We start from the raw sequence: 71,587 nt of genomic DNA on the forward strand, positions 1-71,587 counted from the left end.
CAGTTTCAGTATGAATCAGTGAGGGATGGCATGTGATTCAAGGATACATGTCCTGCAGCCTCTTGTGCTTTGGAGCAGCAGTGTTTCAAATCTGTGGCTTTGGAGGAAAAGACCCTTCCAGCTATTTTGAAACATAACCCTGAATTAGGAGGAACTTGGAGCCAGTGTGGTTTTCAGGGTGCTCGGAAGGCAGGCTCTCTGGCCGGTAGCAGCAGAAGATATTTGAAGAGGTCCCCAGTGTCCTTCCACAGAGCCAGTTCAGTGAGGACAATCATCCGTCAGCCCCCCGGAGGGGGTCCCAAGAAGGGCGGGGCTGTCACGCTGAGCGCTCTGGGTCTTGTTTTCCCCTCCCCCTGAACCAACTTTTAAAGGGTCTGCTCGAGGCCTTCCTGGGAGACATTCAAACTCATGATTTACAAGGTGAGAAGGCACAGCGGTTTAAAGAACGGTCATCACCAACTTAAAGGGAGGAAAGAAATTACACTTGTTCTCAAGACAGGGTTCATTAGTGGTTCTGGCAAGGAGGTGACTTCATCACTCCCACAGGAGGATCAATTTGCAGCTGCCGTGGTGACTTCTGACTTTCAGGAAAAGATCTCCCGGCTCCGGGAGAATTAGGGGGAGCAGGCTCAGCTCCAATCCCTCCCCCTTCCCACCCCCCAACCTGGCAAAGGAGGGGCCTTCAGGTGGCACCCAGGACAGACACAGGCTCCCCCCACAGTGCCCTCAATCCCGCCTGGCCTCCTGCTGCAGCCAAAGAAGGAGCTGCACCCCCTGCTCACTGGTGACTCGTCAGCCCTGTGCACCCAAATTGGGCTCCAGGCAGAGCTCCTGTCTGTCCTGCCACCTTAGAACCCCAGTTCTGCAAAAGCCTTGGGAAAGTAGCAAAAGGGCAGGCGGAGAGGTGCACAAGTGGATGGAATCCACCAGAGTGCAAGCCTGGCCCTGCCTTTTCTGTGCAAAAAGTCTGTGCATCTCTCTGTAACTGTCATAATAGTGTGAGCTGCTGTTCTCCTAACATCTGACGATTGCTTTTAAATCTACAGGTTGAAATCTCAGGGACTCAACTTTTTAGCTAAGTAAGTATAATTGCAAATCCTGTTATATATATGAAATACATAGGGACATACATATCACACACAGGTGTGTCATTCTGAACATTACCACACACGTCCCAGGAATTCAGACCTCAACCCACCAATCTGTGTGTAATTCTGTTGTCCTGCATGATCAAGGCGAGCAGTCCTGAGAGACTCTGGGCACTGTCCTGCCTGTGTCTGGCTTCCGGAGCTGGGTGCAGGCACCTCACACATGGCTTGTCTTCTGGGCCAGGGCGCGGTCCACAGGCAGCGTGAACTTGACGCTGTCCTTCTCCCAGCCCCTCCGGATCTTGGAGAGTCTGCGGCGGAAGCAGGGCAGGAGCAACAGGCCTTTGGCCAGGATGACAGCACAGGGCACCAGCAGGGTGAGTGTGAAGGTGGGGGGCAGGTAGAACTTGTAGCGACTCTCCTCGAAGGCGCGGGTCCAGCCGTAGGTGAGCGTGTGCAGGGTGCTCAGCACCAGGCCCACAAAGCCCAGCGTGGACTGCCAGAGAAAAGAAGGCTAGAATGAGGGTCAGGGTGAGGATGGACACGGCGATCCTACCAATGGCTTGTCTGCTTACTTGGCAGAGTGGAAGGAGGGAGGGCGGCCTTAGTAGGGCTCTGGGTTCAAATCCCAGCCCCGTCACTCACTCTCTGTGTGATCTTATTACCATCTAAACTCTCTGAGCCTCAGTTTCCCCAAGAGAACAATGCTCATACGTCAAAGTATATAAGGATTCATTGATTCATAAGGATTCTATAAAATAACAGTGCTTGGGGACTTCCCTGGTGGTGCAGAATCCGCCTGCCAATGCAGGGAACACGGGTTCGAGCCCTAGTCCGGGAGGATCCCACATGCCACGGAGCAACTGAGCCCGTGTGCCACAACTACTGAGCCTGCCACAACAACTGAGCCCCACGAGCCACAACTACTGAGCCTGCGCTCCTCAACAAGAGAAGCCACCGCAATGAGAAGCCCACGCACTGCAACGAAGAGTAGCCCCCGCTCGCCGCAACTAGAGAAAGCCCCGCGCAGCAACAAAGACCCAACGCAGCCAAAAATAAATAAATAAATTTATGAAAAAACAAAACCAAAAAAACCCAATGCTTTTCCCCAAACTGTATTATTCATACCTCTGGTGGCTGCAAAAGGACTCAAGATGGAATTAAATTTAAAGAAGTTTAAAAACATATCACTAGTTTTGTGTATCTTTTCATGTGTACAGAGTAATGTGTCTGCTAGCATATCAAAATCATAATTTCACAGATAATATTTGGCATAAGATACAGCCAGGTAAAAAGTGAGTGGATCTTAAGTTGGTTTAAAGATAAACACAAAGGAAAAATTTACTTGGCACATGGATTTGGCACCAATAGTGAAGGTGACTCACAAGGGCTTGCAGGCTAGTTGTCCTGACACTGTATATAAAGCCCGCAGCATCACATGGATGCTTTCTGTGGGTGCTGGTCCCTCACCTCCTGCCCATGCTCTGTGCTATGAACGCCCCAGGTACAAACCCCGCCAGGATTACTCTCCTGCCCAGAAGGAGATTAGTGATGCTGGGGAGATCAAGACCGTCCCAGATCCAAATGGAAATGGTCCAAGCCGTCGTGCAGCAGAGCATCTTGCCCCTTGAGCCAGGTGTGGGCTTCTGTGGGTCACTTCCAGCCATGAGCACCTCCTCGTCACCCCAAGTGCTAGACAATCATGACTTTCTATGGGAAGAGTGATGTGAACATAGCCAGGAAGTGATGATCTGTAACTGTAGCCTCTGGGAATCTTTTGCACGTAGGGTTTCTTGCAAACTGCAAATGATGCCTTCCGGATTCCACTGCTGGTGCTAGTCTCCACTGACACTGTGACCCTCGGCAAGTTGCTTAATTAGCCTCAGTGAGAAGGAAGTGATGACAAAAGTAAAGTCAGAATTGTAGGGAAAGTGCTGTGTAGCTGCAGCATTCTCCAGCCCCCAGACCTGGCAGGCAGTGGTTCAGAGCTGAGGGCAGCCAGGGTTAGGACATCGTGGAGGGTCGGGAGGAGGGGCACAGGGCACCAAGAGATTCCGGGCGGGAGAGACCTGTGTTTATTACACACGGAATGAAGACGGCAGTGACCCATCAAGCAATGGACACATTTGCATTTTCTCCAACGAGACACTGCAAGGCTTTAACTGAAATGTGGCAGGCAGCATGACGATACCTCAGGGTGCTCTTTACGGGTGGGTTTTGAGCTTTCCACAGAGAAACTGTAATCAGGCCTCCTGGATTTCCTTCCAGCCCAGCTTGTCAGCATCAATCCAGGGGCTTGGCTGAGGGACACTGTCTTGTTTGCACTCCCCCCAGACACGGCTCTCAGTGGGTCTGATTCTGCTGCCGTGCCTCATTCTCGTTGCTCCCTAGCATGGAGGGCGCTTTGCTGCTTCCACCTTCTCCAGTATAAACACCAGGGTGGTGAACCTCAGTAAGTGGAAGAACATGGTTCAGAAGAGTTGTTTGTAATGCTTTTACTAAAAATAGTAATGGCTATACATACAAGTTCATAGACAGGTTCACAGTATAACAGTTTTGACTCTAAACAAAATACTAGCTGCCAAATGATCCCCAGTCTCTATCCTTCCTAGCCATCTCTGGTTCCCTTTGGCTTTGTGACCACTTAAGGATCTTTTTCTTACATCCTTAACAACTTCCTGGCTCAGCACAGCCTGTTGGGAAAGGCCATGGTTGGCTCTATGCTACTACCCACAGCTACTTCCCGTGTCCTGTGCAAACGGTCAGCCCCCAAATGGAAGCCTCTTTGACTGTGAGTCACGTGTAACCAAATCCTTGTCACCTCCAGATGTGTCTATCAAGCTTCCAAATCTCGTAGCAACTTCTGAACCACACCAACTTTTTCTAAGTTCTGATCTATTGATAATGAAGACTGGGGTTAGGGTTAAAAAAGTCCCCAGCATTGAGAAAATATTTGGGATTAATATCCAGACTATATAGAGAACTCTTAAACTCAACAACAACAAAAACAAACAACCCAATTCAAAAATAGGCAAAGGACTTGAATAGAAATTTCTCCAAAGAAGATATCTGAATGGCCAATAAACACATGAAGAGATGCTCAACATCGCTCATCATCAGAGAAATGCAAATCAAAATCACTTCACACCCATTAGGATGGCTACTATTAAGAAAACAAGAAAACAAGTGTTGGCGCAGAGGTGGTGAAATTAAAACCCTTATGCACTGCTAGTGGGGATGTAGAAGGGTGCAGCTACTATGGAAAATGGTATGGAGGATCCTCAGTGAATTAAAAATACAATCACCATGTGCTCCAGCAATTCCACTTCTGGTATACACCCAAAATAACTGAAAGCAGGGTCTTGAAGAGTTATTTATACACCCATGTTCACAGCAGCAGTATTCATATTAGGTCAAATATAGAAGCAGCCCCAGTGTCCACTGACAGACAGATAAGCAAAATGTAGTATCTCTATACAATGGAATACTATTCAGCCTTAAATAAGAATAAACTTCTGTCACAGGCTACAATATGGATGAACCTTGAGGACATGACGCTAAGTGAAATAAGCCAGTCACAGAAAGACAAGTACTGGATAATTCCACTTATATAAGGTGCCTGTATGAGGTAGTAAAAATCACTGGGCCAGAATGTAGAATGGTAATTGCCAGAGGCTGGGAGAAGAGAGGAATGGGGAGTTAATGTTTAACGGAGACTGAGTTTCAGTTCTGCAAGATGAAAAGAGCTCTGGAGAGAGATGGTGGTGATGATTGCACAGCAAATGGAAATGGTCCAAAGTAAATATACTTAATATTACTGAACTGCACACTTCAAAACGGTTAAGGTGATAAATTTTGTTATGTTACTTTACCACAATAAAAAAAAAATTGGGGGGAGGAAAGGCCCCAGCACTGACCGTCAGGAATAAATCTTGACCTAGCCTGAAAACCACCTTGTTATTCCCCAACCAGCTTCCAAGTCCCCAACTGTTGCTCCCCTTACTCAGGCGAATTCACTGGGCTTTGCTGAGATGGCTGGGACCTGCCTTTTTACCCCTGAGAGTTTAGCGGCCTGAGGCGTGGTTTTCAAATCTGGCTACATGGTAAAATCATCTGGGGAGCATGGGGAAAATCTTAATGCCCAGGCACTGGTCCCAGAAAATCAGATTAAATTGGATAGGGGTGGAGCTCAGGCATGGTAGCTTTTTTAAGCTCAGAGATGATGCTGACATGCAGACAGGACTAAGAACCACTAATTTAGGAGACTTATCACCTGAGCCCTTCTAACTTCAGGTTGAGAAGTCTTCAAGGTCCCTCTGCCCAAGGTCCCTCTGTCTTCTGTTCCTTAGACAAAGACCCATCAAGGGCCTGAAAGGGCTCACACCCTGCACCGTGAAGCTCTCCCAGGCCTGGGAACTGAGTCCTGGTGGCCCCAGAAAGGCCTTGGCACCTCCCTCAGTGACATGCCCTGGGGCTCCAGTGTTTGGCCCATGTTCACCACTGTGCCCTGCCCTAATCTGGGGAGTGACGGACTGTGCTGGGCAAACAAGACACGCCCTGGGAGAGTATGAAGACCTGCCCCTGCCCATATATCCTCTCCCCTTTGCCATCCAGAATCCCATGGTGGTTCCAGACGGCAGGAGGCCCCAAAGGCCAGCCAGTAACAAAGGGCCTTCGGACTTTCCAATCCCAGTGGGAAGCCTGGATGATTCCAGCAAGTTCGTTTCCCTAAAACCCTCTCTCCTCGGGAACAATTTTAAAAATCCCAGAACAGTCAAAGGAAGCCAAAAGAAAGGGAGGCATCATCACGGGGCAATTCGTAACGCCCACAACAAGCTGGGGCCATTTTTATTATATGTAAGCTTGTTAGCAAAAAAGAAACAGCCAGGTTGTTGGTGGCTGCTGCTGGTGCTCAGTTACTGTGGCGGGAAGGGGCTTTGGACAATCGCTCACAAAGCTGGGGTCAGAACAGGGCTCTGTTATTATCTCAGGCAGGTGGCTGGAGTGGGCAAGGCCACAGGAAGCTCCTCTAACAATGGGGCAGAACCAAGGCGCTAAGAGCCGAACACTGACTCCTCTGTCCAGGGGAGCTGCACCGACCTGGGTATCTGGCGATCTGACAATGTTTAACTGGCCTAATTAGGAGCAGTTAGCACAGCCGAAACCAAACCAAAACAACAGCAACAAAAACACCCAGACAAACAAAACCCCAAGTTAAAAACTTCGAAAACAGCCTCAGGAACAAAAGGATACACGTAAGCACAAGTCACGTCTGTGGAATCCACACCCTGTTTTGATGGCTTTCTAGCTCAATAAATCATTACAGACCCAGCGGTCAGGCCAGGCGCACTGAGAACCACGGTGTCTCCACAGCCACTTTCTAAGCCCTGGTGACCTGTTGCAGTCATTCGTGGCTGGGAAAGGAAATGGGGTCCACGTATCTCCTTGTCGTAAAGCAGTGCTCACCTTACAGGAGAAGGTTGCAGCTCACCTCAAAACCTGTACAGCCAGGGCTTCCCTGGTGGTGCAGTGGTTGAGAGTCCGCCTGCCCATGCATGGGACACTGGTTCGTGCCCTGGTCCGGGAGGATCCCACATGCCGTGGAGCGGCTGGGCCTGGGAGCCATGGCCGCTGAGCCTGCGCATCCGGAGCCTGTGCTCCGCAACGGGAGAGGCCACAGCAGTGAGAGGTCCGCGTACCGCAAAAAAAAAAAAAGCTTGTTGTGGTCCACAAAATTGATTTCATGACCCACCAACAAGTGTCAACTGCAGTTTACAAACACTGCCCCGGACCATTCTGCGGCTCCGGGTGGGAGTCTCTTGCCTGTCTCTTGCTGCCTCCTACTGACTCAGAAATGGGTGGCTTTAGTCAGAGATCATGGAAATGTGGCTACATGCCCCGAGAATCACAGCAAATTGCTTTGTATTTTTCTTTTACACGTAATCTTGCACAGTGGCTCACAACACATCTGTAGGGAACAAACTCCATTTTACAAGAGTGTAAAGTGAGGCTCGGGGAGCGCACGTGACCTGCTAATGGTTACAGAGCTGGGATGTGCCGGTTCCTCCTCTGTATCAGCACTCCAGGGAGATAGAGCATTTGTGAACAGAATGTCGGCATTTGATTTCCTCACGTAAAACCCTGTCTTTCTACCCATCTCTCGGCTTTCCACCCCCCTCTTCTTGCAGCAGCATAAGGACTTTCCTACTTGTATTTCGTCTCTTCAGTATGTAAAGTAGAACAGCTGCTGAGTCCCAGTCAGCTTTTGCTAACAAAACCAAATTCCCCAGCTTTCTCTGGCAGCTGGAGCTGGGGCTTCTAATCTACAGCTGCTTAAGGGAGCAACTTTCCGGTGAAGGGAGCAAACTGCAGTCTGTTTTAGTTGTGGATAAACTATGCACCCCAGCGTACTCCAGGCAGGAACACGAAAATCCCAGATTTGGGTGTGCGACACGTGAGGATTAGTGGCAGATAAATAAAATTCTTTCTTCCCCTTTTTGCCGGCATGTGTCAGGCCTGAGCACACCTCCAGAGACCTTCCAAGATGAGCAGAGCCAGTGAGATTCAGAAACAGACACACTTAAAAAAAACCCCAAAACCCCACAACTCTCTTTTGTTCTAGGGTACGCATGCATCCCCAATGGGGGATAATTAATTTGGATTACGTAAGAGCACGGCCCTGTTGGTGTCCCTCTTGGAATCCCGTACTGTGTCCTTGCTGCACAGAGAAGATATGGGGCAGATTTTTTGTTGACATCGGGGGTGGGTGTGATATCTGTTCCCTGCCCTGATACCATATGGATGGCAGAACCCAGTATTGGCACCCATCAGTGGAGGGGGTGAGTTAATCTGCCAGCACCTGGGGGCTGACCACGTGCTCTGTATGGAGAACAGTGGGAGATGCCAAAGGAATGTAAAAAATGTCCCTGTCCCAGTGGTCCTTATTAAATTAAAATTAAAACGTGGCTATACCTGTCTCGTTCCCTCTTGCATCCCAGGTCTAGCATGACGCTGGGCATGCAGTATGTGTTCAAGAAACATTGAGTGAATAAATGCATAAAGAACCTTTGCCACTAGTAGCATCTTCCAAAGTGTGTTCTGTGGAGTGTAGACAGTGAAAGTAAAATGGGGGTGAGGTGGGGGGAGGGAGGACGCTAATACTGAAATAAGTCTGCTTAACAAGGTTTGCTTGTTGTAGACAGTACTTGATGTGCCAAAGTGCACTGTGACTCGCTGAGCGGGAAGCAAATCTTTTCCCAGATTTATTTGACTCTACATGTCCTTTTTAGTACGAATGGTGTCCTTTGGGAAATGCTGTTTTATTTCCTATAAACTGAAGGTCCTAATCTCACCTCCCATCCACCCTGCATGAATCAAGAGGTTAAAGGAGGGCTTCCCTGGTGGTGCAGTGGTTGAGAATCTGCCTGCTAATGCAGGGGACACGGGTTCGAGCCCTGGTCTGGGAGGATCCCACATGCCGCGGAGCAACTGGGCCCGTGAGCCACAACTACTGAGCCTGCGCATCTGGAGCCTGTGCTCCACAACAAGAGAGGCCGCGATAGTGAGAGGCCCGCGCACCGCGATGAAGAGTGGCCCCCACTTGCCGCAACTAGAGAAAGCCCTCGCACGGAAACGAAGACCCAACACAGCAAAAATAAATAAATTAATTAATAAGCTCCTACTGCCAACATCTTCTTAAAAAAAAAAAAAAAAAAAGAGGTTAAAGGAAACAACAGGGCCGGGTTCAACTGAGGGTGCTGGCTGGGCAGTTCGGCTCACCCAAGGGCTCACTGACTGCCCAGACAGATCAGTGACACGTCCAGTGACTGCGTATTATGGGATTTTGTTTGGGAAGCCCAAGAATTATAGATACTGAGAATGTGTAGTCCAGGGTTCAGCATTCTGCTGTCTGATTTTTACACATGCTTAGATCTGGCATCCCTCGGTGTCACAAGGATGAGCTCGTCTCAGGCAGCCCCTTTATCAGGAGACTTGGGTGAGCCTGCCAGGCTTGGGGAGGCCTGGGCACCTGACTGAGCGGTTCTGTTGCACAGATTGCGAAAGCCCAGGCGGCACGTGGGTGGGAAGGTGCTTGTACAGAAGAGGCAGGGCCAGGGCCACGCCGAGGCTCACCAGCAGGGACAGAACCCCTTTACCTGAACAAAGCTGAACTCCCTCCAGCTGAGTGAGTTTGCGATGGATGGCAGTGAGGTGACAGCCAGCAGGGACAGCGTGCCGAAGGCCAGCACTCCCAGGGACAGGTAGATCTCCATCCGCCAGACTTCCTCCTCGATCCAGAGGTGACTTTTATTGGTCAAGACCTGGTGTGGATGGAAAGGAAACCATGAACACTGTGGCCAAGGTCGATGCCCTGGGATTTGGGCGAGCAAGGAACTCAGGCCGGGAAACACGCAGTAACGACCAACGTGCCCACTTTCCACTCTGTGTAACGTGTGTCTGGCTCTGTTTTAAGCGCTTCTCAGGTATCAGGTCCCCTGAGCCTTACAGCAACCCCGTGAGGCAGAGGTCACTATTGTCCCCATTTTCCAGATGAGGGAACTGAGGCACAGAGATCAAGTAACCTTTCCATGGTCACACACAGCTTAGGAGATGGCAGAGCTGAGATCAGGACCCAGGCAGCTGGCTCGGAAGACAAGGCTCCTCCCTCCCCACGGCTTTCACAGATCTGTCTGGGGCCAGTCGACCAGAACAGTCACATAAGCCAAGAGTAAGGAGCCAGAGAATTTGACAAGACATAAAGAAACTTCAGATATGACCATCTCACAAGGTTTTCTGGTGCCCAAATCCCCAGCAGGAAGGAGGCGCTCTCTTAACTCAGAATCCCTTCAGCCAGACAGGCTGCTGCCTCTGCTGACTACCTTCCTTCCCAGCCTGTCTCACCCTGGATCCTTGGTCCCCCAAGCTGCCCCTGTCACTGGCTCATATTCCAGATACACATACACCAAACCCCTCAACATTTCCTGACCAGCCCCCAGCTCCCATCTTCCCACCCAGCTCCCCATTTCTGTCTGAGGAATGTAGCTTTGAGTCAACCACCGCCAGGCAACAGAGGCCGACATCCATTCACCAAGCGGACCCATGAGCACTTATGAAGCCCCTGGCACACAGTAGGTGCTTATGAAGCACCTACTATGTGCTAGGCCCTGGGCTGCAGAGAGCAAAGATACCTGCCCTCACAGAGTTCTGGAATCCCCCAGTGAGCCCCAGGCACGCACCAATGGGCGAGCTCCTGCAGGCCCAGAGGTTTCTAACCCCTCCCTCCCCGCTCAGAGACCCCTTGCACCTCAGCCCCACCTTCCCCCCCAGCCTGGCCGACGCTCACTCGTACTGTGCACACAAGGAAGAGCTTTTATCAAGATCCTTCTATCAGAACCATTACTTCCGAACTAGACCACATTGCAGAGTTCCTGGAAGTCAAGATGTTTTCTGAGAAATGCCAGGAAACGCTGCTGCTTCAATTTTACCCACACAACAAGGAACAGCATTTCCATTAGGAAATGTGACTAGGCTTTAGTAGGTAGGTCTCTGCTTCGCAAAACAGAGTGACTCATACAGGTTTTTGAGAAACTATTTCAGCAGGAGAAAAATAACCCAAGTGCAGTTAGAAGATATAATATTAAAAATGGATCTAGTGGTCTGAGCAAAAATGGTTGAAAAGCTTATGAGAGAACGTTGAAAGAAACTGAGAAAATGCCATCCACTGGGTACTTTTCCTGCAATTTGAGAGAAACGAGGGCCTCTGTTCTATTGCAGGGCAGGCTGGCGCTCACTGGTGCCTTTAAGCCACAAAAGGACCAGGAGTCTGGGGACCCAGGTTCTCACCCTGACCACGAGTCCTGTGAGACTCTGGGCAACTCCATCTCTGGGCCTCCGTTTCTCCACTGACAGAGGTGGAAGAGGTCACATCTAAAATCCTGTGATTTTGCTGTGTGCCAAATGAATGTCAGCACTAGCGAGAAAGACGGCACCCTGCAGGGGGCAGGGAGGTCTCCCACGTAACTGAGCCCAGAGAAGGCTAACTCACATCTTCCCTGCGCTAACGACGGCCGCTCAGTGGGTCATCCCCGAGTTGTAAGTTGTTTGTTCTTCAAATATACTTCATTAGTCGCTCCTTTCTGCATTTTGGTAAGATCAGGCAGTTAATGTCACAAGTCAGAGCTTGGATGATTACACACACCACATCTGCTCGCAAAATGTCTTGTTTTTTCCTCTAATATTTCCACTCAGCCGCGACACTGGGAAGGGGTGGGATGCGGAACCTGCATAAGCATCTGGCTCCCGGCCACCTTCAGTAGCCTGTGGGAGTCTCACCCAACTGACTGAATACGGTGCTGTTCTCAGGGCTCCCCAGCGGCCAGTGTCACAGACGGCAAACTGGGACACAGGTGAACCAGCTCTCCGCTCCCCTAATGATTCTCTCATGTTCAGAGCTAATCAAGCTGGCCACCTTGAGCACGACCAGGACAGTGTCTGTCAACAAGAGATGGAACGCTGCCATCCACGTGTGGGGTTTCCTCTCCCTGTAGGTTGCAAGTGAGAAGCTGAAGGGCTCAAGGGCAGGCGACTCAGAGGTGAGAGTTAGACAGTTCTCTCTGACAGCCTGGACTCGATTTGGGGTGACAGGGCGGAGAAAACGGTGTGTGGGTGAAACCTTTTCTTTGATCTTTACCTTGATTTCGGAGTTTGACCCTGACGTGCGTTCCTGAGGCACCACTGATGGACTTTTGGCTGCGCATCCCTCTCTGGGCTGCTTGCTCCGTTCATCCCCCCACCCATTTCCACTCCCCTCCCTGACAAGCCACATCAGCCAGAACTCCGCAGAACAAGGTTCAGCCCCTTTGCCTGACAGGCCTTGCTGTCTGTCTCTGATCCTGTCCTGTGGGAGTGATGGTTGCCTGGCAACCTCCACGGCGGAGGTGGGGGGTGCTGCAGCCTTAAAGGGCTTTGGAACTCAGGGAAAATTCCCTCACACGGGCCCCTCTGCGCCCTGGTATTTGCATCATGGCAAAACTGTATTAACGTAATATCAAGGAGAGCCTTGGCAGGGCGGAGACTTTGGAGAATGGCAGTCAGAGGGTGGGCAGGGGTTTTGCCTCGTGCTCTAGTGGGGAGGGGGCATTGCCTGCTTCCCCATCCACTGCCTGAAACACCTGCCACCTCCTGGGCAGCAAACACCGCTCCACTCTCCGACGAGCCACGCAGAGCTTCCTGCCCAGCGGGCTGACTCTTCTTAGAAGTAAGAAAATATCAAAGCGCATCAGAAACATTAGCCCTGGGTGAGACCTCCATCTACATCAGGGCCCTGAGGACCAAAGAGGGGTTGTGACTTGCTCAAGGTCAAGATCTTTGTTCCAGTCAGTGATGCTGGAGGACAAGAGTCTAGGGCTCTGGCCTGCAGGCCTCCACGCCAGCTAAGGTGAGGGACGAGACTGTCTTATTTCATCCTGTGGCCTCAGGGCCCGGTAGAGTAGAACTCAGAGAATGAATGAGTTCTGAGATCATTTATTCAACTGTTAATTTGGACTTGTTTTCCCGGTAGAAAGCAGTACGGGCACGTATGCTAACACATATATATGGAATTTAAGAAAAAAAAATGTCATGAAGAACCTAGGGGTAAGACAGGAATAAAGACACAGACCTACTAGAGAATGGACTTGAGGATATGGGGAGGGGGAAGGGTAAGCTGGGACGAAGCGAGAGAGAGGCATGGACTTATATACACTACCAAACGTAAGGTAGATAGCTAGTGGGAAGCAGCCGCATAGCACAGGGAGATCAGCTCAGTGCTTTGTGACCACCTGGAGGGGTGGGATAGGGAGGGTGGGAGGGAGGGAGACGCAAGAGGGAGGGGATATGAGAACATATGTATATGTATAACTGATTCACTTTGTTATAAAGCAGAAACTAACACACCACTGTAAAGCAATTATACTCCAATAAAGATGTAAAAAAAAAAAATGAACACGGATTTGGAGGAGACTGGCTGGATCTGGATCCCAGCTCAGCCACTGACTGGCTAAGTGACTTTGCCCAAGTTACTTAAACTCTCTGTGCCTCAGTTTTATCATCTGTAGAATAAGGGTAGAACAGCACCTGCCTTATAGGGATAAGAGTTCAATGAATTCACACTGGGTATGTAAAGCTCTTAGATGGTACCTGGAACACAGTAAGCTCTTTTTAAGTGTTAGTGACTATTATTTTTTCCCTTCCTCTCTCATTTCCAGCAGGTGTCTTGCTTCTTTGCCTGAAGTCTGGGGTTCCTCCTTTCTCTTATGAAAGCCCAAGCCTGCAGACGAAATGGTGCCAGGTGTCTGGGGGTGGGGAATGACGAGGGCATTTGAGAAGCTGCCAGCAGGCAAGCAGGAACTAGAGTGAACAGGGGCTGAGGTCTGTGGTTCCCAGGAAGTGGCCCAGCCTTGCCTCCTGGTCCTGCTCTGGGAAGTGGTCAGGCCTCCGAGGGGATGGCCACATGGTGGGTGTACCTGGGGAGGGCCCAGACTCAGTCAGATCCCTGCTTCCCAAGCAAGAACAAAACTGCAGCTGGAACCAGGGGTAGAAGAGAAGTGTCTCATTGGGTGACTAAGTGTTCTAGAGTGGGTAGGACTCACGCACCAGGCCAGAGGCTGAGGACTAGAGGTGGAATTAAGCAGGTTGGGGAAAATAAAGAAAGGCAGGGTTGCTTGCAGACCTGAGCTTGGGACTCGGAATCAGGCCCCGTGAGCTTGTAATCCCAGAGGAAGCATCTGGGGGGACGATTTCTGTGGGTACAGGCGCCAGGGGATGCTGCCTGTGATACCACCTGGGTTGACCCGAAGGCCCTCCATTCCCAGGAATCCTGCTGGCAAAGAGCACCCTACGGCTTTCCTAAATGAATAATTACTGTGCCCTTCCCCCCCCACCTCAAAAAACACATGCTCCTGCAGCCTTTCCCGTCTCAGGGGATGGCAACTCCATCCCTCCAGGCGCTCGGGCTGAAAACCCAGAGTCGTCCTCCACCACCTCATGAATCCCATGTCTATTACAGCAGTTCTGTGTCTCTGGCTTCAGAATATGCCTTCAACACCTTCTTGCCTCTCTGCTGCTCCCAGCCCACTCCAAGCCCCCACGGCCTCTCATCTGGGTTCCTGCACAGCCTCCTAACTGGTTTCCAAGCATGTGCGTTTGACATATATATATATTTTTTTGCGGTACGCGGGCCTCTCACTGCTGTGGCTTCTCCCGTTGCGGAGCACAGGCTCTGGACGCGCAGGCTCAGTGGCCATGGCTCACGGGCCCAACCGCTCCGCAGCATGTGGGATCCTCCCGGACCGGGGCACGAACCCGTGTCCCCCGCATCGGCAGGCAGACTCTCAACCACTGCGCCACCAGGGAAGCCCCGCGTTTGATCTTTGATTGTCTGTTCTCCACCTGGCAGCAGAGTGAGCCAGTTAAAACCCCAGACGGCGCGTCACTCCTCTAGTCAAAACCTTTCCTTGGCTTCAAGTCTAAGGCCCAAGCCGTTCCTCAGCCTTTAAGGCCTCTCTGGTGTGGCTTCCGCCTCCCAGGCCCCGCCCACCACCCCGTCCCCTGGCTCCACCACCTCCTTGCCGATCCTTAAAGGTGTCAGGCATCTCCTGTCCTCCTGTCCTTCCGACCTGGGCTCACACGTCCCCCGCCCAGCCAGGCCTCCCTCACCACCCTTTAATCCTGCACCCCACACCCGGCCCCCGCTGCTTGACTTTCCTCCTTAGCACTTCACTACCTTCTACGTACCCTCTGTAACTCACAGCTGCACTTTGTCTCCCTGGCTTGGGAGCCGAGCGCGTTTCACGTTCTGCTCGCTGATACGCCAAACCTCGGACAGCAGGATGTGGGCGTGACCCTGTCCGGGCGCCCCACCACCCCGCCGGCGCTGTGATTGGCCGGAAGCAGGCGAGCCCCGTACCTGCTTGATGGCCTGGTTGACCAGCTCGTAGCGGTGCGAGCGGCGCAGCGGCAGGCAGAAGCTGTACAGCGCGTGCAGGGCGGCGCAGAAGAAGCTGAGCAGGCCGATCTGCTTGCGGTGCTGCAGCCAGTGGTCCAGCCAGTCGGGGAAGCGGCGGTACTTGGTGCCGCGGCGCAGCTGCAGGGCCGCCGCCACCACGCCGGGCAGGTACACCAGCGACAGCAGCACATAGGCCACGCAGGGCAGCGTTGTGTTGACCACGGACACAGGCAGCTGGTAGAACTTGTTCTTGCCCTCCTGCAGGTAGGGCTGCAGCACATCCCGGATGAGGTTGTAGGTGTAGAAGAAGACGAAGAGCCCCAGGGCCAGGAGAGCAGGCACCTTCCAGCCTGGGAGGAGGCGCAGGGGCATGGCCTCCACCTCCCGGGCCGAGGCCAGGGACCCCATGTCCACGGGGGTGAAGCCCATGGCCTGCGCCAGCTCCAAGACGGCGCGTTTGGCTTCTGGCTGGTCACTGCAGATGGGCACCTGTGGGGAGGAAGGTGGGAGGGGATCAGGAGGGGTCCCTGGAGGGTCAAGCGGGGCCTCGGAGAGCATCTCGGCCAAGCTCCTCACGGAGCAGCTGAGGAAACTGAGGCCCAGCAATCTGCCAGGTAAGGGTACGGCTGGAGCACAAGGGGGCCCCGAATCCCGGCCCGGGGCCTTTCCTCAGCTCCCTGTGGGCCCCTAGTCTCTGGCCCAGCAATGCCCGCTACTCAAGGAAAATGGCCAACGCTCATCCAACAGTAAGCATCTCGCCCAGTTCATTGCCATCGGCATCCACAAGCAAAATGCCCGTCTAGGCAGCCCCCGGGGGCCCTTGGAGTAGGTGCCTCAAAGGACTGTGGCCTGCCCTGGGGGGTCGTTCAGCAACTGGGCTTTGCATGTGGCCCAGAAAGTGCAACTGTGGCTGCAGCTCCATCCCTCAGTCCAGAAGTGTCCCCTGTGACCATGTCCTCTGGCCCCTCACAGCCCTCAGCCAACACACAAGGCCTTCCACAAGCCAGCCCCAGCCTCGTAGCCCACTGCTCCCCTCCACGAGCCCCAACGCAGGCCCGCTGGTGTCCTCTGATCCCTGAACACTCCGTGGGCCTTCCTGACACCGCTGTGGTCAGGTGGTCTACCAACACTGACTCAGCACCCGCCACGTGCCAGGCGTTACACATGGGAACCCTCAGCCTCGTCACAAGCCTGCAAGTAGGTACTATTGTCCCCATCTGGGAACATGGTTTGGGAACACTGTTCCTCACCTCTGTGCCTCTGCGGGTTGTCCCCTCGGCTTGGAGCGCCCTTCCTGTTCCCTGTGCCTGACAACGTAAGGTAGGGCAAAGGCCAAGGCTGATCTCGAGTCTTCCCCAGCCAGCCTCGAGCTCCGCTCCCTCCCAGGCCCTGCTACCCTACACTCCCCCGCTGCTCCTTGCCTGTCCAAATGTAGGAGTCCCAAGATGCGGGCTGCATGGAGGGCCCTCCAGTCAGGGGTGGCTGGGTCTCCTCACAGCCTGGCATGGAGCTGGGCAGAGAAGGCATCTGAGCTGGACTCATTGGTGGAAGTTCTCAAACACATGTGGAGCCTGGCATGCTTCCCTGAGGCAAGTACAGGTTGCCTCTTGGCATTAAAAACCACCTTGTCGGGCTTCCCTGGTGGCGCAGTGGTTGAGAGTCCGCCTGCCGATGCAGGGGACACGGGTTTGTGCCCCGGTCCGGGAGGATTCCACAAGCCGCGGAGCGGCTAGGCCTGTGAGCCATGGCCGCTGGGCCTGCGCGGCCGGAGTCTGTGCTCCACAACGGGAGAGGCCACAACAGTGAGAGGCCCGCGTACCGCAAAAAAAACCACAAAACAACAACAACAAAAAAAACACCTTGTCTTGGTTAGAGCTCCTCTTGCCAACAACAGTATGCGGCAATGGCTGTTTTCTGGAGCCATTTTCCACCCTCAGAAAAACCTGCTGTTGACTATTCTGAGAAATCCACGCAGTTTTTGGAAGCCCCTGGAATAAATGAGATAAAGTTTGGGACATGCCTGCTTCCTTAGGACCTGGCACATGAGTGTGTCACCTTCTTCTTTCTAAGTCCAATCCTAAAAGCAAAATCTCTCCTCTTCTTGACTCCAAATAGTAAAAAGAAAGCCATCAACCTTTTCCTCCTTGTCTTCTTGGAAATCAAATTACCATAGAAGAAAGAACGTGATTTCAGGTTCCTATGAACTGGGTTCAAATCCCAGCTCACCAAGCTGTGGAACCTAGTGTAAGTAAGTTCATTAACATCTCTGAGCCTCAGTTTCCTGCTCTGTAAAATGGAGCTTTGCAGTGCTGTGAGAGGAGCTGAGATAATGTACATAAAGACCCTGGTACACCAAGGGCCCTCCGTGGAAGTTAGCCATTTACATTTATTGTTATGGTGACTGGCATTCCTCCAGCACCTACCTGCCTGTTTCCATCCCTTGGGCCGGCCTGCAGGGTCCAGGCAGAGATGACATTGAAGGCCTTGACCACTGTGCAGGTGGGGAAGAGGGAAGCCAGGTACTCAGCATTGGACTCATGGTACCGCAGGTGCTCCTGCTCTGTGGGGTTGCTCACGTCCACCAGGATCTTGCCGGCCAGCTGGTCACTGAGACCACATAGTGTGGAGTAGTGTTCCCGGAACATAGCCACGAAGATGACCTCTGGGGACCCCACTGCCTCCTCCTGGAAAGTCACTTGTGCTGCTGAGGGGAACAGCCCAGCCGTGCGTTTGGGATTGCGGCTCCCCACCACCACGCTGAAGCCGGAGCCCACCAGGCGTGTGGCCAGGGAGCGGGCAAAGTCCCCACTACCCAGGATGCCCACTTTGGGAACCTCACTGGGGGCCTCAGCAAGGCTGCCATCACTGTCCACCAGGTGGCTGCTGATGAGTGGCTTGTCCATCTCTCCTGATGTTCTGGTGGCTAGAAGAGAAAACAGGAATTTGATCAGGGGAGGGCTTTGGGACTGCCCCTCTCTTGTCCACTGGAGCTGCACGGTGGTTCAATATTCACCCAACAGGGCTTTATGAGTATTAACGTGTGCCAGCACGGAGGCACAAGCTGAACAAGACCCAGCCCCTTCCTGAGGAGGACACAGCCTCCAGAAAAGGAGATGAAAGGACCTCTGTCCTCCACACTCTGTCCGTTGTCCTGAGTTATTTCCTTGGTACAAATTTGCAAGAGTGAGAGTGCTGAGAAAGAAGGGTATGGAATTTCTATGATCAATGCTATGCCGTGCCATACGTCTTTTCAAAAGGATTATGTAATGGCCGGTGTTACTACCTAGGAGTGACCCGACCTCAGCATCACCGGGTTTATCTGATTACCAGGAAGGGTAGACATGTTCCTGTGCTTGTTTACATTTTGCATTTTGGGACGGTATCTCTGATGCTCTTCTTTAAGTAGAGGGCGAGCAGATTAAAGGCAGGGACCTCATCTTATTTGACTTTGGATCTCACCATTTGCCCCAAGGCCTGGCACAGAGCTGGTGTTCAATGTGTGCTGAATGAATGAACACTGAAATCCTACTCTCTGAGGGTGGGATTGGAGTGGGACATGACAGTGAATGGGACCCTAAGATTGGGTGGGTGCCCTGGGAGCTCCTTTACTAAGTCTGAGATATGAGGGGACATGGAGGAAACCCTGGACTTGGGCCACGAATTTACAGTAAACTTGGGTGGGAAAACTGTTTGTTTTAATGGTCACCAACTTCTAAATGAAAGTTGCTATTTTCTTCAAGTATGAATGTCAGCAGCAACACAGTAGTATTAGCCTACCTGTGAGTTTGTCACCAATAATGACCAATGTCACATCACAAATTTAATTGTGAAAGAACTCTCCAAATACAATTTAAACTCATCATTAACTTAAAATTATGGTAGGTGGAACACTTAAATACAGAAAGCAAATATTAACATATCTGAAGGGAAAATAGACAACATTATAAATAACAGTAGGGGACTTCACTACCCCACTTTCAACCATGGATGGATCAGACAAAAAAAAATCAGTATGGAAACATTGAACTTGAACTATACTTTAGACCACATGAACCTAACAGACATATAGAGAACGTTCTATCCAACAGCAGCAGAATACACATTCTCCTCATGTGTCACAGAGTATTCTCCAGGACAGAGCATATGTTAGGTCATAAAACACATCTTAACAATTCTGAAAAGACTGAAATCATATCAGGTATTTTTTCTGACCACAATAGTATGAAACTAGAAGTCAATAACAGGAGGAAAATTAGATAATTCACAAATATGTGGAAATTAGCACACTCCTGAACAACCAATGAGCCAAAGAAGAAATCAAAAGGGAAATAAAAAAAAAACCATCTGAAACAAGCAAAAATTGAAGTACAACATACCAAAAAGTATGGGATGAAGCAAAAGCAGCTCTAAAAGGAAAGTTTATAGCTTAATGCCAAAATGAAGAAAAAAGAAAGATCTCAAACAACTTAACTTTACACCTCAAGGAACTAGGAAAAGAACAACCAACTAAGTCCAAAGTTAACAGAAGGAAGGATATAACAAAGATCAGAGGGGAAACAATTGCAATAAAGGCTAGAAACACAACAGAAAAAAAAATCAATGAAACTAAGACCTGGTGTTTTGAAAAGATAAAACTGATAAACCTTTAGCTAGATTCACAAAGAAAAAAAAGACTCAAATAAGATAAAAAAAGAGAGACATTACAACTGATAACACAGAAATACAAAAGATCATGAGACTGTTATGAGCAATTATATGACAACAAACTGGACAACCCAGAAGAAATGGATAAATTCCTAAAAACATACAATCTACCAAGACTGACTCATGAAGAAATAAAAAATCTGAACAGGCCAGTGATGAGTAAGGAGATTGAATCAGTGATGTAAAAAACTCCCCCAACAAAGAAAGGCCTAGGACTGGGGGGCTTCACTGGTGAATTCTTCCAAACGTTTCATGAAGAGTTAATGCTAATCCTTCTCCCACTCTTCCAAAAAACTGAAGAGGAGGGAACACTTCCAAGCTCATTTTATGAGGCCATCATTACTCTGATATCAAAGACAGATAAGGACACTACATGAAAAGCAAATTACAGGCCAATATCCCTGATGAACATAGATGCAAAAATCCTCAATGAAACACTAGCAAACTGCATTCAACAGCACATTAAAAGGATCCTACACCACGATCAAAGTGGGATTTATCTCTGAGATGCAAGGATGGTTCAACATAAGCAAACCATTAAATGTGAAACACCATATTAACAGAAGAGGGATGAAAATAATATGATCATCTCAATAGATGCAGAAAAAACCATTTACCAGAACTGAACATTCTTGCATGATAAAAACTCTCAACAAATTAGATACAGAACTAGGAATGTACTTCAGTATAATAAAGGCCATACATGACAAGCTCACACCTAACATCATGCTCAGTGATGAGAAGCTGAAAGCTGTTTCCTCTAAGATCAGGAACAACACAAGGGTGCCCACTCTTGCCGCTTCTATTCAACACAGTCCTGGAAGTCCTAGCTTGAGCAATCAGACAAGAAAAAGAACAAAGGCATCCAAAGTGGTAAGGAAGAAATAAACTTATCTTTGTTTGCAGTTGACGTGATCTTATATATAGAAAACTCTAAAGACTCCACCAAAAAACTGTTCCAACTAAGAAATGAATCCAGTAAAGTTGCAGGATACAAAATCAACATACAGGGCTTCCCTGGTGGCACACTGGTTAAAGAATCTGCCTGCCAATGCAGGGGACACGGTTCGAGCCCTGGTCCGGGAAGGTCCCACATGCCGCGGAGCACCGAAGTCCGTGCGCCACAACTACTGAGCCTGTTATCTAGAGCCTGCAAGCCACAACTACTGAAGCCCTCACGCTTAGAGCCCATGCTCTGCAACAAGAGAAGCCAGCACACAGCAAGGAAGAGTACCCGCTCACCGCAACTAGAGAAAGCCTGTGCCCAGCAACAAAGACCCAACTCAGCCAAAAAAAAAAAAAGAATCAACATACAAAAATTGGCTGTGTTTCTATATACCAACAATTAACTATCTGAAAAAGAAGTTAATAAAACAATCCCATTTACAATACCACCAAAAAGAATAAAATACTTAGGAATAAATTTAACCAAGGAGGTGAAAGAGCTGTACACTTAAAACTACGGAACATTGATGAAAGAAATTGAAGAAGACACAAATAAATGGAAAGACATTCAGATTCAAAGCAATCTATATAAAAATCCCAATAGCATTTTTCACAGATATAGAAAAAAAAATCCTAAGATTTGTATAGAACCACAAAAGACCCCAAAGAGCTGAAGCAATCTTGAGCAAGAAGAACAAAGCTGGAAGCATCACACTTCCTAATTTCAAATTGTATTACAAAGCTTTAGTAATCAAAGCAGTATGGTACTGACATAAAAACAGACATAAACCAACAGAACAGAAATAGAGAGCCCCAGAAATAAACCCATGAATATATGGTCAATTAAGCTTCAGCACAGGTGCCAAGAATACCCAATGGGGAAATGACAGTCTCTTCAATAAATGGCATTGGGAAAACTGGACATCCTCATGGAAAAGAATGAAGCTGGACCCACATCTCATATCATACACAAAAATCAACTCAAAATGGATTCAAGACTTAAACTCAAAAAAAAAAAAAAAAAAAAAAAAAAAAAAGGTAAGACCTGAAACTGTATTACTGTCTTAGAAGAAAACACTGGTCTTGTCAATGACTTTTTTTGGATTTGACACCAAAAGTACAGGCAACAAAAGTAAAAGCAAACAAGTCTAGTCTGATTAAGTCAAACTAAAATGTTTTTTTTTGTTTGTTTGTTTGTTCTTTTTGTGGTACGCGGGCCTCTCACTGTTGTGGCCTCTCCCGTTGTGGAACACAGGCTCCAGATGCGCAGGCTCAGCGGCCATGGCTCACAGGCCCAGCCGCTCCGCGGCATGTGGGATCTTCCCGGACCGGGGCACAAACCCGTGTTGCATGCATCGGCAGGCGGACTCTCAACCACTGCGCCACCAGGGAAACCCCAAACTAAAATGTTTTTGCACAGCAAAGGAAATAATCAACAACATGAAAAGGTAACCTATAGAATGGGAGCAAATATTTGTAAACCATATATCCAATAAGGGGTTAATTTCCAAAATATATAAGGAAATCATATAACTCAATAGTTAAAAACCCAAATAATCCAATTAAAAATGCAAAGGAACTGAACAGACATTTTTCTAAGGAAGACATACAAATGATCAACAAGTATTATAAAAAGATGCTTAACATCAGTCATCATTAGGAAAATGTAAATCAAAACCTCACACCTTTTAGGATGACTAGTGTCAAAAAGTCAAAAGATAATAAGTGTTGGCACACATGTAGAGAAAAGGGAACCCTTGTGCATTGCTGGTGGGAATGTAAATTTGTACAGCCATTATGGAAAACAGCATGGTGGCTCCTCAAAATATTAAAAATAGAACTACCATATGATCCAGCAATCCACTACTGGGTATTTACCCAAAGGAGATAAAATCACTATCTTGAAGAGATCTGCACCCCATGTTTATTGCAGCATAATTCATAGTAGACAAGATATGGAAACAACCTCAGTGTCTGTTGATGGATGAATGGGTAATGAAAATGTGGTGCATACGTACAATGAAATATTATTCAACCTCAAAAAAGAAGGAAATCCTGACATTTGCATCAACAGAATGAACCTGGAGGACAATACACTAAGTGGAATAAGCCAAACACAGAGAGACAAATACTGCATGATCCCACTTACATGTGGTTCTGAAAAAGTCAAACTTAGAAGCAGAGAGTAGAAAGAATGGTGACCAGGAGAAAAGGGGAGATGTTGGTCAAAGGGTACAAACTTTCAGTTATAAGATGAGAGATTTAATGAATATCATGGTGACTACAGTTGCTAATACTGTATTACATACTTGAAATTTTCCAAGAGAGTAGTTCTCAAGTGTTCCCAACACACACAAAAATGGAAACTATGTGAGGTGACGGATATGCTAATTAGCTTTATTGTGGTAGTTATTTCACAATGTATATGTATATCAAAATATCACATTGTATACCTTAAATATACACAATTTTATTTGTCTTTCATAACTCAATAAGGGTGGGGGGGAAATTAAAAACTAAAATTATAGTAAATATTAGATTGTCACTAGATCTTATTACTTAACATAAAGAATCATGCATGTTACTATTACACATCTTTTAAAAATATATTTTAGGGACTGTGTTTCAATATAGTAGGTATTCTTTGTAACCCTATGTAATTTTATGTATGTAAGAAGAGCATTATTCTGAGCAGAAGTTTAGGGGCTTCACCAGCCTATGCGTTCATGGGGGTCCTCGGCATAGAGGAGGGTTAAGAACCCCTGCCTGGAACCAGTGGAGCTGCAGGGATGGCTTTTTCACACCCTCTTCCCACTTTCCACAGAAGCCTCCTGGCACGCGCTACTACACACCGGGTGAGGTGGGAGGCACAAGATCTAACACAAGGGGGCGCAGGGGAACCAGGAGGCTGTGTCCCGGCTCTCCCACGAACCAGCTGTGTGTCCTTGGACAAGCCCCTGTGCCTCTCTGGGCCCCAGCTTCCACCTTTGTAAATGGAGGTCACAATCTCTGCTCCGAGATGGCAGACAATGCAATCTTAAAAGGCTCTGAAAACTGACCTGGACGTTTTACAAGGGGGCAGCAGCAGCTCCTAGCTATGGGACGGCCACCATGTGCCAGACACGGCTCTAAGGTGCTGTGTGATGTGTGACGAGTGGCGGTCATCCAGTCCTCACAGAACCCCATGAAGTAGGGCCACTATTATCCCCAACTTAAAGAAGAGGAAATGGAGGCTCAGAGAGGTTGAGAAACCTGCTCAGGTGGCACAGAGGGGAAGCGAGGGAAGGAAGAATGGGATGCAGGTCTGCTGGCCTCTGTAGTCTGAACCTCCCCAAGAGTCTTACTGCCCAGATGGAGGACAGTGACCTGTCCAGCAAGTGGCAGAGCTGGGACCACGCTGGCTGAGAAGAGAGGGTCAGTGTGGAAGCGGACGCAGGGACCGAGAGTCAGGGACACGTGTTGCTGTCCTGCGTCCGCCAAACACAGGCAACTCTCCTAGCGTCTCGCGCCTCTGAAGTGGTTTCAGAGCATCGCCCTGTCTCTATTACAGACACCAGGGACCGGCTGAGCTAAGCCCCTTCGGGGTCATTTTTTGGGGGACACACAAATGGAGGGGCCCTGACCACACAGACATACAAGCACCAGCCGGGGCCTCCACGCTCCTCAGGCCAGGCTGACTGTGGGCTCAGATGGGAATTGCCATTCCCTGAAAAATGGGAAAGAGAGTTTTCTGCCTGGTCTGGGTACAGGATATTTTTCCAAGTGGTGATGATCTATGCTTTGTAGATGCCAATGGGCCTCCCGAGGATCCCCAGAGCCCAGGCTTAGAGTCGTGCGTCCGTGGGCTGCTTTAGCACCCGACTTACCGTTGCCTGGGTTCTAATTCTCACTGTGCCACCTTGGGCCTGTGAGTGTCTCAGTTCCCCAGCTATAAAAGGGAGAAATCACAGTACCTTCCTTATGGGGAGGTTGTAGGAATGAAGCCAATGTGGGTAAAGCACTCAGAACAGTGCTCTTTTGGTATGTAGTAAGCACTGGGTGTTTGGTTGTCGGCAATGAAGCAGACACTGGTTGCCAGCACTGTCCCAGCAGAGGGGATGAGGCAAAGGAAGGATGTAGAGACCCTGTCAGCACCTCTGCAGCCCTGGGGAAGAGGGGTGAGTGGTGACAGGGGCCTTGCAGGTGGCCTCAGACTCCCAGGCCAGTGCCAGGGATTTGGGCCAAGGTAACTGTAAATCCCTCCCTGGGGACTCCAGTCTTCCCTATGAGTCAGTCATGACTGGGACAGATACCCCAGGGCTTTCCCCAGTCCCTGCCTCAGCCACCTGGAGACACCAGTCGTGGGGCAGGTTTTGTCCCTACGGGGAGGGAGAGTCACCACGCTGAGGCCTTCAGGTCGTCTTCACATTTGCTAGCAATTTGGAGGATCCCAAGTAGATCCCCTCCTGGACAGAAGCCTCTCCTCCGGCTTTGTTCTCTCTCTCTCTTCTCCCTCCCATCTCCTGGGCAGCTACCACGTGCTGAACACTCAGGAACATAAGGATGAGCAAGATGTGCTCCCCACTTCCGGATGGTTTATAATCGCGTGCGTGTTGGGTGGCGTGTCCACCCATGAGTGCATGCAGGGAAGGAGGGGATGGGGCTGCCAAAGGGGCAGCCAGGGAGGGCTTCATGGCACACACAGCATCTGCTGGTCCTTGCGGAGCCCCGAATGATTTACAGCCTCACGGCAAACCTGACCCAGCCCAAAGAGAAAGTCGATGAGACCTGGACCTTGCATCCTGTCCTTGTTTATCTCGAGACTTAGCATCACGACGCGGGGGAGGAAGTGTCTGGGGCTGGCACTCAAAGCTCACTGCTGAGAACCTCACTCGGTCCCCTTTTGGGGATCCCAGACGAGGCAGCTGCAGCAGAGGGAAGCCAAGGGCATGGGCCTGGCGGCCTGGGGCTGGTTCCAGCTTTGCCCCAACTGGCCCTGGGACATGGGAGCATCTGGGGACCCTATTAAACATCCCAGACTTATGGTCCCAAGGGCCCTGCTTTTAGCCGCAGGGTAAATGGAAATTAAACGTAAAGCACCTCGGGCTTCCCTGGTGGCGCAGTGGTTGAGAGCCCACCTGCCGATGCAGGGGACACGGGTTCGTGCCCCGGTCCGGGAAGATCCCACATGCCGCGGAGCGGCTGGGCCCGTGAGCCATGGCCGCTGAGCCTGCGCGTCCTGAGCCTGTGTTCCGCAACGAGAGAGGCCACAGCAGTGCGAGGCCCGTGTACCGCAAAAAAAAACAACAAACAAACGTAAAGCACCTCTAAAATGCTCTTGCCACCAAAATTCGATCCTTGGGACAGGAAAATGCCAGGTTGTAACGCCTCCTTCCCCTCCAGCTCTGACGCAGGGACACAGCCACCTGGGCAGAGGTGCTGGGTTCTAATCAGAGCCACGCCCATCACTCACTACCCAGGTGCCTCTGCACCTTAGTCCCCTCACGTTTAAAATGGGGACATGAATTGTACCTCTTCCATGCCTTGTTGTGAGGATGAAACTGGTTAACGAGAGCTCAGAGCCACCTTTTCTGGCTGGTGCTATGTGTACACGTGCGTGTGTGTGTGTGTGTGTGTGTGTGTATTCTCTGAAGTGCTTCACGGGCCTTTCAAAATTCTTCCACCCTCTCAGTGCCCAGCACAAGGCCTGCTGCTGGTGTGATGCTGGCGAGGGTAGGACAGGTGGTAGAGTCCTGGGGGCCCCAAAGGTCCAGCAGAGTCCCTGTTGCCTGTCCATGTGGCCCAAAGGTGAGAGTGCCTAATCCTGGCTGGGCCCTGGCTCCCTGGCTGTTCTATTTACAGACCTGGGGGTGGGGGGAGGAATCCAATAGCCGCTGGGCTGGGGGGGACCTGCAGCCTGCACACACAAACCTGCCCGTTTCCCCCTCCCAGGTTGTGGACGAAGCAGCACGGAGGCCCGGGTGTGCAGGCACTGGCACCAGCTACGGTTCCCAGTCCCCTCTGGGTCTCTGCCCGCCTTGCCCAGTCTTGCCTCCTTCCCGGCAGGGCCCCGACATGGGCTGTTTGTGGCTGGGAGCCACGCCTGGCCCACTGGCCTACCTGCCAGCTCCCGTCCGCTCTTGGGCAGGCCAGCGGGCCAGGCGTGGCCCCCAGGCACGTGGGCAGGCAGGGTGTGGATAAGCTCGCAGCCTTTCAGACCCCAGTGGCGGGAGCAGGCCACGGCCGGGAAGGGATCACTGTGGAGTTGGGTGTGGGTAGGTGGCAGTGGGGTGACCAGCTGGGCACCCGGCGGCCGGATGGTCTACAAGCCAACTGGGGTGCCGCCCACCCCCTCCCAGCCAGAGGCTGAGTTAGCTAGCACTTCTGGCCTCGGGGACTGAGAGAGGAATATGGCACAGTTCTTGTCCTCAAGCAGCCCACAGTTAACTTCAAACTTTAGTTTTAGATTTTAACATTAAATGTGGGGGGGACACATTCCTATTACCGCTCTATTTATTTATAAATATATTTAAATATGACTGGTGTACTATAATGTTATATACAGAATAAATCATATATAAACAAATATAAATGTAAAGAGATAAGGCTAAAATTTAAACACAGACAGAAGCTCTGAGTTTTCTTCCCGCTCCCAGGGATGACCCCTTACCATCCCTGGGGAGGTCCACACCCTCCTAGACACCTGGGTCCCCGCAGAGTAACAGGCGCAAGACGCAATTGAACAAGGTCTCCTGAGAGTAGACGCTGCCTTCAGGGAGGGCAGCTGGGTGGCTTCCTGCAGGAGGTGGGCCTGAGCTGAGCCTTGAAGGATGTGAGAGGGAGCCTGGAAAAGCCTTCTAGAAAGAAGAGCCTGTGTGAGCAAAGGCCCAGGGGCCGCACAGCAGGTGTCCACGGACAGCTTGAGGCCCCGGGGGGCAAACTGGTGTGCGCCTACAGCAGCACCCGGGAGTTGGCAAGCCATAAATGAAAACACAAATTCTTGCCCAGAACTTTTTTTAAACCTAAAAATTATAGGGATGAAAACAGTATGGATCCAAGAGGCTGAAACTCTGGGTTCTATCCCGACGATTTCCTCACCAGGAGACACTGGACAAGTTACATCTTCCCTCTAGCTTCATCATCTGTAAAAGGACCGAGGGTTGCCCGGCTTCGCTCAGTGGGCATGGGGTAGTTAAGGGCCTGGGGCTTTGCCCGTGGTTGGGGGCTTCGCCGGGCCCTCTGCCTGTTGGCTTCTCTGTGCACCCCTGCGCCACCCCACTCCCAGTCAGCTTTGGGAGGGTAGAAAGACATCACCATGCTTGTTCCACGGCCCGACTCCAAAACCCAGCTCTGTGCCTGGCACACTGCAGAAGTTCCGTGCATATTTGTGACCAGAGATACACATCACGGGAGCTTACAGCTTCAAACCTTACTCTATTTTGTCCTTTGGGGGCAGAAATCCTTCCAAAATGCAGTGCCTATTTCAAGAGAAGGCAGTCCGATCCTCACCCAGAACCCAGAGATCAACCTGAGCTGCAAGAAGGGATGTTCTTGAGTCTCGTCTTGTTTTTACAGGAAAGTTTTATAGCCTTATATCCTCCCTCACTGTCAGGATATTTATCACAGCTGTCAGCCTGCTTTGCCTCTTAATTAAAGCCCTCCCAGGTCCTGCTCATTTGCTGTGGACAAGAAATACAGATGACACACTATCAAGAAAGTGAAAAGACAACCCACAGAATGAGAGACCAATTTTGCAAATCATATATCTGGTAAGGGACTTGTTTCTAAATATATAAAGAACTCTTACAACTCAGTATTAAAAAGACAACCTATATAAAAATGGGCAAAGGATTTGAGTAGACATTTCTCCAAAGATATACTAGCTGTCAATAAGCACATAAAAAGATGCTCAACATAACAGCCCCCAGGGAAACGCAAATTAAAACCATGGGATACCTCTTTACACCCACTAGGACGGCTTAATCAAAACAAGACAGAGAAAATAAGTGTCGGTGAGGATGTACAGAAATCAGAACCCTCATCCGCTGCTAGTGGGAAAGTAAAATGGTGTAGCCACTAGGGAAAAGCGTCTGGAAGTTCCTCAAAAAGTTAAACACAGAGTTTCTATACGCCCCAGCAATCCCACTCCTAGGAACATATATAACCTAGAGAAGTGAAAGCATATGTACACACAAAAATATGTGCACCGATGTTCCTAGTAGCACATTCACAATACCCAAACAGTGAAAACAACACAAGGACCATCCACTGACGGATGCATAAACAAAATGTGGTTTATGCACACAATAGGATAATATTCAGTAATGAAAAGGAATGAGGTACTGATACATGCTACAACGTGATGAACCCTGAAAATATTACGCTAAATGAAAGGAGCCAGTCACAAAAGGTCACATATTGTATGATTCCATTTATATGAAATGCCTAGAAATAGGCAAATCTATAGAGACAGAAAGTAGATGAGAGGCTGCCAGGGAGTAAGGGGAGAATGGGGTGGGGAAAATGGTACAGGGTTTCTTTTTGGAGTGATGAGAATGTTCTACAATTGACTATAGTGATGGTTGTACAGCTCTGTGCATACACTAAAAACTACTGGTTGTTTACTTTAAATGGATGAATTATATAGCATGTGAATTATAGCTCATTAAAGTTGTTACAAAAAAGCTGAGGTGGCGCAGTGGTTGAGAGTCCGCCTGTCGATGCAGGGGACACGGGTTCGTGCCCCGGTCCAGGAGGATCCCACACGCCGCGGAGCGGCTGGGCCCATGAGCCATGGCCGCTGAGCCTGCGCGTCCGGAGCCTGTGCGCCACAAGGGGAGAGACCACAACAGTGAGAGGCCCTCATACCGCAAAAAAAAAAAAAAGCTGAGATACCACACAGCCTGTTATTAATGTGTGTAAACTAAGAATAAACATGCTTTGGTGAGTTTAAGGACTCTTCAATGAGCTTAATGTGTGAATTCTGTGACATCGATGCTGATGATTCTGCAAACTTCCAAAGTTCTTTCCTAGCTGTTTTCCAAAATTTGAGGTTTCTAAGCCCCAGGACTTCTAGCAAAGTAAGGCTTATGTTGGTGTAGGGGAGATGGTACCATGGGCTAAACAGACCTCTTGGCTACTGAGTGGGCCCTGCAGCTTTTGCCCACACTGCTACTTCTCTGCACTCCACCCCATGCCAGCAGACAGCTGTTCTAGAGCCACACTGGATGGCATGCAAGGAAGGGTACTGAGGCCAGCTCCCAGGGTGGGTCAGTGAATAGGACAGATGTGTTCCAGTGAGAGGGGACTGGCAGGCAACATCTGCTACTCATCCAAGTGGCTGACGGTTTATATAAAGACATATGGCTAGAAACTGGCACACAACTGCAAATCTGCTTGCATGAGGTCCAATCCATTCGTCTTTCCCTACCAAACTCATTCCCTCCTTAATTAGGCAGAAGATCAGCCTCCGAGAGCCATCACTGGTCACGGAAAGCTTGCCCAGCAGAATGTGGTCTCAGGAAAACATCTGGATGTTCTGAATTTACTCAGACGCCTTCGTAAACTGCGAGATAGGCCAGCAAGAACCCACGCAGCTATGGGGTCATATTTCAGCTGCGCCACTTACTAGCTGGGTGGCTTTGGCAAGTCACTTTACCTCTCTGAGCCTCAGTTTCCTCGTTTGTACAATGGAGTGATGTTACTTTCTCGAATGAAATGTAGTAAGGTTTATATGAGATAAGCCAAGTGCCATGGTCTGAGCCTGTTAAAGTCACACAATTTTCATGATGTTCCTTTCTGCCTAGGATTTTTAAAAACCTTTGGTCTGTGCAAAGCATACATAGAAGCACCTAAATCAATACATGGTGTTCTCTGCTCAATGGAGAAATTTACTCTAAAATTTTCTAAAAATAAGCTCTGAGATAATGGTCTGGAGATCTGCACACATTTCTCACCAAGACAATTGGAGGAAAAGACTTGCTGCTCTTTGGGACTCGGGAAGAGGTAAGAAGAGGGGGGCAGGGCTTCCCTGGTGGCGCAGTGGTTGAGAGTCCGCCTGCCAATGCAGGGGACACGGGTTCAAGCCCCGGTCCGGGAAGATCCCACATGCCGCGGAGTGGCTGGGCCCGTGAGCCATGGCCGCTGAGCCTGAGCTACACTGGAGTCATCTGGAGGGCCTGTTAAAACATACTGCTGGGCTGCATCCCCAGGATTTCTTTTTTATTTATTTATTTATTTATTTTTTTGTGGTACGCGGGCCTCTCACTGTTGTGGCCTCTCCCGTTGCGGAGCACAGGCTCCGGACGCGCAGGCCCAGCGGCCATGGCTCACGGGCCCAGCCGCTCCGCGGCATGTGGGATCTTCCCGGACTGGGGCACGAACCCGCGTCCCCTGCATTGGCAGGCGGACTCTCAACCACTGCGCCACCAGGGAAGCCCGTCCCCAGGATTTCTGATGCTACCGGTCATAGGACCCCCAGCTGAAAATCACTGCAGTAGATGCTCACAAAAGGTCTATGTGAGGGGTGAGTGAATTAATGAATCACTTGCATGTAAGAAGCACTCCAGATATGACTTTCTCCTCGAATTCTTATAGTCGGGCCCAGCTCTCCATAAAGCCCTCCCTGACCCACAGGGCCCCTGGTATCAGTATCTCCCCTTATGTTCCTCTAGGTCTTGAGGGTCAGGTGTGTGTGCCCCATTGCTGCACACCCCTTGGCCTCCCAAAGCCGGCTCCTTCTGGTAAAGAGAAGGTGGTCCAGGCCACGGCAGCATTGCCCACTCAGCAAACGAGGCAAACCCTCCAGGAGAACTGCCCCCACGGTCCCCTCCCCTCCTGTACGTGGGCCACCAGGCCCACTGCAGGTTGAGGGTGAAGAAATAAGTGGAACTGGGAGACCACACAGATCCTGGGGACCCAGGAGCCCCCAACACAACAACTGGGGTGATCTTCCCAGAGTACGAGTTTCCTAGATGACCTAGAATTCAGACGGCCTGACACCATATTCATGACTTTCTTTCACTAAGATTTAATAGCCAGGCCTGGAGCAAGTGCTCACTGGCGCAGTTCATTACTACCCACCGTTAGCACAGAGGCAGGAGGGTGGTCAGTGCTGGTTGCGGGGGGGAGGGAGTCGGTGGTCAGCGCCAAGGTCAGGGTCGCAAAGCGGGAAGATGCTAGGGTCCCCATGCTGCACACCCCGGGGGGGGGGCGTGATTTGCATTGTGATCCGTGTGAACAGGGCCCTCTGGAGCTGTACAGTGCACAGCCTGCAAGGTTTTATGCAAAGCTTGGTCCTGCCAATTCTCGTCTGAAAAATTTCCTCATTTCTTATTCCCTGAGTACCCACTGTGTACCCAGCAGGTGTTCTGGCAGGTGGCTAGAAGACGGCTTGTCCTCTTGGGACTCTTAGGGGAAAGGCCAGCTACACCCCGCAGCCAAGAGAAAAGTGCTGGAAAGAGGGCGTGCCCAGCTCTGTGGCAGCCAGGGAGGAATGCCTGTCTCTGCCCAGGGAGGTCAGGGCGCTGGCATGTGGAAGCAGCCAGCCCCCTATGGACCCCTTAATCCCGCCAGGCTAGAGGCTACCGGCAGTGGCAGCTGAATCTGCAGCCTCAGCACCTGGGGTTGGGTGGCTTCTTGCTTTCCAGGGACACGTGCTGCTGCAACCCCTGGGGCCAGATGGGTCTCCTGGGATGTTGCTGTCCCCACCTTCCCCCTTGCCGTGGTGTGAATCTGTGGATTCAGCAATGGGCCACCTGCTCCTGGGGAGGCTGGAGGACGGGAAAGGCACAGAGGCAGGCAGCCAAGCCAGAGAGGCAGCTCCCGGGGCTCCTGCCAAGGGCTCAGCCCGCCTCACACGGCCAGTTTCTTCGGTTGGGGTGCATGTTTCCCCAGCTCTGCCCTGCTGATGGGCCACCTTTTCCAGGAAGCCTCAGGGACACCCTCCCCTGACCCTCAGTGGCCTCTTCCTCCGGACTCCTGGGGACAGTGGGAGTCAGCCTCCACTCTCCAACTGACTGTGTGGGGATGGTCATGTGATTCCTTCCCAATCAGCTGCCACAGGCCTGCTCCACACAGAACTCCGACTTTTGTAAGAGCTGCCGTGAGCTCCAAACACTGGTCCAGGCAGCCCCGGAGCACTTCCTGGCTTCCTCCTGGGCCCTGAAGGACAGAGGGGACCTTGCGCTCCGTGACTTGGCACTCCTGTCACATTACCATTGACTGCACACACGGGTTCACTCATCTGTCACCCCACCAGACTGGGGGCCACTTCCGACTCATTTCTGTGTCTCTAGCATCCAGCCTGGGGCCTGGCACCATGTAGGTGCTCAATGAACGTTTGTGGCTTGAATGACTTAACTGCTAGATTCTGTGCCTGAGGGCAGAGCGCGCTTGAGTGAGTCCTGGCTGTTCTCCCCAGAACCTAGCTGGGGTCCCCCTGCACCCAGTGGGGATTCAATCATATAATGCGTTTCAAACCCCTCTGGTAACCTGGCCATACTGTTAGAACTGGCCAGACATTTCACTATTTGATGAACTTTGTAACACAGAAGACCAATGCACAGCCGTGCTTAAAAACTGCAAATAAACAGAATAACACAAATGCAGCTTAGTTCATTCAACTCTGGCAAAAGTAGGAAATCAAACCCCATACCTGAGGCACATCAGGGTGGTAAGTGCATACCCAGGGAAGGAGGCTTCAGGGATGCTGGGTCGATGGCTCCAGGGCCCACAAGCCTCTGAGCCAGGGGGTAGAGTGGTCTGCCCAGTCTCCATCAGGGAGAAGCGTCTGGGGCAGGTGAGGCCCAGCTGCGGCTTCTGGCAGATGGCCTCCGTGGCTTTTCCCAACCAAGGCCCATCTGATCTATAGTCTTGACTCTGGCCAACCCCCCTTATGCTTTTTTCCGGCTCAAGTCATAGATATAATCTCTGTGCCTGGAAAGTCCTTTTCCCCCAAAGGACAAAATTCAAGATGCAGCAGAAAGACCACTCCTCTGTGAAGTCCTCACCCTATCTCCCCTTCAAGGCAGGATGAATGCCCCTCCCCTAGTACCCTTGGCTCTCTGCAGCACAGGTAACAGGATGGAGCCAGCACACAATGGTAGGTACTCTCCTTAGTACCTACGTGGACTTAGAGGTCCAAGGGGTGGATGGTGGTGGGGTCCCTAGCCCCCTTTAATCTCCATCACCCCTCCCCATGTGCTAATGTTAGTATGAAAACTAATACCCTGGATATGAATAATTTACATTTCCCAGTCAGGTAAAGTGAACAACACCTCCTACAAAATCGTTCCCATTTTATAGATGTGAAACAAATAATCTAAGTAAAAAGCCGGCTACTTGCTATGCAAATAGAAGCAGCTTTCAGGGAAGTCCCCTAGTTCTCCCTTCCCTCCACATGACTGCCCCGAAGCCACATCATGTAGAAATCCCGGGCCTCCCCGGGGCTCTGAGGTCCGCCCGCCCTCCCCTACCGGGATGCAGCTGGGAGGTCACATCCCAGCACTCAACAAGTGCCTGGCACCTGCCACATCACCAACGATCAGGGGTCAAAGAAGAGAACTTACTGTGAGGCGAGGCCCGACTCAAACGGTAGGGAGACTCTGACTGTGGGCTTGTACACTCAGGGTATCATTACTTCCATTTTACAGATGAGAAAACTGAGGTTGAGGCCCCACTGTTGACTCTTGCCCTAGTCCCGTCCAGTCCCTGCCTTCAAGCTGCCTCCGGGGCAGTGAGGCTGGGCAGCTCGTGGCTGTGGGCATGAGTCATAGGCGGTTACCTGGTCCACATGGGGCTCTGAGCTGGTCTTGGCTTCCTCTCGGCTCTCCCTCTGCCCTGCTGAGCTGCCCAAACTCATACTCTCCAGCCTCTCGTTCTCAGGCTGTTTCTGCAAATCTGCGGCTGCCCTCTTCCCCTAGATTCTAAACCACGGCAGCGCAGGCCCTCCCTCGCTGATCTCAGGTTAATGGGTCCAGGGGGCAAGAAGGAGGTGCTACCTGAGTCCAGGTGCCCCTCACACACACACACCTCCCCCCGACAGTTGACTTGAGGGGAGACAGCATAGAAGATGCCAGTCTCAAACCCAGGTTTAAAAGCTGGGTCATAGGGCTTCCCTGGTGGCGCAGTGGTTGAGAGTCTGCCTGCCGGTGCAGGGGACACGGGTTCGTGCCCCGGTCCGGGAGGATCCCACATGCTGCGGAGCGGCTGGGCCCGTGAGCCATGGCCGCTGAGCCTGTGCATCCGGAGCCTGTGCTCCGCAACGGGGGAGGCCACAACAGTGAGAGGCCCGCGTACCGCAAAAAAAAAAAAAAAAGCTGGGTCATGGCCACACACATCTTAATTGGTGCGTTTCTATTTTCTCTGTGGGCATTTTGCCTTTCTGATGGACTCTTACAAACATTTTACTGTTACATTTCTTGTAATACTGCCTGGAATCGTTATTTAGACATCATTAAAAAATCATTATAGTTTTAAAAGGAAGGCTGAGAAGCTCCTACAAAAAAGAATACAAAAAGCACGGGTGCGTGCACACACACTCATACAAGCCTGTACACACACACATACACACATGTGCAAGTTTGGTTGGACAGAAAAGAGAGGTTTATCACCACACCACTTGCAAAATAGAAGTGAATGAATCATTTTTAGGGCTTTTTACAGACGTTTAGATTTTTGAAACATTCTAGAAAAATCCGGTTTGATTACTTACACCAGTCGTTCTCTGATAAACCAACCCAGAAGTGGTTACCAATAAGTAAAATTTACAATTCCCAAATGGACCTGCCTTCCACAAAAACACATCATAAACATGAACCTTTTTGTTGTTCTTGTTGTTAACACACCAGAACCCGCAAAGCTCTTGCCCTCGTTAACTGAAGGCACTGTGTGTGATAAATCCTTAAACCCCTTATTTTGAAAAGGTTCCTGACTTAATGTGCAGATGATAAGATTTCCCATTTTGGCAAGAACTTCACCAGACGGTGCTCTTTGGTGCCAGTTGCCAAACGGGGGCTCCCTGAGGTGCTGGGGTCCACTTAAGCAGGCCAGGGGCTCGTGGGGCTGGAGGGAGGGGCCCACACACTGCCCAGGCCACCTCGGCTCTCACCAGACTCACCAGCGACAGGCTGGTGTGAGGGTCTGAAGCACGGGTCCCTTGCCAGCCCCACTGTGATCTGGCCCCCTGTTCTTGCTGGGGTCTCCCTCTGACCTGCGAGCAGCCTGACTTTGGTTTTGAAGACAGGCAGACGCTGAGAAGGCATGGGACCTGCCACGGGCCAGGCTGCCGGCCCCCTCAGCCTGCGCTCCAGTTCCTGGCTGCAGGGAGTGGACGGGGTAGTGACTGATGCTCGGTTTCAGAGTGCACTGCGGGAGAGTGGCTCTGTCCTGATACTTCCTGTTTAGGGAGGAAACCACACTGGTGGTAATGAGTGGCTCAGAGTCAAGTCTCTTTGCTACAGGAGCTGAGGCAGGACAGACAGCAGAACCCAGGATACATGAAATGAATAAACGTCATCCACTGCAGGGCAGACTGCCTCACCACAGGGCTGTGTGTATGTGTGTGTGTGTGTGTGTGTGTGAGAGAGAGAGAGAGAGAGAGAGAGAGAGAGAGAGAGAGAGAGAGAGAGAGGGAAGGAGAAAGAGAAAGAGAAAGAGAGGGACACCTTTACTTCTCGGATACAAAGCCAAACGTAATGGCTGCAGAAAATGGCAGTTTACCAGTTGCTGGGTGGGTAATGCATTGCAGTCACTGTGGCTGTCACTGGCTTAGTGATAATTCTTGTTACATTTTGTGCCAACAAAGGCTTCACAGTTGTCTTTACTTGCTAGTCAGTGCCCATGGTGGGGAGAAAGACAGACAGACAGAAGGACCCACAGAAAGACAACCCTGTCCGGAGGGCAAAGCAGGGATGGGGTGGGCCTGCCTGTGCCGGTGAGCCTGCTCTGCCAGCGACCCTGGAGGCCACACCAACAGCACAGAGGGAGGCCCGAGGTTTGGGGGCTTTCGTATCACTGAAGTAAATGATGCCAAGTTCAGTCTTACGACAGGTGTATTTGATTGTTTGCAACTTGTTGGAAAACTGGCGATCTTGGGAAACTAGCTCTGAGTAACCCTGGGCATCTGGGCCTTTGATGACCAGAATACATCACCCTGGGCTCCTGACAGGTTGCCTCTTTTTTTTTTTTTTTTTTGGATAGTCTGTCTCCCATAAGCCCATGGAGGCCTGACAGGGAACCAGCTGTCCTCAGTGACATCTGAGTCTGTGAAACCAGAAGGTGGGCACAGAGCAGGAAATAGACAGCAGCATAGCCACACAGAAACGACGGCTTCATTCAGCGAATCCTGGACTCCCGAGGCGTGTCCTTCAAACCTACCCACACTTAAGCTTCTACCTTGAAAAGAAAACAGCACATTCCCAAGTGGCTGCTGCCCCAAATGCCTTAAACTCAACTTCCCTGAACTTTGTAAGGCATCAAAAGTCCCACAAAACTTTCCAGGTATCATCAGGTTGACTCTTATTACCAGCAACAGATCAGGGCCTGCACGGTTCTCTGCTGTGGCTCCTATGTCTTGTCACTTCTACTCGAGCGCACCCGCCTGTGGGCAGGGGCATTCTGGCATCTTCTGTAGTCCAGCCTAGGCCAGCACGCGCAGACTGACTTCCCCCTGCCCAGCTCACCCTGCCTCCTTCAGTCCCCGCTGCCTCCCACTTCTGCCAGGGCTGCTACCTCCACCTGAAGTCCTGACAGCCTCCTGGCCATCCAAATGCCCCTTCCCTAAAGACCCAGCCTGGGCCCTTGGGACTGCCAGGTACCTCCCAGCCCCCCAGAGTCCTGCAACCCTCTCCCCCGCTCTGAATACAGAGGCAGCTGTTGAGGTGGGAGATCTACCTAGACCTAGGTGTGAATTCAGGCTTGGCCACGTACCAGCAGTGTGACCTTGGGCAGGCTATTCTCCCCCTCTGTTCTGATGGTTAAGTGAGACAGCGAACATGAAAGCCCCAAACCCACACCTTAGCATTGCTCTTACGCATGTCCTGCGTCCCCCTGTGGGCCACCGGCCACAGGCAGCCCCGGTCTCTTCTCCCTCTGCCGCCTGGTAGCATTTTGTATCTTCACTCAGCTTCCCAACTGACTACAGGCTCCCTGAGGGCTCTCCACTCCTGTGCACCTACCCAGCCCCATGCGTGCATCGGGCTCTGCTCAGTGAGGCTGGCAGACGCCTGCGGGCTGGGGGCTCTCAGGCAGTGCTCCCAAACAGCGACCACCAAATCGCTCAGGAGTTTCGGCAGTGGGCTTCTGGGCAGCTCCATGCGTGGAGCCGCTGCCGGATGCAGTAGTTGGGGTGGGCCCAGCACGCTCTGTTCCCATCAGAGCTACCGGGTGGTCTCCTATCCCCTTGGAGAAGCTGCACAGTCAGGAAACCGCACTTCCTTCTGAAAGCAAACCCGCCAGGTATGAGCAGACAGGAGGTCCAGGCACACCCCCGTGGCTCCAGCTGTGATGCCCTGTCCCCTGGGGCTCTCCCCGAGCTCCCCCCAATCTTGGGATGCCCCCTCTCCCCTCGCTTGCCACACATAGCCACGCCAGATCAGAATGTTCGAGAAGAGATGTAGCCAAAGTTACGGGGGGACAAAAGGCAGCCAGGCCAGAACTTACAGAGCAGTCAGGTCTCCGGCCTCCAGGCTTCTAAGCCAGCAACGCCAGGAGGGCGGGGCTTCCCCGGGTGGACCGCCCTGAACCCCCATCACCACCCTTGGCCACCTGGCTTGGCACGTCTTGCTTTCTTCCCTTCCAGTTCCAGGCGCCACCTGACTTCCGGCCAGAGTGGAGCCATCTCCGCAGACCAGCCGCAAAGGGCGTGCTCTGACCTCCAGCGGAGGCTCGAGCCCACACCCAGGCCTACACCCACTTCGTGGCTGCTTCACAGGACCCTGCTCCACCGCGTCCAGTGCATTACCGACCCGTGTACACGTCCAACTGGGCGCCCGGGCTCAGCACAGGCCCCTTGGATCCCAAAAGGCCCGTCTGGGTGACTCCACAGGCCCTGTGTTTGACCATCCTGTCTTTGCGCAGACTCCCCCTGGAGGGCCCATCTCACTGGCCCACCTGAAGCCCCCTAACATTCTCAGCTGTGAGCCCTGAGTCATTCAGCTTCAGAGAGACCTTCACCCCGACTGCAGGGCATGCTGTCACCCTCCCAAGCCCGCCAGTCAAATCACAGGCCTACCCTTCCCACAGCCTGACGGCCACCATAAGCATCGGATGCTACAGTAACAGGAACAGTCTTCCGGTCCCAGACCCGGCACACCGGCTCCGGGAAACCTGCTGTCTACACATGAACCAAGAAAGCTTAGGCCCACTCCCCGTGGAAAGCTTAGGAAGCCCATTCACCAGTCCCTAAATTCCTCTACATGTACCTGTGACTGATCTGATAGTCTTGGGGCTGCATTTAATCTCCTAATCGGAGAGCTCCAAAAGGCTTAAAAATGTGCTGTGCTCCGACCCCACCTGGCTCTCATTTAGCAGAAGAGGGAGGAAGGAGTCAGTTACTGCCTGATTGCAGGACACTCAGCGCTCACCCGTTGCACGTTCTGCCTGGTGACTATGGTGACCGATGACGACAGACTGATCAGAAAGAGAAATTCTCTAGTGACAGTTTTCCACACCTGCGGAGGAGGGAAACATTTTGCTCTGGGTTGAAGTCACAACGCAGGGGTTTAGGATCCCGCACAAATTAGCAGCCACCGATCCCACCCTGACAGCAGGCACAGTGGGCAATACCTCCAGCTAGGCGGGAGCCGTCCCCGCTTTTGAATCCTGACTTGCATTAGCTGTGGGACCTGGGCCTCAGCTGCCCTGCTTGTATTCAGAAATAAGCGGAGGGTGTGGGTTTTCATGGGATGAGAAATAGCAACCGACACTCATCCTGCCAGAAGTGGGACTCAGCCAGGTTCTGAGCGCCTGGCACCAAGTTAGTGCTCAGTAAGTGTTGGAAGAATAAACGATAAGGCGGAATCTGGACAAGCATACAGTTAGTGGGTAGGAACACAAATCTGGGCTCCAAAGAACGGAGTCTCGTGTTCTTGGGAAAGTTACATGGCTGGGAGAACAGCACCGTTTACTCCGTAAGAGAGTCGGAAGGTTTAAGTGTGCTCACACACATAACATGCTTGGCACGTGGGAAGCGGGACATTCAGTGATGATGACCATTGCCATTTCAGGTGTGAAGGAAGAGGTGCTCACGGCACGCCAAGGATGTGAAGGGCTGACATGCAGAGGTCTGGGAACAGCGGGGCAGGTTGGACGGGCAGGTGGGTCCAGCTGCAGTGAGCAGGCAGCAGGAAGTCAGACTTGAAAATCACCCAGAGCGCCCTGTCGCCCCAGCCCTTGACTCCCCACCCCCAAGTTCTGTCATCTCCACAGCTCCTAAATTGAGGCCTGGGCCTGAGGTCAGGTCTGCAACAGAAAAGGGGAGCATGGAGGCCACGCTCTAGTGAGCCCAGGGATTCAACGTAGAAGAGCAATGAGCGTGGAAGGTCCCCAGCTGACTTTAACACAAACTCTGGGGGACGGGAGAGGGATCTGATATTTATTGCACTCCTAAAACCCAGCACTTCACACAGTGCACATCCACCCCCACCCCCCGGCAGGCATTATTGTTCCTGTTTTACAGGAGGATTATGTCCCAAGCCCTTAGCAAGGTTTTATAGACGAAGCAGGTTCAGAGAACTGAGGACTTGGCCAAGGCCACATGGTAAAGAGCTGTGATTCAGACTTGGGGGTCCACCTGACTGCCAAGCCAGGCGCCCTCCCCTGCAGTCAGCCTCTCCACTGCTCAGGTGTGCAGCTGGGGCTTTAGTCCTTAAATTGCCCTTTTTAACTACTTGAAGCCCTGCCCAATATTCTGAGACATCCAGCGAGGGAAGGGCCCTGAGTTAAGGACAGGAAACTTGAAGGGGACAGGAATTTACCTTTTTGGCTGGAGAGGGCACACCTATGGTCCCAGTGTGCCCAGGCCTGGTCCTGGGGAGCTCAGCAGGCTTGAGGCTGGCTGTCCAACCCTCTAGTGAACAAGTGGCCTGGCCTGAGCTCCCTGCGAGCTCTGAGGCCAGGGTCACCCCATGCCAACTCCAGGCATTCCTCCTCCAGGCCTGGCTGAGGCTACCTGTCCACCATTCAAGGCCTCCTTCGGGAAAACCTTTCTACCCCAGTGATAGCCCCTGCCCCACTATGTCCATTCATCCATCAGACATTGATTAAACACCTGCTCCAAGGTGACCCCTCTGCCGGCCACTGGGGATAGAGTGGGAATAGAGATGAGTTAGATACAGTCCCAGCCCTCCAGGCACTCCTGACTGGATGCAGGAGGGGTTCACTCTGCAGAACTGGATTCAGCCAGCTGTGGGTAGGACCTAGGCATCTGTTTTTTTTTTTTTTTTTTTTTTTTTAAGAAACCATGCAGGTGACTGAAGGAGCACACCCAGGTGGGACTCTTTGGTCTTGTGGATATTCTGGCCACCAGTACTGCGTTCTTCAGGCTGCCACAATCCTCTGAGAACATGACCTGTCTCTTCTCCCACTAGCAGGTTCCTCTGGGCTCTCAAGTCAGATAAATCTGTGTACAAATCCTACTTTTGCAACTTGCTACCCGGGTATCCTTGCAAAATACCCATGCTCTCTGAGGCTCAGTTTCCCCGTCTTAAATGAGATAATAGGTGCCTTCCTATGCTGAGGATTAACTGGGATACTGTGTGCAAAGCAAGATGTCTGGCACAGATGAACGCACAATAAATGTCTGCTATTAATTATATCATCACTGCACTCTGATGGAAAGAAATATTTCCCTGTGGGTATTTCCAGAATCCCTACTTCTGGAGCCTGAGAGGCGGCCCTGGAAACCTGCGAGGCCTCTCCGCGGAGTCCTCTGCCGGGGCTCCAAAGAGACCTGTCTGCGTTTTCCCCGTGGACCCAGCCTCCTGGCCCTCAAAGGAAATATTAGCTTGTCGTACCCTCCCCTTCACCTATCCAGAGTGAACAAAGTTCCAACCACACCTCTCTGGGCAGCCTGCCCCCGATTTCGGGGAAACGGGCAAGGGAAATGGGGTAAGTCTGCCAGGCAAGAGCTCCGCGGGCAGAGGACACTGGCGCGCCCAGCCGCCTCCCGATCAAGGTCGGGAGCCCCCGCCCCTGCCGCCTGCCGCGCCCGCCCACCGCTCCCGCCCTCCCCTGAGACCGCGGGCCCGGAGGACTTGGCGGGTCCGCAGGGTGGGGCGCCAGAGGCAGCAGCCCGGGGGCTTCGCGTGGCCCCTTCAGTCCCGCCCCCCGGCGCAGGCCGCGTCCGGCCTGCCCAGCCAGAGTGGCGCCTGAGGTTTGCGTCCCTGGGGAAGGAAGGCGCCCACGGAGTGGGCGACCCAGGACCCAGGCTCGCTGCCGCCGGGCACACGTGGCTCGGTCCCAGCGGCCCAGGTCTCCAGCACGCGTGCGGCGGCGCGCGGCGAGGGCGCTCCGGGGCGGGCTCCGGGGCGGGGGGCGAGCGGGCGAGGGGTCACTCACCTCCCAGGCCCGCCGCTCGGAGCAGCGGCGGCGGCATAAGGTCCGCGGCGGAGGCGCTGGCGCGGCCCGGAGGCTCCTCCTCTCCCCCCGCCCCGCCTGCCCGCGGGGCCGGACCTGCGGCGTGTGGGGGGGTGATGGCCGCCCGCCAGCCCACTGCTGCTTATCCGGCTCGGCCGCCTCCCCCGGGGCCACAATCGGAGAGCCGCAGGGCCCTCGGGCGGCAGGCACCAACGATCCTCCGCCCCTCAGCCCCGGGCCTGAGCTTCGGACACGTGTTGATCGGCGCCCCCTTCCCCGATTTAAAGGGCGCAGAACTCCCGGACCAGCTCTTAACCGGGACAAGGGGGGCGTGCGGAGTCCAGGGTAACTTCTGGGACCCACTCCCTCCCTCCACCTGAGGGACATCTCAAATCCACGTCCACTGTATAACCGAGGTTGAGTGGCAGGCCAAGTGCACACAGGTGGAGAGAGGCCAGGGCACCAGAGTCAACCTGGCTTCCCTCCTTCCCTCCTTCCTGCAAGGAGAGCAGGCAGTGCAGGCCCCTCCTGGACCAGGCTGCATCCCGGCCTTTGGTTCCTTGTTTCTCCTCTGTCCCTTGTCTACCCTTAGGGCAGAACTCTGACGCTCCTGAATAGTCCTCAGTTTCAGGTCCTGGGAGCTGGTGGAGGGCCCTTGGGAGCTTGTCTCCCTGTCTAGACTTCCTGGGCTTCAAACCACGCCTCTGCCTCTGAGAAAAATGGCCTCCAGCCCTGGGCACTGTCCTCCACTCCCCCATGCCAGGGGCATCCCACACAGCAGCGAGTCAGGTGTAAGTTAAGGATATCTTTTGGGTACCTTTCTAGAGCTGTGTGCCTTCACCTGAAGCCCTTTCTCGCCTACAGCCTCACATCACGTGCTGCTGACAGCTATACCTCCCCCTTTTACAGGTGAGGACATGGGGACCCTGATGGTTGTTGGGCACCAATGTCACTCATCTTCTGGGAGGCTGACTGGGGGTGACCTGACCCCTGGGACTCTTTCTGGATTATTCCTGTAGTACATATTCCGCCAGCCCTTGATAAAGAGCTTCAAATTACTCCAGGATAACAACCTGTTCTGGAGAGATAAGTCCTAGGGAGGGGTTATCTGATCCCTGAGACCAGACAGGCAGGGGGCTGGGCCTCGGGAATGGCCCCAGAACTAGACCCCAGCGAGCACAATGCGGGAGGGGCAGACCTGGCGGGGTGGTGGGGTGAGGGGCCTCTCCTCCATCCTCCAACCCTGTGGAGACCCACCCATGAGCATCTTGTGCTTCCTCACTTCCATAGGTTTCCTCCTGCCTCAAAGACCCTCCTTCCCCAGCTCGCTGACCTGCCAGGCCCCAAGGCCCAGGTCCTCTCCCGCCTCCTTCGGTGACCCTCCCAGGACCACTCTGAGCTCCTGTGGCAGTTCTCATAGGTCTTCATGCATTCAACACTCAGGGAACCCCACCATACCAGTGTTCCAGGTGCTGGGGACACAGATGCCCCATGCCTGGTCCTGGCCCTTGGATAGCAAGTTGCCTCTGCAGTGGGTTGTAGACTTTGGGGAGACAAGAATGAGCACGTAGCCCTCTTTGGTGCCCTTAGCATGGTGCCCTGCACATAGTAGGTACTCTTTAAGTATCTGCTCTGGCTGATGAGGGGTCTCTGAGCACCCTTCCTGCAACTCCAAAGGGAGGCACAAGGAGATGAAGCTTGGGAAATGGAGACACTGAGACGTCTTCCAACATTCTCAAAGGATCTGTCCAGAATCCTTCCAAAGAGACCTGGTGGGCCTCTGAGGGCCTCCCAGTGAGCTGGAGAGCGAGCTGAAGGCTGGAGTGGCAGAGATGCACGGAGGAATGTCCTAGTAGAGCACGAACTTCTGCAAGAGAACAATCAGGGGCCTCAAAGGCACAGGGAGGGAGGGAGGTGAACACCCTGCTGAGGCCAAGCACCTTGGTGGACAGAGAACCACCCACGCCGTTGGGCTTTGGTGCTTTGCCTGTCTGTCTCCCTATCTCGCCTGGCATGGGGCCTGGTGAGGGTGAGAGCTCAAAACATGTTTCCTGGGGCCAAACTCCCTGAAGCAAATGAGCCCTCTCCTGAGCAGGGAGGGAGCGTGGCACTGACACTGGTTGAGCACTTCCTCTGTGCCAGGCTCGTGTCCTTGGCCAGGCCAAGGGCAGGGCAGTTGGAGCCATCTTTTTGAGACATTTGTCAGATCATGTTACTCCTCGGCTCAAAACCTGCCCTGGCTCCCTGGTCTCTCGGAGTCAAAGCAAAGTCCTTGTACTGGCGACCAGGCCCAGCGGGACCTTGTCTCCGGTTCCCCTCTCTCTGCTCTCTCAGCCCTGCGGTGCTGGCCTTTCCCCTTCCTCCTCTGGAGCTTTGCAGAATAATATCACCTCCACGAGACCCACCCCCTGATCATCCCCATCCCTTTTCTGTGTACCCTGCCCGATTTCGTTTCTTTTCACTTAACCTTTTTTCCTTCTAACACACTATAAAACACACCTTCCCTGTTTGCTGGTTATTAACTGTCTGCTCCCACAGAAATGTGAGCTCCCCCAGGGAAGGGAGTTTTATCTGCTTCCTTCACTTCTGTGTTCCCAGTGCGTGGATCAGAGCCTGGCACATAGTCGGTGCTGTGTAAATAGTTGTTGAGTGAAGGCACTGCCATTCTCAACCTTCTGCATCTCCCAGCATCTCTGGGAAGCTTACTTCCCCAGGGCTCCTGCCCACCTCTGGTCTCCCCCCTTGATTGCCCCAGAGCTAGCACACTGCAGGCACACAGGAGGCGCTCAGTACACGCACTGGTGGATATCTGGGCCTGGAGCCCCTGGGTGTCAGTCTCCTGAGATTGCCCTTTTTCCTGAAGACAAGGCTACTCCTTTGGCTAAGAAAATGAGAGTATTCAGGAAGAGAATCTAGATTCATCTCCTACTTGGGCCAGAGAGAAGGACATAGTTCACGCTCCGCTTCTTGGATTGATCCCGCACTTATAAGCTGAGACGGAGCACATCCATTTCACAAAATAAATACTCTAAATGACTGCTAAATCAAGATGGTCACGAGAACCCGTGTGCTGGATGTATGCTGACAGCCTGGCTGGGAGCCAGGCCACCTGAACCTAGCCCTGCCCAGGCTGGGCTGTGGCCCCAGGGAAGGTGCCCTGGCCTCCACTGCCCAGCCCAGACCAGGTAAGACTCCTCCAACCAAGCCTCTGGGCGCAGGGAGCTGTTTCTTCCTGTGAAGGCCGGAGAGGGGCTGCGGCTTGGGGTAGGGATTCTGAGGGAAAACGGAGGGCTTGTCTCTTCCTCCTTGAAGACCCAGTGGATGAAGCCACGTCTAAGCCACCCAGAGGTGAGGCAGTGTGGCGGGCGATGGGCATGGTCTGTGAGCGGCAGGCACCGGATGGGGAGGCAAGCTGCAAAAGTGTGCCCAGGGCCTGGCGTTTAAGCTTAGATTCTTTCACGTGGCAGTTTATTTCAAACCAATATTGTAAGGCGTTATAAGTCAGGGCTAACAGAGCACCGGGCACCGCCCCTGTCCCTGCACCCCAGGGCTTCGTACTCTGCTTTCGCATAAGGCTCGCCCTCCTTCTAGTTCTTTTTTTTTTACTTTTTTTTTTTTATTAGTTTCTGCTTTATAACAAAGTGAATCAGTCATACATATACATCTGTTCCCACATCCCTTCCCTCATGCATCTCCCTCCCTCCCACCCTCCCCATCCCACTACTAGGCATATACCCTGAGAAAACCATTATTCAAAAAGAGACATGTACCAAAATGTTCATTGCAGCTCTATTCACAATAGCCCGGAGCTGGAAACAACCTAAGTGTCCATCATCGGATGAATGGATAAAGAAGATGTGGCACATATATACAATGGAATATTACTCAGCCATAAAAAGAAACGAAACTGAGCTATTTGTAATGAGGTGGATAGACCTAGAGTCTGTCATACAGAGTGAAGTAAGTCAGAAAGAGAAAGACAAATACCGTATGCTAACACATATATATGGAATTAAAAAAAAATGTCATGAAGAACCTAGGGGTAAAACGGGAATAAAGACACAGACCTACTTGAGAATGGACTTGAGGATATGGGGAGGGGGAAGGGTAAGCTGTGACAAAGCGAAAGAGAGACATGGACATATATACACTACCAAACGTAAGGTAGATAGATAGTGGGAAGCAGCCGCAGAGCACAGGGAGATCAGCTCGGTGCTTTGTGACCTTCTAGTTCTCTGTTGAAACATGAGCTCGCTCCAGAAGAAAAGCTCTCTGAGCTCAGTGGGATGAGAAACTGCGTATCCACAGGAGATTTAACTGTGGCAGCACAAGAGTGTGGACAAGGTTCAAAAGGCAGATGCTTTCAGGGGGAGGGGTGGGCAGATAAAGGAATAGGGGAGTGGTGGGCTGCAGCAACCATTTTGCTAAGGCAGCTCTGGCACAGGGTGTGTACTTAATCTCTGTGTGAGACCAGGCATCTCGGCTTGTGACTGGACATCCGTGGCCAGCGGGAACTATGGTAGCACTGCGTTGCCTTCAGTTGGGGGAGATTGCACAGATGCACAACTAGAGAAGTCTGGGCTTTGGCTCCTTGCTCCAAGGGTGGTGCACGTAGTGGCCTGGGAGGTTTTTACAAGGGCAGAGTCTCAGACCCACCCCAGATCTGAATCAGAAATGCATTTTCACGAGAGCCGCCGGAGATGGTATGCACATTAAAGTTTGAGAAATTATGGTCTACAGCACAGATGAGAAAATGGACAACTCCCTGAACACCTGGGCCAGGGCAGGTCATCAGAAACCTGTACTGGGCTGCCTTCACCCTCACTGGGTGGTTCTTTCATACCATCCCCTTTGCTTTCTCAAAGGTCCTTGTGAACCAAATAACCTGATTTCATGCGCTTCTGAATCCTTATAAATATGAAGTAAATGACCTGTCCTTCACAACACTCAATGCCTATTATACAAAGCTCTGAGAAAAAAATATAAGACTAGTATGCTTATTCCTTTCCAATTGCTGATCTTATTTCCCTTTTTACCGTGGCGACTAGGATACTCAGACCCATATTCATGACTATATTATCCTTACTAAATGTATTTAAGTTCTGCTTATTTTCCCCCAGCCCATGATTTTCTGTGTGTAGTTTACTATTAACTGTTTTGTGAAGCTTTTCGTTATAAGGTGTTCTAAGTTGCTTTTGGAAAAAGCCAATTGTTTAAGCAAAATAAATAGGTAACATCTGTGTGCTACAGTGGCAAATTCATTTTCCCCTGGGTGGCCATTACCCTTTCATGGCAAGAACAGGGTCGTTCCCATCTTCTGCTGGATTTTTTTTTTTTGTGGTACGCGGGCCTCTCACTGCTGTGGCCTCTCCCTTTGTGGAGCACAGGCTCCAGACGCGCAGGCTCAGCAGCCATGGCTCACGGGCCCAGCTGCTCCATGGCATGTGGGATCCTCCCGGACCGGGGCACGAACCCGCATCCCCTGCATCGACAGGTGGACTCTCAACCACTGCGCCACCAAGGAAGCCCCCTCTGCTGGATTTTTGAGAAGAGGACGGAGGGCTTGGGAGAAGGATGAGTGCATGGACTTCTGCCCAACGTTACTGAGTAAAGAAAGCCCAAAAAGCTGGGCGACACTGGGGAGGTGGCGGTGGGGTATTGTAACACTCACCCTGTGCTCCTGCCTGCTCTCTCCCTGCCAGTCAGTTCCCAGCTCACCTGATTCGGGGTGCAAGGTGCTGTCCTCCATGTCAGGCGACTTTTCCCAGCCCGGGGCAGGGGCCCCGCTCACCAGGGGCCCCAGCGGCAGGCTCTCCATGTGCTGCTTCTTCTGCTGCTAGGCTCCCTATTGGATGTCCAGCGCTCACTCGGCATGGCGTGGGGGGTGGGGTGTGGGGAGAGTCAGCTGAGGCTGCTCAAGGGCAGGAGGGTCAGAGCCTGGCCCAGCCCAGATGGGCGTCACTGACCTCAGGGTTATCTGCAAGCACACTGTGGTCAGCAGCCCAGATAAGCCCTCCCTCCAGCCCTGGGGATGTTTTCAACCGGCTTAATTCTCCGCTTCCTGGATCTTGGCTCCCAAGGGGAGGAGGGAAGTGACATTTTCGAAGACCCACCTTGAGACAAGGACTGTGCCACGTTTAAATCACCTGCTTTAAGCCCCATCCAGACGTTGTGAGGTGAATGGAATCAGCCCCATTTTCAGATGAGGAAAGCATCCTGCAGTGAGCAAACAGTAGAGCTGGGACTTGAACCAGGTCTGCCTGACCACCGGGCAGGCTACCTCTGCCTCATGAGGTGGACGGCTCCTGTGGGCAGTGGCCAGCACACCTTGTGCCAAGAACTGGGGTCAGCTCAGTGTGGGGGGAGAGCAGGGGCGGTCCATGCAGCGTGACCAAAGGGGAGACGAACCTGGGTCATTCCCGAACGCTTGCAGCCCTGTCCCACCTAGGTGAGAGCCTATGAGCCACACCCCCCGGCCTCTCAGAGGTGACGGCTCCACCAATGTGTCTACCTGAGATCTGCATAGCCTGGAAGCAGGTCTGTGGAATGTGAGGTAGGATTTCAAGAGTCTGGTTCTTTCCAGTGTCCAGCCTGATTTCATTGAGGCGAACAAGCGGGCCATCATCTCAGAGTCATGTGTAGATGTTTGCTGGTCCCTGGCAGCATGTGAGAAGCCAGGTCCCTGCAGGACAAATAAGGGAGATAGTGGGCCAAATCTGGTACATGGGCCAAGGGTCACGGCCACAGTCAGCCAGGTATTGGGGCCTCCAGGGAGGAGAGGGACCAGGCCTTGGTCTTTGGAGGCATCTACAGGGAAGAGCAGCCCATTGACCTGGGTCTAAACGTGGTCTCTCCACTGATCCTTGGTTTCCTCAGCTGCAAGATGAGTATATACCTCCTCAGGTGGTTGTGAGAATGAGGGGATAAATTGCCAGGAAAGTGCCTGGCGCTTAGCAGGTGCTCAATAAAAGTAGTCAGCCATTAAGAGGAAGAGGAAGAGTGAGACGGGCAGACAGCTGAAAGAGCCATTTCCATAAGAACTGCACTTGTTGTCAGGCCCCTCTCTTCCCCCTTTGAAAGGTCTTCTTCCTTCTGTGTCCTGATCTAAACTTTCCCTGCCTCTGAGAAGCCCCCAGGGAACTGGCTCTCCTCTGACCCCATGTCAAGGACCCCCAGGGGGGCAATGAATGCCAGCTACGTCTGCCCCGTCCCCGTGGTCAGTGGGCACTGTGGGCCCCCTAGTCAACCTCTGGGCTGACTGTAGGATCTTCTTCCTGGGTCTTCTGGTCCTGTCAGCTCGAGGTGTCTGAAAACTTAGTGTCTGAAAGTTCCCCCACTGTCTTGAGAGTCCTGTGAACAGGCCCTGCCCTGTGCATGATCTGGGGGTCTCTGAAAGGTGCTGCAGCAGATGGGGCTAGGGACGAAGGGGACAGATGAAGAGAGGCCTGGTTTGCCTTTGGGTGAAAATCGAGGCTTTATCCTGCTGGCCCTGGGGGGCCAGGAAGATTTGAAGAGGCATGAGTGTGTGTGATAATAATAGCGAACAGTTTTTGAGGCATCCTGTATACCAGGCACTGTTCTAAGCCTGTTAACTGTCTTAACTCATTTAACCCCCGTATGGTCAGGCCATTCAAGATGGCTGTTCTCTTGTTCTCTGTATGTCCCCTCCTCAACCAGGCCCTGTTCCACTCACATGGATAACTAATCCTTTTAATTAGTCCCTGGTAACTGATAAGCCCACCTGACTTCAATTCCCCTATAAATGGTAGCCTCCTTCTCCCCTGAGTAGCAAAGACTGCTGTCATGTCCCACCCACCATCTGCCACATGTGGGGGGGTGTCACTCCAAGACCCTTTGTGTAAGATCCCCCGTCCAATAAACTATTTAATTTAATTAATTTATTTTTTTGGCTGCATCGGGTCTTAGTTGTAGCACGTGGGGTCTTCGTTGAGGCGTGCGGTTTCTTTCATTGCAGCAAGGGCTCTTCCTTGTGGCGCGTAGGCTTCTCTCTAGTTGTGGCGTGTGGGTTTCCTCTCTCTAGTTGTGGCACATGGGCTCCAGGGCGCGTGGGCTCTGTAGTTGAGGCGCTCGAGCTCAGTAGTTATGGCACGTGGTCTTAGTTGCCCCGTGGCATGTGGGATCTTAGTTCCCCGACCAGGGATCGAACCTGCGTCCCCTTCATTGGAAGGCGGATTCTTTACCACTGGACCACCACGGAAATCCCTGTCCAATAAACTATTGATATCTCTGTTGCTGTCTCTGGGCTCTTTCTTTGGTCTCGAGGCTGGTCAGCTGCAAGGCTTGCAGGCCTGCAGGGTGCAGCCCAACAGTCTTCATGGTACATTTTCCCCATTTTCAAATGAGGAAACAGGTATGGGGAGGTTAAGTCGCCTGCTTCATGGGAAATAGATAGTGGTAGAGCTGGGATTGAAACGCCGTGGATGTGTTTTGGTGCCCACCCCCTACCACTACCTTCCTGTTGTCCAGAAGCTGATCATTTCCAAATCTCCTCTCTCTCTGGCAGCCGTGGGGCTGGATCATAAAAGGCACATGAGAGGCTCGGAGGGGCTGTGTTTTGAAGTCTACTTAGCGGACACAATAAGTCTAGTAAATCTTGTGTGTTGGGAACTCCTCATCCAGGCCTAAGGGCTGCACATTTAATCAGAGTTCAAAGCAACTGCCCAAGTAGGCCTCTGGCCGGGGGTAAAAAGGGGGTTCAGGAAGGTCATTTAGCCAAGGTCCTGTGGTCCACCTACTGACCTGTGGTCCACCTACTGACCTGTGGTCCACCTACTGACAGGTGGAGGACCTGTGGTCCACCTACTGACTTTGATACCCGGTGAGAACAAGGCTTTTGAAGTGACAAGGATCTAGGTTTGACTCCTGAGCCTCAGTTTTCTTATCTGTAAAATGGAGATGATGACAGCAGGGGAATTAACCAAGTGCAGATGGTACAATTAGGCTTGAACACAGGTTAATTCCCCACCTCCCCTCACCTATACTCCTTGGTTCCTTATTCTCCTCTGCCTCAATCAATCCCCTGGATTCCAGTGCCTGAGGGGATGGAAGGAGGATGCTAGGACCCAGGGTACACTCTGTCCCTTGGCCCTGGCCCAGTCCTGGCTGCAAGGCCCAGTCTTCCCTCAGCTCTCCCGTCGCAATCTTTTCTGAAGTTCCAGGACCCCTCATTCTCCAAGGGTGGGAAGCAGGGAGGGACCCGTCTTTCCCCTTTCTGCTCCAGGCTCATCTGGCTACTCTGTTTCTGGAACTGCTCTGTGAAGCCTGGAGCTTCCTGGGCATGTTCTCCAGCTCTGCTGGAGTTGTTGAACCCAAGTTCATGTGCCCGACACACAGTGAGGCCAAGCAAATCAAAACGTTGGAGTTTGGAGCAGAGAGAGGTTTATTGCAGGACCGAGCAAGGAGAACGGGCTGCTCATGCTCAAAAGACCTGAACTCCCTGATTGTTTTCAGGGAATAGTTTTTATAGGCAACACTGGGGTGAGGGCTGCAGGGTGCATGACTTTCTTCTGATTGATTGGCGGTGAGATAGCAGGGTGCTGTTCCAGAATCTTGTGCTCAGCATGGAGTCACCATCCTCCACATGGAGGAGGTGAGGGCTTAGTTCCTGCAGAACACGTATCCGATTGTTATCCTTGAGGAGGAGCTAGGACTCTGCTTTATCACTGCACTGTTGTTTCTGGACTGCTTTTCCTCTGATTCTGCATTCCCTTACTTCCCTAATTAGTAACTGTTTGAATCTGCCCTTTGGAACTCACAGAAGGTCTAGAAGGCTGAAGCCATTTTCTACAAATAAGAAATGGAGGACATGGAAAGGCTTGTGTACGTGGGAGGGCCCTGCAGGGTCCTTCTCGGTTGCAATCCTCCCTTTTCTCTGATACTCCTCCATCTTGAGGAGAACATGTGCAAGACAAGAAAGGGAATAAAGTCTTGGATCGAGAGGTTAATCATGAACTTGGTAGAGGAACTGGGCTTTAGGGGGACTCAGTTTCAATGGGACCACAGGCACGCCAGCTCCTCTGGTTCTGGTTCCAGCTCTGCTGCAGCCACTGTGACCTTGGCTGAGACCCTTCCCCTCCTTGGGCCTCTGTTTGCCCAGATATAAAATGAGCGTGGGTTTCAAACGCTCTGAGGAGCCTGAAGTCCCTGCAGATGCCTCTGTGGGGTGAGAGACTAATCCAAGGGTGGGACTCCAGGCTGCGCCCACCCCTCTTCTAGAGCAGGGCTACCATTACCTGTCTCTGTGTGAAATCAAGTTGAATGCCCTTGGATTAGACATCTGGAAAGTCGCCTCCACATTTAAGATTCTAATCTGGTTAAATGAGGGCTGCTGAGGAGGGGGGAATGATTGGAGTTGCCAAGACCTGCCTTTCCCAGGTACTGGGAACTTCTGGTGGTCACAGCTAAAGGCAGTGGGTAGTAGGTCCTGATGGGGGTTCAGGGCAGCAGGTAGGTGAGGCGGAGGAAGGGAAGTGCAGGCCCGTGGGAGACATTTTCTGCCGGAGGTGGGGCTGAGACTCTGGGTGCCCTCTTGACAGGAAGCCCAGGGGGCCACACCTCTGCTGGTGCCCTTTCCTGGAAAGCAGAGATGCAGGAATGAAATAATTGGCTACAAGGCACAGGGTATGGTGCTTATGCAAATTTATGCAAATAACACGCATATGAAGCTGGCCTTAGGCTGGGTTCCCTGGGATGGCAGCTGGTCTGGGATGGGGTGCCTCCCCTTTACTTCTGACTTTGCCTTAGGCCTCTGAGGACTTCACAGGGAGAGGCCCATAGCCTTCCCTTTGCCCAATCCCACTTCTCAGTGGGCTTAAGCCAAAGACAAACAACTATGGAGTGCCTACCATGAGTAGGTCCCACTGTGTAGGAAGGCACTAGGGCCACCCAGGGGGCACCAGAGAGGAAGATTCCAGACAGTCTGATTCGGGACAGTGTCTTCATTCCATAGAAAAGGACAGTGAGGCTTGGAGAGGTGAGGTGAATTTCCCCATCACCCAGCTAGAAGTGACAGAACTGGAATTCGGTCCAAGGCTGCCTGATTCTGATTCCATGTCCCTTCACCATGACCGCAGTCTACAGTGCTGTGCTCCCTGACCACTAAATACTATTCCATGTGTGCATACATGTGGGAATGGGGTCGCATAGAGCCTCCGGATCCCTGTACTGGGACCCAGGCCCGCCTAACGTGGTAGCCCTGGGCCACGTCCCCATTCCCAGACTCAGTGCCTAGAGCTTGGTAGGTGCTCGGTTAATGTTTTCAGGAATGCCTGAAAGCTCATCTTTAATGTAGGTACTTAAAGTCTATTTCAGCGACTCAAGGTATTTGTTGCTCTTAAGTCAGCCTGGTCCAGGCCTGGCCATACCAGGAGGATAGCTGGGGGTGGGGTTTTCTTGCTACCGAGAATGGATTTCTATTAGCTGGTCAGGTCATGGGCAAAGCAGCTGTGGGAAAGTAGGGGGCTTTAGAATTGGGCAAAGGAGGTCTGTCCCGGGGCTGGAGAGGGTTGACCTGAATGCTCAGAGAAAGAGGGGTAAGGGTTCCAGCCAGTGGGCGTTGAGTGTCAACTTCCCTCGTGCCCTCTCCAGCCCCTCCCCATTCCAACTTCAGTTTTAGGGGGTCACACGGACATGGGCAAGAATAGAGTGGAGTTGTAAGGTCAGTCAATTGTAAGGTTATGAACTGAGTGTGAGCTGTAAGATCTGTGTGAGCTAAGAGTGCCGGACTTGGGTTAACTCCAAACTTTGAGGGATGTTTTCCTCAGAGTGACGGTTGGGCCTAGCTGTGCTGCGGGCAATCAGGGATCCCATTCCTTCTCCAAAGCCAGTGGGGTCATCAGTGGTCCCCAGTGAGACAGCTGTGCCCACACAAGTGCACACATGGCCATCTCATAGGGTCATCTGCAACGTGGTGGTCAGGTCAGAGGCTGGGGGAAGGGCCTCACGCAGGAGCCCTTGGAGGCAGCTTTCTGGGAAATACTCAGAAATAATGGGGGGCGACGGCAGGTATACTTTGAGAGGGGATAACTTTCTGGGTAGATGATGGTAGGGCCTTGTGGTACAGACTTCAGCCTAAAAAGCAAGGGTATTTTCTTTCTGGGATCACAGGCTGATGGGCTCAGAAACCCTGTGGACTGGTCAGGCACAGCATGGATAAACACCCACGGAGGCCAGTGTGATGATGGCAGAAGGCGTGGCCAGAGCTGGCAGGGGCTGGGGAGTCCAGGCAGAACTGGTGGCAGCTGTGGGGTCCCTGGGCCCAGCATCCAGTCCCCTTTTACTGCCAACCTCTGAGCACTGGGATCTCCTCCCAAGCAGCATTTACTTCAGAATTTGACTGGTTCCCCAAGTGAAATAAGACACAGCTTTTCACTTTCCCAGGCTCTTCATGCAGAGACCAGGTAAATTACTGGTAAAATAAGATGCCAAACCCCAAAGCAGGGGCTCAAGTCCTTGGCAGAGGGCAAACGGCAGTGGCTGGCAGTGTGGTGAGCCTGGCTTGGGGCAGCGCTGGGCTTCTTGCCCAAGCAGGGCAGAGGTGAGGTGCCTGAACACTTAGGTAGGGTTGGAGGCTCAGTCCGTTTCCCAGACCATTAGCAAGGCGAGCGACTGTTGAAAAATTAACCACAGGCCTAGGTAATACACTTTGCAGAGGAACATCCCCTTAGGGGCTCAAATGTACGATGTGGGCCCAAGAGGCGGGCCAGTGATGGGCAGGGCTTTTGGAAAAGAAGAGACAGTGGAAAGACATGGATCCTGTCGCATAGAGCCTTCCCCAGGAGTGTGGTTGAGGCAGTGACCCTGAGGACTGGGGCATCTCTTTCATGGTCCCCACTTAAGGACTCAGGTCTGGGAAGCCATCCTCGACCCTCCTCCAAGGCTCTGCCCTCTCACCTCGAGGGCGTTCCCCTGTGGCACACACTCTTTAGCAGGCCCACATTCCCCAGTCAGCCCCCAAAGGTGCTTTCTTAAGGCGGAAGTCCAGTCGGCTGGAAACACGCTTGGGCAGAGATCCTACCTGAGCTGGGGCGGGAGAGAGCCTGGGTGAAAGGCCAGGGGGCCCTGGTGTTCCCTCTGCCTGGAGCTGGGTCCCCTCACCTGCCAGACAGCTCTCCGGTGCGTGCGCTGGCCACTCCACTTTCATTATCTCTAATGTCTTCAGCACCCTTCTAGGCCGGCCCTCAGCATCTGCCCATTTCTCAAGCAAGAACACTGATCCTCCAGCAGTGACAGCTGAAGAAGCCACGTGGCAGATGGTGCTACAAAAAGGCAAGCTCAGGGCAGCACTGAGCGCAAATTTGGCCTCAACCCTCTCCTTGCCGAGGGAGACAGGGCCTGAGACCCGGGGTTTCTTCCAGGCTCAAGCTCTCCCCTTTCAGTTGGCAGATTTTATATTGGAAAGCTTTTTTTTTTTTTTTATGATTATACATATGTGTTTTTTTTTATTAGTTTCTGCTTTATAACAAAGTGCATCAGTTATACATATACATCTGTTCCCACATCCCTTCCCTCATGCATCTCCCTCCCTCCCACCCTCCCCATCCCACCCCTCCAGGCGGTCACAAAGCACCAAGCTGATCTCCCTGTGCTCTGCGGCTGCTTCCCACTAGCTATCTACCTTACGTTTGGTAGTGTATATTGGAAAGCTTTTGATGGGTGGTTGGTTAGTCATATGGGTACAAGGCGATGACTTTCAGGCTCTTTCAGAGGGTCGTAGAATCCACCCAGTACATATATACTCAAATACAGGTTATAGATCCACACCTGAAGCAAAAGCGTTAGCAGACAGGGCTTCCCTGGTGGCGTAGTGGTTGGGAGTCCGCCTGCCAGGGCGGGGGACACGGGTTTGATCCCTGGTCCAGGAGGATCCCACATGCCTCGGAGCGCCTGCTGAGGCTGCGCTCTGGCGCCTGCCTGTGGCAACTGCCGAAGCCCACACACCTGGATGCCTGTGCTCCGCAAACAGGGGAGGCCAGTGCAGGGAGAAGACCGCACGCCCCGGCGAGGAGTGCCCCCCTGCTCGCTGCAACTGGAGAGGGCCCACGTGCAGCAGCGAAGACCCAACGCAGCCAAAATGAATAAATAAATAATTTAATTAATTTAAAAAAAGTGTTAGGAGACAAAACTTAGCCTCACCACGTGGGATAAGACCTGATATTTAAACTTTTATTCTCTTCCGCTTCATTAAAGAAAAAGCTTGTTGTGCTTTGTGACCACCTAGAGGGGTGGGACAGGGACGGTCGGAGGGAGACCCAAGAGGGAGGGGATATGGGAACACATGTATACGCATAGCTGATTCACTTTGTTACACAGACGAACACACCATTGTAAAGCAATTATACCGCAATAAAGATGTTTAACAAAGGTTTTTAAAAATGAAAAAAAAATAAAAAGCTTGTTGACCCAACCCTCTAATAAAGATGTAGACTGAAATTTGCAAGCACCGGCAGGCAGCCACATGCACCTGGTCAGGAAGTGGTGCCGCCAGCACGCTGTGGTCGCTGTGGTGGCGGGTTGTGGCATTTCGGGATCTGTACGCTGGGGCCTGTGTAACTGAGAAACAGGTGGAAGACTGTCTTAGCCACGTGACTCTCAAGCCTGTACCCCAGGGGGTGCCTGGGGTCTGAGGCATCTACTCTGCATCTTGCAGGGACCCAGCTTCCCTAACCTGCCTGGGTGCCTTTGACTTAGTCACTCTCTCTGTTCTCAATTTCTTATCAGGGCACTGAGACAGCTGTAGCTGATAACACCCATGGGCTGTTCCAGCTTGGATGTTTTGGGATTGCTCCAACTTGAACTTGACTTTCTAGGCTGTAAAGTTCTGTCTATTTAGAGGCTGGAGGCACTGAAGGAAGAGCCACCAGGGGCCGAGAAGGGCTGGCAACACTGCAGGGGCAGTTGGGCAAAGGTGGATGATGGGGAAGTGGGTAGGCCTGGGGGTGCTGGCAGCCAGGTCTGAGGCCTCCTGTTGTTGTTCTGGGCACTCAGGAAGCATCGCAGGTGGGGAGTCAGGCTGCCGGATATGCCCCTCTTTTCTGGGCCTCCTCCAGCCCTTCGGATGTCAGCATCCAGAATGCAGGAACGTAGTCACGATTACACACCCAGACACCACAGCCAAGCTTCAGACCCGCTCACCCTGTTCTCAGAGGTCTTCACCACTTAGTGGGCAATTCCATCTCTTTTGTGTTGGAAAAGGTTGATGTTTCTTTAATATGGAGGAGAAGTATATTATTTTTAAAGACAGGCTACCATCTGAGTGCCCTGGGCTAGGAGGAAGGCAGAATTCCTCTCAGGGAGGGAAAGAGAGAGAGGTCTGCTCCTTTGGGATGCCACCTTTGCCATGAAAGGCAAACTCCTCTCTAAGCCTTCACTTCACACCTGAGAGCAGAGAGACCAGACTCATGGGAGATACATTTTCTTGTATTTTATTTATTTATTTATTTTTTTGCGTTACGCAGGCCTCTCACTGCTGTGGCCTCTCCCGTTGCGGAGCACAGGCTCCGGATGCGCAGGCTCAGCGGCCATGGCTCACGGGCCCAGCCGCTCCGCGACATGTGGGATCTTCCCAGACCGGGGCACGAACCCGTGTCCCCTGCATCGGCAGGCAGACTCTCAACCACTGCGCCACCAGGGAAGCCCTCTTGTATTTTATTTTTTTATTTTATATATATATATATATTTTTTTTAAAATTTTTTTTTTTTGCGGTACGCGGGCCTCTCACTGTTGCGGCCTCTCCCGTTGCGGAGCACAGGCTCCGGACGCGGAGGCTCAGCGGCCATGGCTCACGGGCCCAGCCGCTCTGCAGCATATGGGATCCTCGCGGACTGGGGCACGAACCCACGTCCCCTGCATTGGCAGGCAGACTCTCAACCACTGCGCCACCAGGGAAGCCCCTTCTTGTATTTTAAATAGCAGGAAGTTTGCCTTTCGGGCAACCTGGGAGACAGGGTTCGGAGCCAGAGCTCAAACTCAGGCAGAAGGCAGACCTAGAGAGAAAAGCGTCCCTGAAGCAGGTGGAATCGAGGAGCTTCTTTCTGGAGACTGTGCTGTGGGACATTCTGCTCAACGTCTTCCATGGCCTGTGTTCTGAGACTTCGGTGAGCGCCTGTCCTGACCACCTGCGTGTAGTTCGCATGCTCTGGGGACTGCGGAAAGGGGAGCAGGCTATGTCCATGCCAGGCGCCTGGGACATGGAGCCGGAGCTGTGGGAGCCCCGCTGACGGCTGGGAGCAGGCCGCTGTGCCGACTGGCCAGGACAACATGAGCCCCTGAACATTCAAGATGCTCTGGTCCCGGAACGTTTGGGCTTCATGGCCGTCTCTCCCGCCAGCCCTGCAGAGTGGTCATGCCTCGTGCAGCACCCTCCAGACTAGCCTGCCACTGTCCTTTGCTGGGTGTCTGCTAACTCTGAGTACCTATTTTCCTTTAAGCTGGGAAATCAGTAAGGAAAAGCCAAGATCCCCTAAAGGAATCACTTAGTGTCCCATTTTGCCTTTAGGGTCCTTTCTTCTTAAGAGACAAGTAATGAGAGGTCACATTCACACAACCCTTACAGGTGCCAGACTCTGTCATATATATGTCCTGACACACATTATTTCATCGAGTCTTATGGGCAACCCATGAATCGGGCTCCATGACTATCACCCTCATTTTATAGATGAGGAAACTAAGGCACTCCCCGGTGCCATAGACATAACCAGTCTCTCTAGTGAATAGCTCTCAAACTGGAGTATGTGTCTTTTTTTGTTTGCTTGTTTGTTTTTTTTTTGCGGTACACGGGCCTCTCACTGTTGTGGCCTCTCCTGTTGTGGGGCACAGGCTCCAGACGTGCAGGCCCAGTGGCCATGGCTCACGGGCCCAGCCGCTCCGCAGCATGTGGCATCTTCCCGGACCGGGGCACGAACCCGCATCCCCTGCATCAGCAGGCGGACTCTCAATCACTGCGCCACCAGGGAAGCCCTGGAGTATGTTTCTTGAATAATTTCTGATTAACTCAGTGGTTCTCATCTGGGCCAATTGTACTCCCTCTCCCTCCCCCCACCCCCAGGGAACACTTAGCAATTTCTGGAGACATCTTTGGCTGTCGTGGCTGGGAGGGTGCTACTGGCATCTAGCGGGTAGAGGCCAGAGAGGCTGCAGTGCATAGGATAGCCACTCCACAACAAAACACTGTCCAGCCCAAGAAGTCAAGAAATTGAAAAACCCTGGATTAACCAAAGGCCCTCTGAACCTGTCTGAGAAATCCTCTCGTTTGGTTGTTTTTGTCTTGGTGTTTCTCCTCCTTCCTCGTGTCCTATCCCCTCTCTCCTGCCCAAGATCCTACGCCACATCCAGGAAGCCCTCACTGGCTGCAGCCCACAGCCCTCCTGCTCTCTGGCTCTGGCTCAGATCCCTGGGGCATGTCTTAGCCTGCCTGGAGTGCCACCCAGGGCAGAGCCTCAGGCCAGTGTGCACGTGGTGTATTGGGGGGGGCGGAGCTCAGGGAGCAGAATGAGGGGCTGAGGGAGTGAAATGGAGAAGGAGGAAAGGCCAAGTCAAGGGTATGTTGTTGGACACGCTCTCCATCCTGCTGGAAGCTTCTGGGGAGTTTATGTTCTTCTGCAGACACCCCAGACTCATGGCCACTGAGAGCTGTTCCAAGGATCCTTAGCTGTCCTGCACTTCTGAGCTGGGGGCAGACTGGGTACCGCTGTGGTCAGAGGGGAGGCTCAGGGAGTGTGGGATGCGGCGCTAGAGGTACAGCAAGGGACAGACGCAGTGGGCCAGCACTGAGACCCCCATCACGCCATCCACAGACATTGACGCACATACCTGGTGAGTGCTGGCGTAAGCCCTGCCTTCAGGCGCATCGTTGTCTGCCTGGAGACGAAAGACAGGATCCTCCTAAACAGCTGGTGAGGCCAGGACTTTACATAATCCAGTTTCACAACGAGTGAGCAACAGATGACAATGTCAGAACTGGAAGGAGCTTCAAAGACCCCTTGTTAGGGCTTCCTTGGTGGCGCAGTGGTTGAGAGTCTGCCTGCCGATGCAGGGGACGCGGTTCGTGCCCCGGTCCGGAAAGATCCCACATGCCGCGGAGTGGCTGGGCCCGTGAGCCATGGCCACTGAACCTGCTCGTCCAGAGCCTGTGCTCCGCAATGGGAGAGGCCACAACAGTGAGGGGCCCGTGTACTGCAAAAAAAAGAAAAGACCCCTTGTTAATTCTAGCTCAACCTTCTCAATTACAGGGAAAATTGAGGTTCATGTATTCATTTGTTCAACAACTATGCCCATTTTATTACAGTAAAATGAGAGCGAATTTACGTGTCTTCAGAAGGCAGCCTATGCATTGAGGGATTCACCATGAAGTCCTAGAGAGCTGGGCGGGGTGGGGGGTAGGGGGTGAGGGTAGGCAGGGCCAGCTCAGAGTGCCTCTGTTGACTTACTACACCACCTGGAGGGTGAGTCCCCGTTATTTTGGACACATCAAGGAAGACCTGGCCTTTGGTGGAGTCTTGGCTCATCTCCCCCAATTGTTAATGGGTATTGATCAGCAAACAAAGTCTTAAGTGCAAGAGATGAGAGCTCTGTTTAAAGAGCGAGCATCCGTTCTTATAGAATTTGGAGTCCTACAGTAATATGGATTCTCCTTTCTGTGTCTGTACTTCTGGTGCTGTTTAACCTTGGGCAGTTCATCTTTCCTCTCTCTGAGCCTAAACTTTCCCATGTTTTTAATCCAGTAGAGCTTTTCCAGAAAGGCATGCTTTGTTGAATGCATGAACCAACCCATAAAACAATCAGTGGGAGCAGCCTTGGAAATAATCTTACCTCATCTCTTGTTTAAAGATAGGGAAACTAAGGAGACCTTCAAGATGGCAGAGGAGTAAGATGCGGAGATCACCTTCCTCTCCACAAATACATCAAAGATACATCTACACGTGGAACAACTCCTACAGAACACCTACTGAACGCTGGCAGAGACCTCAGACTTCCCAAAAGGCAAGAAACTCCCCACGTACCTGGGTAGGGCAAAAGAAAAAAGAATAAACAGAGACAAAAGGATAAGGACGGGACCTGCACCAGTGGGAGGGAGCCGTGAAGGAGGAAACGTTTCCACACACTAGGAGCCCCTTCGCGGGCGGAGACTGCGGGTGGCAGAGAGGAGAGCTTCGGAGCCACGGAGGAGAGCGCAGCCACAGGGGTGCAGAGAGCGAAGCAGAGAGATCCCCGCACAGAGGATGGGTGCCGACCGGCACTCACCAGCCCGAGAGGCTTGTCTGCTCACCCGCCAGGGCAGGCGGGACCTGGGAGCTGAGGCTCAGGCTTTGGAGGTCAGACCCCTGGGAGAGGACCAGAGTTGGCAGTTTGAAGACAGCCTGAAGGGGGCTAGTGTGCCACAGCTATCTGGGAGGGAGTCTGGGAAAAATTCTGAACCTGCTGGAGAGACAAGAGACCATTGTGTCAGGGTACACGAGGAGAAGGGCTTCCTGTTCCGTGTGACCACAGACAGCAGAACACCAGCTAAGCAAGCTCCAGAGATGGCCATGAGCCACGGCTATCGTCTCGGACACCAGAGGTGGGCACAGACTGCTACTGGTGCCACTGCTGCCACCAAGAGTCCTGTGTGCAAATGCAGGTCACTACCCACACCCCCCCGGGAGCCTGTGCCGCGATCCAGGGCCAACTTCCCCCAGAGAACACACGGCGCGTCTCAGGCTGTTGCAACTGCATGCTGACCTCTGCTGATGCAGACATTCCCGGCAGCCCATTATGACTACTGTACCCCTCCCTCTCCCCGGCCTGAGTGAGCAAGAGAGCCCTAATCAGCCGCTGTTTAACCCCCTCCTGTCTGGGCGGAGAACAGATGCCTGAGGGTGGCCTACAAGCAGAGGCGGGGCCAAAACCGAAGCTGAACCCCAGGAGCTGTGCGAACAAAGAAGAAAAAAGGAAATCTCTCCATGCAGCCTCAGGAACAGCGGATTAAATCCCTGCAACGGGCTTGGCAAACCCTGCATCTGTGGAATACCTGAATAGAAAACAAGTGTTCCCAAAGCTGAGGTGGTGGATTTTGGGGGCAACTTTGGACTTGGGGTTTGCTTTCTGCGTTTGATTTGCTTTTGGTTGTATGTTAATCTTAGTTTAGTGGCTTTTTTTTTCAATTTATTTATTTTTGGCTGTGTTGGGTCTTCGTTGCTGCACGCGGGCTTTCTCTAGTTGCGGTGAGTGGGGCTACTCTTCATTACGGTGTGTGGGCTTCTCATTGCGGTGGATTCTCTTGTTGTGGAGCATGGGCTCTAGGCGTGTGGGCTGCAGTAGTTGTGGCACACATGTTCAGTAGTTGTGACTTGTGGGCTCCAGAGTGCAGGCACAGTAGTTGTGGCGCATGGGCTTGGTTGCTCCACGGCATGTGGGATCTTCCCAGACCAGGGATCAAACCCATGTCCCCTGCATTGGCAGGAGAATTCTTAACCACTGTGCCACCAGGGAAGTCCTTAGTTTAGTTTTTAGTGTTTGTTTTCATTTCTGAGTTTGTTTATTGGTATGGTTACTCTCTTCCTTTTTTTCCCCCTCTTTTTGTGAGTGTGTGTGTGTGTATGTTTCTTTGTGTGATTTTGTCTGTTTAGTTTTGCTTTTATCATTTGTCTTGTGGTTCTGTCTGTTTTGTTTGTTTTGTTTGGTGTTCTTCTGTTTGTTTGTTTGTTTTCCCTTTTCTTCCATGCCACACAGCTGGCAGGATCTTGGTGTTCCAGCCAGGTATTGGGCCTGAGCATCTGAGTTGGGAAAGCCAGGTCTAGGATGCTGGACCACCAGAGACCTCCTGGCCCCATGTAATATTAATCAACAAGAGCTCTCCCAGAGATCTTGGTCTCAACACTAAAACCCAGCTCCACACAACAGCCAGCAAGCTCCAGTGCTAGACACCTCATCTCAAAAAACTAGCAAGACAGGAACACAACCCCACACATTAGCAGACAGTATGCCTAAAGTCATACTAAGTTCACAGACACCCCAAAACACAGCACTGGACACAGCCCTGCCCACCAGAGGGACAAGATCCAGTGCCATCAACAAGAACACAGGCACCAGTTCCCCCAACCAGGAAGCCTACACAAGACACTGAACCAACCTCATCCACTGGGGGCAGACACCAGAACTAAGAGGAACTACAAACCTGCAGTCTGTGAAAAGGAGACACCAAACACAGTAAGTTCAACAAAATGAGAAGATAGAGAAATATGTAGCAGATGAAGGAGCAAGGTAAAAACCCACCAGATCAAACAAATGAAGAGGAAATAAGCAGTCTACCTGGAAAAGAATTCAGTGTAATGATAGTAAAGATGATCCAAAATCTTGGAAAAAGAATGGAGAAAATACAAGAAACCTGTAACAAGGACCCAGAAGAATTAAAGAGCAAACAAACAATGATGAACAACACAATAAATGAAATTAAAAATTCTCTAGAAGGAATCAATAGCAGAATAACTGAGAAAGAAGAACAGATAAGTGACCTGTAAGATAAAATAGTGGAAATAACTACTGCAGAGCAGAATAAAGAAAAAAGAATGAAAAGAATTGAGGACAATATCAGAGACCTCTGGGACAACATTAAATGCACCAATATTCGAATTATAGGGGTCCCATAAGAAGAAGAGAAAAAAAAAGGGTCTGAGAAAATATTTGAAGAGATTATAGTCAAAAACTTCCCTAACATGGGAAAGGAAATTGTCAATCAATCCAGGAAATGCAGAGAGTCCCATACAGGATAAATCCAAGGAGAAACACGTCAAGACACATATTAATCAAACTATCAAAAATTAAATACAAAGAAAAAATATTAAAAGCAGCAAGGGAAAAGCAAAAAATATCATACAAGGGAATCCCCATAAGGTTAACAGCTGATTTTCAAAAGAAACTCTGCAAGCCAGAAGGGAGTGGCAGGACATATTTAAAGTGATGAAAGGGAAAAACCTACAACCAATATTACCCAGCAAGGATCTCATTTATTTGATGGAGAAATTAAAACCTTTACAGACAAGCAAAAGTTAAGAGAATTCAGCACCACCAAACCAGCTTTACAACAAATGCTAAAGGAACTTCTCAAGGCAGGAAATGCAAGAGAAGGAAAAGACCTACATAAACAAGCCCAAAACAATTAAGAAAATGGTAATAGGAACATATATATTGATAATTACCTTAAATGTAAATGGCTTAAATGCTCCAACCAAAAGACACAGACTCGCTGAATGGATACAAAAATAAGAACCATATATATGCCGTCTACAAGAGACCCACTTCAGACCTAGGGACACATACAGACAGAAAGTGAGGGGATGGAAAAAGATATTCCATGCAAATGGAAATCAAAAGAAAGCTGGAGTAGCAATATTCATATAAGACAAAATAGACTTTAAAATAAAGACTATTACAAGAGACAAAGAAAGGCACTACATAGTGATCAATGGACCAATCCAAGAAGAAGATATAACAATTGTAAATATTTATGCACCCAACATAAGAGCACCTCAATACATAAGGCAAATGCTAACAGCCATAAAGGGGAAATTGGCAGTAAAACAATAACAGGGGGGGACTTTAACACCCCACTTACACCAATGGATAGATCATCCAAAATGAAAATAAGGAAATAAAATAAGGAAACATAAGCTTTAAATGACACGTTAGACCAGGTGGACTTAATTGATATTTATAGGACATTCCATCCCAAAACAACAGAATACACTTTCTCCGCAAGTGCTCATGGAACATTCTCCAGGATAGATCATATCTTGGGTCAGAAATCAAGCCTCGGTAAATTTAAGAATATTGAAATCGTATCAAGTGTCTTTTCCTAACACTGTGAGACTAGGTATTGATTACAGGAAAAAAACTGTAATAAATACAAACACATGGAGGCTAAACAATACACTACTTAATAACAAAGAGATCACTGAAGAAATCAAAGAGGAGGTCAGAAAACACCTAGAAACAAATGACAATGAAAACACGACAACCCAAAACCTATGGGATGCAGCAAAAGCAGTTCTAAGAGGGAAGTTTATAGCAATACAATCCTACCTCAAGAAACAAGAAAAATCTCAAATAAACAACCTGGTCTTACACCTAGAGCAATTAGAGAAAGAAGAACAAAAAACCCCAAAGTTAGCAGACGGAAAGAAATAATAAAGATCAGAGCAGAAATGAATGAAAAAGAAATGAATGAAATGATAACAAAGATCAATAAAACTAAGAGCTGGTTCTTTGAGAATACAACCAAAATTGATAAACCATTAGCCAGACTCATCAAGAAAAAAAGGGAGAAGACTCAAGTCAATAGAATGAGAAATGAAAAAGAAGTAACAACTGACACTGCAGAAATACAAAGAATCATGAGAGATTACTACAAGCAACTATATGCCAATAAAATGGATGGGCAACCTGGAAGAAATGGACAAATTCTTAGAAAAGCACAGCCTTCTGAGACTGAACCAGGAAGAAATAGAAAATATAAACAGACAAATCACAAGTACTGAAATTGAGACTGTGATTAAAAATCTTCCAACAAACAAAAGCACAGAACCAGATGGCTCCACAGGTGAATTCTATCAAACATTTAGAGAAGAGATAACATCTGTCCTTCTCAAACTCTTCCAAAATATAGCAGAGAGAGGAATACTCCCAAACTCATTCGACAAGGCCACCATCACCCTGATACCAAAACCAAACAAAGATGTCACAAAAAAAGAAAACTACAAACCAATATCACTGATGAAAATAGATGCAAAAATCCTCAACAAAATACTAGCAAACAGAATCCAACAGCATATTAAAATGATCATACACAATGATCAAGTGGGGTTTATCCCAGGAATGCAAGCATTCTTCAATATATGCAAATCAATCAATGTGATAAACCATATTAACAAACTAAAGGAGAAAAACCATATGATCATCTCAATAGATGCAGAAAAAGCTTTCAACAAAATCCAACACCCATTTATGATAAAAACCCTCCATAAAGTAGGCATAGAAGGAACTTACCTCAACATAATAAAGGACATATATGACAAACCCACAGCCAACATCATTCTCAATGGTGAAAAACTGAAACCATTTCCACTAAGATCAAGAACAAGACAAGGTTGCCCACTCTCACCACTATTATTCAACATACTTTTGGAAGTTTTAGCCAGAGCAATCAGAGAAGAAAAAGAAGTAAAAGGAATCCAAATTGGAAAAGACGGAGTAAAATTGTCACGGTTTGCAGATGACATGATACTCTACATCCTAAAGATGCTACCAGAAAACTACTAGAGCTCATCAATAAATTTGGTAAAGTAGCAGGATCCAAAATTAATGCACAGAAATCTCTTGCATCCCTTTACACTAACAATGAAAAATCTGAAAGAGAAATTAAGGAAACACTCCCATTTACCACTGCAGCAAAAAGAATAAAATACCTAGCAATAAACCTACCTGAGGAGACAAAAGACCTGTATGTAGAAAACTATAAGGCACCTATGAAAGAAATTAAAGATGATACAAACAGATGGAGAGATATACCATGTTCTTGGATTGGAAGAATCAACATTGTGAAAATGACTATACAACCCAAAGCAATCCAATGGCATTTTTCACAGAACTAGAACAAGAAATTTCACATTTGTATAGAAACACAAAAGACCCCGAATAGCCAAAGCAATCTTGAGAAAGAAAAGCAGAGCTGGAGGAATCAGGCTCCCTGACTTCAGACTATACTACAAAGCTACAGTCATCAAGGCAGTATGGTACTGGCACAAAAACAGAAATATAGATTAATGAAACAGGATAGAAAGCCCTGAGATAATGCCGTGCACATATGTTCACCTCGTCTTTGATAAAGGAAGCAAGAATATACAATAGAGAAAACACAGCCTCTTCAATAAGTGGTGCTGGGAAAACTGGACAGCTACATGTAAGAGAATGAAATTAGAGCACTCCCTAACACCATACACAAAAATAAACTCAAAATGGATTAAAGACCTCAATGTAAGGCCAGACACTATAAAACTCTTAGAGGAAAACATAGGTAGAACACTCTATGACATAAATCACAGCAAGATCCTTTTTGACCCACCTTCTAGAGAAATGGAAATAAAAACAAAGATAAACAAATGGGACCTAATGAAACTTAAAAGCTTTTGCACAGCAAAGGAAACCATAAACAAGATGAAAAGACAACCCTCAGGATGGGAGAAAATATTTGCAAATGAAGCAACTGACAAAGGATTAATCTCCAAAATATACAAGCAGTTCATGCAGCTCAATATCAAAAAACCAAACCACCCAATCCACAAATGGGCAGAAGACCTAAACAGACATTTCTCCAAAGAAGATATACAGATTGTCAACAAACACATGAAAGGATAATCAACATCACAAATCATTAGAGAAATGCAAATCAAAACTACAGTGAGGTATCACCTCACACCAGTCAGAATGTCCATCATCAAAAAATCTACAAACAATAAATGCTGGCAAGGGTGTGGAGAAAAGGGAGCCCTCCTACACTGTTGGTGGGAATATGAATTGATACAGCCTCTACGGAGAACAATATGAAGGTTCCTTAAAAAATGAAAAATAGAACTCCCATATGACCCAGCAATCCCACTACTAGGCACATACCTTGAGAAAACCATAATTCAAAAAGAGTCATGCACCAAAATATTCATTGCAGCTCTATTTTTTTTTTTTTTTTTTTTTTTTTTTTTTTTTTTTTTTTTTGTGGTATGCGGGCCTCTCACTGTTGTGGCCTCTCCCGTTGCGGAGCACAGGCTCCGGATGCGCAGGCTCAGCAGCCATGGCTCACGGGCCCAGCCGCTCCGCGGCATATGGGATCCTCCCAGACCGGGGCACGAACCCGTATCCCCTGCATCGGCAGGCGGACTCTCAACCACTGCGCCACCAGGGAGGCCCCATTGCAGCTCTATTTACAATAGCCAGGACATGGAAGCAACCTAAGTGCCCATCGACAGATGAATGGATAAAGAAGCTGTGGCACATATGTACAATGGAATATTACTCAGCCATAAAAAGAAATGAAATTGAGTTATTTGTAGTGAGGTGGATGGACCTAGAGTCTGTCATACACAGTGAAGTAAGTCAGAAAGAGAAGAACAATACCGTGTGCTAACACATATATATGAAATCAAAAAAACCCCACAAATGGTTCTTAAGAGCCTATGGGCAGGACAGGAATAAAGGCACAAATGTAGAGAATGGACTTGAGGACACAGGGAGGGGGAAGGGTAAGCTGGGATGAAGTGAGAGAGTGGCATGAACATATATACACTATCAGATGTAAAATAGGTAGCTAGTGGGAAGCAGCCACATAGCACAGGGAGATCAGCTCGGTGTCCACCTAGAGGCGTGGGATAGGGAGGGTGGGAGGGAGATGCAAGAGGGAGGGGATATGGGGATATATGTGTATGTATAGCTGATTCACTTTGTTATACAGCAGAAACTAACACAACATTGTAAAGCAATTATACTCCAATAAAGATGTATAAATGAATGAATGAATGAATGAATGAATAAATGGAAACTGAGTCCCAGGGAGAGAAAATTTCAATTGCCCTCCAAACACCTATAAGCAAATGAAGGAGGCAGATGTGTAACTAGTGCAAGGTGACAAGCATTAGAGCAGGGGTATGTGCCGGGAACCTACGCACAATGAGAGGGCTGATGAAGTCTCTTTAGGCTTCTGGGGGATGGGCTGGACAAAGCCTTAAATTCCCCCCGATGCCACAGGGGGTCCACTAGCATCATATTCTTTCTTCCCTCCCTCTCTGTCTATGTCCCTCCCTCTCCTTCCGTGACCATGAGGGCTCCGGATTGCCCACAACAGACCTGGGCTCTGAGCCTCTGGAGCAAGATGTGGGCCCTCACAGAATCTAGGGAGGTACAAGGGAAATGAGCTGGAACCACAGGCTGCAAGAAAGACAGCAGCGGTCATGTGACAGGACACTGCGGCCATCAGTGTGGACACCAGTTGTCACTACGGGCCCTGCTTCTTCTGCAGCTGGGGGCGGCACTGCCACCCTGGCCAGCAGTACGTCTTTTTAAAAAAAAAATTTAGTTATTTTATTTTTGGCTGCGGTGGGTCTTCACTGCTGTGCGTGGGCTTTCTCTAATTGCAGCGAACGGGGGCTACTCTTGGTTGTGATGCGAGGGCTTCTTATTGTGGTGGCTTCTCTTGTTGTGGAGCACAGGCTCTAAGTGCACAGGCTCAGTAGTTGTGGCGCATGGACTAGTTGCTCTGCAGCATATGGGATCTTCCCGGACCAGGGCTCGAACCCATGTCCCCTGCATTGGCAGATGGATTCTTAACCACTGTGCCACCAGGGAAGCCCCAGCAGTACTTGTGACCTGCCCTGCTTCTAGGTGTCACTCACTCTAGCCTAAATCCCTGATGGGGGAATCCCATCATCTGAACTTCAGGCACCTGCTGTCGTGGCTGTCCAGGCTAAAGAGAGCAAGTCAGGGCCTTTTAAGCTTTCCTGGAGCAGGCAGGGCTAACTTTCTCCAAGACTCACTCAGCGGCCCGTTCCTGAAACATGGGGAAGGGGTCCAGGTATTGGGTCCCTCTTACTCTGTGTTCTGTGCTCTCCTGGCCTCCCTGTACGCACCCTGTGTAGGATGTGGTCCAGGCCTCAAAGAGCTCATGGTCCATGAGAAGGCAGCTTGAGACTGAGTCTCCACAACACCCCAGCCTGGGCCCAGGACTGGCCTCACATTCCAGGAGTGCCGGAAAGGTGAGTCTGGCTCAGTACAGCCCAACGTCTCCAGAGACCGTCTTAGTGGGCATTCTGACCTTTGTGCTCTGAGGCATCCCACAGATGTCAGGACCAAAAAGATCTTGATCAGGAGAGAAGGGCACTTCTGCAAAGTGGCAGGTGCTCTCTCCACCCCCAGACTCGGCAGTGAGCGGCTAAGGATCCCAAGGCTACAAGAGGACCTGAATTAGTGCTTTCTCCTCCCTTTCCTCTCCCTCCATAAGCTGTACTCAAGAAGTGACAACACAAGGCACCCCCTCCCTTCCCTCTATCCTAGATAAGACCATCACACAGAAATAGTGATGCACACAGAACTGCACTTTGTTTTTCCCTCTTTAGCAGTATGTCCTGGAGCTTGCTCCATAGCAGAGCATGTAGAAGTCTCATTGTGATGGCTGCAGAATATGCATTATTTATTTACCCAGTCCCCATTGGATGGAGAGTTTGATGGTTTCCAAGCTTTGCTTTTGCAGTGTTTTTTTTGTTTGTTTGTTTTTTGGTTTTTTTTTTGTGTGTGTGTGTGTGTATGTGACTGTATTTACAGGACATATTCCTAGGAGTAGAATGCCTAGATTAAATCGTATGCACATTTAAAATGTTATCAGATATTGCCAAATTGCTGTCGAGTAGAGGCTGTATCAAAGTGCATTCCCAAGAGCAACGTAGGAAAATGGGTGCTGGTTCCACACCTTGGGGTATCTGGAATGTGCAGAGGTAGGTAATGCCATGTGAGTTTGCCAGTGTTTGTCAGAACCCAAGATGGCATTGCCCAGTTCTTGGCTGGGAAGATATTTTCATAGTTCTCTGGCTGTGTTATAAATGTTAGTTTTCTGAGTGCAAAGCGTTTTGTCAGAGCTTCTCCTTTCTGATGGCGGAATTGGTCTCAAGGACCTCTGTTCGCCTTCAGGGCGATGGCTGTCAGGGTGAAGGAGAGACAGCAGAACTTTCCTCTGGCCATGCACTCCCTTGCATTTCAAGCTGATTGGCCCTGTGGCATGTTCATTGCTCAGCCAACAGGAAATGGCAGTGTCCCAAATAGATCACTCTGCAGCAAGCATTCCTTCACTGTCTCACTAGCCCCATCTGTCAGTCCTTCCACCCATCCATCCATCCATCCATCCGTCCATCCCTCCCTTCTTTAGAAAGAGCAGGCACTCATTTATGAGTGCAGGCACTTAGTTAGTGCCTACTCTGTTCTATGTGCTTGGAGAGCTACGAGGTGATGGAAGGCGGAAGGGATGTAGAAATGGAAGCGACCGACAATACTGTGATGTCTTCTGTGCTGAGGTAGAGGAAGGTTGGTTACAGTAGATCCCACTTATGGCAGAGCCATACCATGCTGGGCCCTTGTACCTGGGAAGCAGAAATGGTGGGGAAACCATCAACTCTCCCCTAAGGAAATTAGGGTCTCCTAGGGAGGAGGAAGGACAGTCACACAAAGAAGTATCAGGGAAATGCACGCCATGTGTAGGAGCACTGAGGAAGGGATTTGTTCTCG

General features: G+C 50.9%; 1 protein-coding gene across 1 annotated transcript; it reads right to left on the bottom strand.

Moving 5' to 3' along the window:
- Positions 1 to 1,305: 1,305 nt before the first annotated feature.
- On the bottom strand, positions 1,306 to 48,052 carry STEAP3 (STEAP3 metalloreductase; the record flags this gene model as incomplete). The annotated part of the gene is made up of 5 exons (XM_079709651.1): positions 47,995 to 48,052; positions 17,496 to 17,995; positions 15,034 to 15,561; positions 9,245 to 9,409; positions 1,306 to 1,584 (listed from the first exon to the last, which is right to left on the bottom strand). The coding sequence occupies exons 1-5, from the start codon at positions 48,023 to 48,025 to the stop codon at positions 1,306 to 1,308; spliced, it is 1,503 nt and encodes a 500-aa protein (XP_079565777.1). The 5' UTR covers positions 48,026 to 48,052.
- Positions 48,053 to 71,587: the final 23,535 nt, after the last annotated feature.

This window comes from Hyperoodon ampullatus, assembly GCF_949752795.1.
Source record: "Hyperoodon ampullatus genome assembly, chromosome: 8".
In the NCBI taxonomy this organism is placed as follows: domain Eukaryota; kingdom Metazoa; phylum Chordata; class Mammalia; order Artiodactyla; family Ziphiidae; genus Hyperoodon; species Hyperoodon ampullatus.